The sequence below is a fragment of the Strigops habroptila genome, chromosome 1, assembly GCF_004027225.2.
Source record: "Strigops habroptila isolate Jane chromosome 1, bStrHab1.2.pri, whole genome shotgun sequence".
Lineage (NCBI taxonomy): Eukaryota > Metazoa > Chordata > Aves > Psittaciformes > Psittacidae > Strigops > Strigops habroptila.
The window spans coordinates 28713662-28774609 of record NC_044277.2 but is presented as its reverse complement, the minus strand read 5'-3'; the positions used below and the strand labels follow the sequence as shown (position 1 = coordinate 28774609).

Genomic DNA, 60948 nt, shown 5'->3' with positions numbered 1-60948 from the left:
AAAGCTTAGAAGGGGTAAAAAGGAGAAAGGTCTCCATGAAGATTGTGTTGAAATCCATGAAAACATAGGTTGGAGTACTACTCCTGAAGGTTTAACAAAGGGCTGTGCAGAGCCTGCTAACTTCCCTTAAGACAAAGGAGACTCAGCCAGCACTGGGAGTTGAGCCCAGAATCCCATTTGTAAGGGCAGTGCTCTAATGAGATGAGCAACAACACCCGCTGGCAGGAGACCCAGGCTGGTGGTTTCTGCACTGTGGGGAGTGATCTCTTCTCTGATGATGCATGTTCCTGTCTCCTGAAGCCAAAGGCTTCAGCTCTGGCTAGCAGTGACAGCACTTTTGAGTGCTAAATTATTATTCAAGTTTACCACTCCCACTTCCAAGTCTCCTCTTTCTCCAAGCCACTGCTTGCAGTTCGGGATCTTTACAAGCCATACCAGAACTCCAGCCTGGGCTGGATGCTGCGGTACCCTTAATGAGACAGTAAAGGCACAAGTCACATGAACAGGGTCAGGAAGAGGGTGAGGATCTGTGCCACACACGAGACAGATGCATTGCAGACTACTTTTCTGCCTATTGGTTGGAGGTTAAAGGTATAAAAAGAGAGCAGCTTTGCCAGTTGAGCTAGAACATCATAAGCTTTCCTGTATTATAATTTTACCATCAGGTGCTGTTCTGTTGCAGAAAGACTTCATGCTAACATTGTTCATTATCGGTCAAGTAAGAATGACCTACACATCAGGCTTTTTGATATATCCAGCTAAACAGAATTACATTTGAGGACCTGGTAATTTTTGCCATTTGTATAGCTCCGTTTGTATACCTCACCGTAATAGAGAGAAACGCTTGTCTTTTAGAAACACCCTATCTGTGCACATCCTGTGCTCTGGGCAGCCAAAATGTAACACCGACTGACCCTTGTTAAACAGAATCCTTCAATACGAGTATCACTTTATGATGCTGATAAAAATTGTAGTTTCAGGCTTTAAAATGTGCCCACCAGAATAAAAATATGTTCCATATGTGATGTATGTAGTTATGCTTGGACACATCTCGTGACAGCCTTTTTCTGACTCTGGAACAACTACCAGAACAGTTCTGACTTCATCAACCCGAGGAGAAATTTCAAGAGAAACATTTCCTGTTCCAGTATAACACGCACGATAAACAACTGGAGAACAATCTATAAACTAATGTGGGATATAGATGGCAAACAGTCACTGGTACACTAAGGGGGATGACATTTGTCACTAAGAATACAGTTGCATCAGAAACAAAAGTCACTCTTTGAAAGAAGATTGGAAACCTTTAACAATAGCCTTAGCTCAGTCGTTTTCCTTGCAACACACAACATGAGAAGGACCGTATACAAAAGGTCACCCTTTGAAACAAGGCGAGGATCAAGGTTACCAGGAGGGACTGCACAGAAACATTAGTGCTGTGAATGATAAACCTTGGAAAGTGGTTTCTGAATGGGTTGAGATAACACAGAACCTAAATCACCCACAACACAGAAACCAACATTTAGTGGAGAAGCAATTCTGGTGAGCAAATGATTGAATGAATTTTCACTTTCAAAAGGGAAAAAATCCTCAAGTGCAAACTACAGACAAGGCAAGTCCCTCTCTCCCATTTGCCTTTCCCACTCCCTCTGCCATCTTTTCCTTCAGCTAGGAGGTTGGGATCCTATGCATTTAAAATGCGATGAAAATGATAAATAAAAATGTAGAACAAGAGATTCCCCTGGTCAGTACATGGGCTGCTCATCCTGAACACAAACTGTTGAAGAGAGACATGTTTTGGAGAGAGCTGCACGACCAGTCCTCCAAGATCAAAGGGAAAAAAACCAGTGGATGTGAGGATGTAGTTCAGTTACCCCGACATCCCTTAAAGCAAGTCCTATTCCTTACAGGAAAAGTACATGTCCAGCTTTAAATGTTGGCTCTGTCTGGCAATCTGAATGTACTGATCTCTGGGACAAAGATTTAGCTGAAATATAGAAAGGAATGATAAGAAGAAAGACCCCTAGACCTGGTATTCTGTAAAAGGAGTGCTTCCTACAAGATTCTTCCCTTCCTTGGTGATTCCTGACCTTGGACTACTTACCTGTATTGTCTGACATTTCTTAAAAGAAATGAGAAGAAATGATTGCAGCAGCAGCAACTTGAGAGCGTGACTCTTCAGAATTCCTCCTCCAGCGTGTATTAGAGCCAGTTGTAGTGTAGAAAACCCCCCAAGCCAAACAAAACCACCTAAAACTTCCTTCAGAAAGTTGCATTTCTTATCAGCTCTACTAGAAATGAAAATAGCATAATTGCTATTGCTTCAGAGCTACATTTCATTGAAGGAACAGAAACCACAGAGTGAAAAATCAAACTACTTCATGGTCTACTCAGAGGCACAGAGTGAAACCAATTTAGGACAGACAGAGCCTAGAGCAGGAGCTTTCCATGTCCCTTTTCCCTGCAACTATGACCATTGCAACAGTCCCATTGCATCTCTTTGTTGCTTAACACAAGGAGGTGAGGACAATAGCCTACTGTAAAACACCCGGTGGAAGCTGTTCTCTCCTACAGCTGTCAAGTGCAGTTTGGTGAATTAGTTCCTTTCCTCAAGCTGGTTCAATGGGACTGTTGTACTCACAGAAACCAGTGGTTGTCACAGTGGGAAAGGTATGAAGTGGGAGTTTTATAGGCACTCATTCTTGGGTCAATACTAGTCAGCATTTTAATTGATTTAGGAGTCTACAAATCAAAAGCTGAAAAGTGGCACGGGCAGACTGCAAGTGCTTTGGAGGAGAAAAAGTCCTGCCAGATTATTAAATTTAAGATGCATTTAAAGATTTAAACCAGTAAGGTTAAGCTGGAAACAATGTATTAAAATCTAACGCTAAGGGAAAAACCAACATTGTAAACCAGTGGCTTATCTATTAAGACAATTACCTTTGGAATGATTTAGCTACAACAGAAAAGAACAAAGTGCAATTCTTGTAATTAGCTCACTCTGCTACAATTCCAGTGTGAATCCTCCTCTGCTCATTGTGGAGAACATAGAACTGCACTGTCACATTCTCATGAATGAAATAATTGAAAGTTGGCTTCTTCTGAACTCAAACTGCAACAGTGAGTGAAATGAGAAGGAAGTGGATGGAAAACAGTGCCAGAATGGAAGCAAATGCACCAGAAAAAATTCAATATGGGATGAACTCCCCTTGATCAGAGTGTTCAAAGCCACCGTGGGTTGTACACCTCAAAATGTGCATGTCCTTTTGGGGTGGGGGGGAAAAACCATGTATTAACCAGTAACACAGGCCAAGCGATACCACACGGCTGCTGAACAAATTCACATTTTTCAGCTCAGTTTCATTAAAAATCAAGGTCCCCCTAAACATGTCTATTCATGTTATTAAATATTCTGGATCAGCAGAATATCTTATAGCCTTAAAGACAGAGCACAACAAAATTTCTGTTCCTTTGTTGTCTCATGACTAAACTCTAAGTTCTATTAATGTTTTCTTTAGTGACTAGGTTTACAGATTTACCTGAAGTACTTCAGAAATGCCTAGCATGTATGACTCAAGCACCTTTTCAGTATTTTAAAAAGATTTATAGAATCACAGAATCGTTTGGGTTGGAAGGGACCTTAAGATCATCCAGTTCCAACCCCCTGCCATGGGCAGCAACACCTCCCACTAGACCAGGCTGCTCAAAGTTCTGTCCTTATGTTCTGCAGTTTTACCTTCCCTCCAAACACTGTTTTAATATACACAGTTCAATCTTCTTTTCAAATATGTGACACTTGACAAAAAAAAATTCATGAATTCTCAATAAGGTGTCAAAACTTTATTGAGTTCACTCAACATCTGTGAGGATTCATGTAGAATATAAAAAAAAGATCAGTTCCTTTTTAATCTTCAACAGAAGTACAGTAAGTTTTCTGGTGTCATTACAGCATTCTCATTCGTTTTCATGCAGCCATTTTTGGTACAAACAGAACGCAGACCAAAGAGTAACTGTAGGAAATCACTGAGGTAAGAAATGTCTCTTTCTAATAGTATTTTTATCCTTTACTAGACAAGGCATTGAATGTTTTTTTCCTACAATGGAAAAAAGAAGACAGGTGTTTTATCCATAGCTTTATTTCACCAGGAAGGTTTATACAGTTCTGCATAAAGGTCATTGTATGCACAGCCTGAAGTACAAAGCTCCCTTTGAAAACTCCAGCACAAAGACACTGCATATTGACAACATAAAACGGCAATGTGCGTGGTATAGGGCAAAAAAAAAAAAAACAGATTAAAACAAACAAGCATTCTTCCTATTGGAAAAGCAGAATAAAACAAGGCACTTTCAGTAAATAAGTGAAGAACAGAAACAAGCTGTATCAAAGGTTCCACAGCACTGACCCAGAGCACTGTAACAAAATTCTGCAGTAATGAACAAGTAAAATATAAAAAGGCACTACATAATCCTCTCCCTGCAACTCCCCTTTCTCAACCGATTAGCCAACTGAACTTGGCACAATGGAGTTTTAATTATAAAGTGCATCTCCTGTCTTAATACATTTTGAAAAATAGGCTATAGAACACATGTAGAAATATCCCCATGTGTACAATATATTGAAACAAAAACACATTGCAACTAGATTCAATCTAGTTATGAACTGTGCAGGAAAAAAATATGGCTTCTTTACAAGTCTTTCAATAACCTCCATATAATCTGGACTATTTTTAAACAAACATGAATGCATTAGCAAGATGGTAAGAGGTAGTGTTCCAAGTAAAAGGCAAACTCACCAATTTTATTGTTACACGGGTATATAGCAAAGGTATCCCAGATTTTCAAAGCAGCATTACCAAACAAAAGTATTACAGCATGCTCTCTTGGGATGAAAATACACAGTGTTTTGGGGGGTCTCATATTAGTTCCTTCAGCAAAAATGACCAGGCTTTTAAAAATGTCCAACTATAATCCCATTTTGTAAGTACTCTTCTCTTGGTACTGTCAGGTTTCCTATTGCATTGCGTTAAAATTTCCAGAGAAATATTCTTCAACTTTAGAATTTAAAACCAACATATTCTACACTCTTATTAAACAAAAGATGAGTCTGCTTTTACTTCAACAAGCATTAATTTATGGCTATAAGAATACAAAAACACACATACCAAACAGATGAACACATCAAGTGTGTCACATCAGTGGCAACAGATAACATGCTAGTTAGATGTTTGGTGATTCAAGGTGAAGCTTTTGTCACCCCGCTAGGAAAGTCAGCCAAATTGTGTATGTACACTATCTAAACTTTAGCTGATTTTAGCCCTTATTAGACTTTAATATATTAAATATATAAAGGCTAGATAAAAACTGAAATCAAAGCAGCAATGGGTATATTTCTTATGTTAATAATTTGTAAAGATTTATGTAAACATTCAATATGTGCATTCTTGCTCTTTGCTGTAAATTCTTCACAGCTACTCTATACCCCTACCCAAAGAGTATGTCCCAAACATGAAGCTTTCCCAGGTACCAGCAGCTGCTACCGATCTATTCTTCCTCATCAGCAGTATATGCTACTTCAGCGACTTCAATTTCTGGTACAGAGTTTTCAGGCAAAGAGCCACTCCAGCATGCATCATGGTTCTCTTTATCTGAGCTGCAACAACAGATCAATAAGCTTTGCCACATGGAAACTAGTATGATTCTCCATAGTAATTTCATGCTGTCAATCCACAAAACATTTATAAAGCTTGTTCAACTTATCACTTATTCCAGATCTAAAATTATCCATCCTGAGGGCCTTTATGCAGCAGAGAGGTCCTCAGCATGTGCAGAATTCATGCAAGACCAAACATTTAAAAACATACTTTAAAAAAGAAAAAAAAAAGATTATAAATAAAATAATAGCATTTACCAGCTGTCCTCACCCAGGGTACCCTGGTCTGCTTCTACTGCAGAAGACTCCACCTCACCACTGCACTCACTTCCTTCTCCTGACATTTGACGAGTCATTTTTCCTAAAGATAAATCCCTACGACAAATAAGAAGAGAGTACCACCAGTCCACACGGCAAACATTCATCACTGAAAAGCTGTTTGATTAATTTTAAACTTTGCAGTTTCTGGGAACCTATCAATCTCACTCCTACATGCTCCATTTCTTTTATTACTACAGGGATGCAGGTCTTGCACTGGATAGCTATTTAAACAGTTTATTTGCTCCAGCTGCTTATTCCTAAACTAAATTAAATCCTCTGGTTGCATCACAATTTAATAGCTTTACAAAGTTCAAGTCCCAGAGGAGTGGTTATGACTTTAGGTAAGAAATTACATGCAGATGACCTAAGCCACACACATGTTGCCTAAACGGCAGAAGGATTACAGCCAAAACACAGTCAGAAGGAAGAAAGCCAGGATGACAAAAAGATTTCTTCAACAATTTCCCGAGTTTCTCATTGTAACTTTATAGAGTCACATATTAAATTTCAGAGCAGTACATTTTCCTATTAATAATCAATGGGAAGTTGTGAATGCTCCATCCCTGAAAGTGTTCAAGTCCAGGTCGGATAGGGCTTTGAAGAACCTGGTCTAGTGGAAGATGTTCTTGTCTGTGGCAGGGGGCTGGATCTAGGTGAACTGTAAGGTCCCTTCCAATCCAAACCATTCTGTGATTCTATGCTCAAGACAGTAACTTTTTCTTAACAGCAACACATACATTGGCAGCCTGACTCACCTGTCTACAAACAGAAATATGGGTGTGCAAAATTAAAAAAAAAAAAAGTTTCCAAAGTATTGCTCTGTGTGGAAAACATACATCAATTTAGTGCTGAACGCTGCCATCTGAATTGGAAAAAAAAGCTTGTGAACAATTTTGCTTTGAAAGTGATACTACTATATTCCCCCCTTTTTAAAATTACTCTAACTACTACTGTTGCTACAGTTTCACTTTAATGCATGCATTTTAAGTAATACCTCAACAGTATTCTCTAACATGATTACTGGCCTATGTTTGGGCCAAATCCAGCATATGTAAAGGACTACACGTCTGATGCCTTGTTTGACTGTCCCCTCCTACCTCACATACATTTTAGATACCTGGCCTTAAGAACACATACGCAGAAGATCCTTAATTCTTTTGGGCCATCAGATCAAAATTCCACTTCAGTGAGGCCAAAAAGAGATCTTTTTATTTTGTGTGAAACTGCCATCAGACAAACAGAAGTTCTTAAACAAGGATCATGGGTTTACTTGGTAACTTTTACAACTAAAAATCACAGTTATTTTCCATCAAGACTTCAGACACTACTTGGCTGACTTTCAATAATTTTAAATGTCTGGGAAACTTGCAGGGTGTTTGTGTTCAGGGAAAGCACTAAAAAAGTCTTTTTTTGCTAATCATGCCTTTTTATTTTATTTTAGTCTCACAAAATTTCCTATCATGGTGTTTTAGCCAAATGCAAGTTCTCTCATTTTTATTGACTATTCCACTATTTAAGCCAGCATTAAGTCATAACTTCATCATGAAACAGGGAAAGTAATCTTTCAAATGTAATTACTTGCCTTCAGGAGCAAGTAACAAGCTGAACATGGTATGCCGATCAAAATCTTCAACAAGCCACAATTCCATTTAAATCCTTTCCCAAATGTAGTTCACTTAAACCTTACATCCAAAGATGTGATTTCTTAGACCTGGATATGCTAGACTCAAAACCCCAAGCAGTATTAAAATAACTTCTAAAGGGACCATGAGAATTTACTTCTTTGCTAAGGAAACCCCACAATGACTCATTCAGTAGGTCTGACAGGACACTGAATAGCCCAACATCAACTCCCTGGGCCTGCTACAAAATTTAGCAGACTGGTACCATAAAAAGTTTTATAATAAACTCTACCATTTTTAGCTTGGATTTAAATGGACAATCTCCAGCACTACTTAAATGCTATTGGCAGCATCATTCCAGGCAATTCAGAATAGCTAGAGACATTGACAAAGACATAGAATCACCTGATCACTAAGTTCTGTCAAAGCTTTGAGCACAGGCACAATTTTGTAACTCAAAGCAATTTTTCCACTGATCTCATCTCTAGCAGGGCATTTCACATACCCAACATTTCAAAGGCAGAATAGGATCTTTGCTTTATCCTTACAGGACTTAAAGCATTAGGAAACATAATCCCAATTACTTTATAGGGAAAAGATGGGACAACAGCTTCTCAGTCATTTGTACTAACAACGGCTTTTTAGCCAGCATACCAGAAAGAGCCTACTGAAAATACTGTTTTGTGTGTGGTTTCGTAGGGAAAATTGTTTCCAAAGAATACAGTTAAAGCTGGTGCTTGTGACTATATAGATAAAACATCTTCATGGAAAGAAACTCCTAGAATCCATGACATCTCTACATACCTAATTCTTCTTTCAACAGCATCTATATGAAGTTGCTTTTCATGTAGCAGTTTCTTCAGTGACTCAACCTCCTTTTGTTTTTCAAGCAGTTCTTTTTGTAGACGGTAATTTGTTTCCTCCAGAGTTTCACAGAAAGCCTAAAAGACAAATTTAAGAACATCTTCCTTTTAATTTCAGTGGACTGTCTTTATTGATTTTCCTTTAGAAATATCAACCTGTAACAGAATTGTAGCCACTTTTCTTTGTATTTCTTTGTATTACTGTAAAGAGCTATATAAACTTTATAAAAAAAAAGTTCTGTCATCAATAAAACAATGCTGCTTTGTTTTGAACAATGAATTTATTATGCTAAACTGCAACACAAATACTTTATTGCCTTATTTGTTTGTCTCACAAGAGAGACTTTAGAAAGAGGCTTCTCGCCTTTTCATGTGCAGTCCCTTATTTTGAACCTTGGTAATGTTGCACCTATATGGACCATCAGCTGACCTCCCTACTCCCTTTTCCCCTCACATAAGCTTTCCTTTCACATGACTGGAAGTCAATTTTAAAGCATTTAATTATTCCGAAGATGCTAAAAGTATTAGGATAAAGTGCATGTTCCTCCCTTGTTTTACAGTTCTGCACCAAACACCTGTTACTAATATGAAATCATTAGTTGGAAGACCAATACAAAACCATTTTGAAATGAAGCGCTAACAACACTAACTACTCAACCATGATAAGTATGTTGTGTTACCCTGCTGAGCATGACACGTGTATACAGTACACCCTGACAAATTTGACCAGTGAGCAATCTCAGAACTTAAATGTGAAGAACCAATGTGTAATGCGGCATCCACCGAATGCAGGAAGTGACAGAAGCATTGGCTCAGAGCCTCTATTACTGGAAACAGCAAGTCTACCAACAGTAATGGCAGTTCTGATTTAATAATTTACATATTCTCACTAAATAAGACTCATGTGGGAGGCTTTGTTGGCTTAACATTACATGCAACTAACTACTAATTCACAGAGTCCACCAAATATAAACATTTTATATGAGCTCAGTTAAGAACAATATTGTTAAGACACTGTTTTCCTAAAGTTTGAAACTGAGCTACAAACATCAAGATATCATTCTTCGTTTTAACTGAAGCAGACTTACCAACTTCTTAAAAATGTTAGGTTTTCCTGTAATTACAGAATTAAAAAAAAAATAGTGCTTTTCAATCCAAAAACCATTTTGATTTTTTTTTGCATTGAGTTCTAATTTATTTTATTGACTCAGATAGCAAATTTATCTTTGTTGCCAGGCATTGAAGACCAACCATCAGTTAAACCACAGCTTTATTCTCATCTACTAGAGCCAAGAACATGTGGCATGGAATTCATTCTTCACACAGCATTTTTTGTGATTGCTTTAGCAATGAGTCTGGTTAAACAGTCATCCTGTTTCATCCAAGCCAATTAAGTGACTTCTAGTGTATTTTGTAAAACTATTAAGGTTGCTGGTGCCCTAACTGAAAGGTAACCATTATTTCCTTAACAATATAATTAAATTATATCATTTCTACTTTTAGATTTATGCACATGCAAATTTCCCTATTCACAGAATAAAAAAAAAAAAAATTCCACAGGTCTTCATTTTTCTATACAAGAACTGAACAAAACCTTTTGTAAAAACTCATCTCTAGTTGCGATCTGTGTATCAGCTGCCCAAGGAAAGGAAGTCGCTGTTCAAAACTGAGTAAGAAAACATCAGCATATTCTGAAGGAAGCCGTAACAGCAGAAAGGTGAACCAAAGCTGAAGAAGACCTATCAGGAAATTGTGTGTTATATTGCTCCTTGAAGAGCTGAACACCTGGAGTCTGTACAATTCTAATACCCAGGTGGGACTGATTTTCCCTTTAAGTCCTGAAAGAGTAACAGAACTAGGACAGCTGGAAAAGAGCTTTGTTTCCTTCTTCAGTGGATCATGAAACACAGATGGCTGGGAGAGGACCTGTGGAAACAGTCACCAAAGGTATGATGCCAAAAAAAAAAAAAAAAAAAAAAAAGGAAAAAGAAAAAGAGATTATAATGTTTACATTTCTGTAAGGTCTAATTGATCTAATTGATTTCTAATGGGGGAGGTACCTGTATTCCTCCCTAAAAAGATAAAAGAGATAAATATGTGTTGTCCCTTTTTGAACTGGAGTAACAGAATAGACATAAACCAAAATGAAGATATCCATATTTTGCATTTTGCAGTTCTTTTTATGGTAACAGTAAGGCAAAACAGAAGTGATTTTTGTGATACCTTTAAAAATGAACTCCAGGAATACGTACATGAACCACAGTGCTTGTCCTGTACTTGCGCATTGTTTGGGGGGAAGAAAAAGGCAAGGGATGGACATACATGCTCTCTGATATGTAGGAGTTCAGGATCCCTAACAGGCAGGAGCAGGGCAAAAAGCAGGACAACCATGGATTTCAGGTGAGAAGATTTCAATCTCCTCAGAAGTCTGCTTGGAAGGAAGAAGCCATAGGAGAACAGCTGTCTAGAAGAGCTAGTTGCTATTCAAGCATCACCACCTTCAAGCTCAATAAGGGTCCAGATCAACCAGCAGGAAGTCAAGCAAAGGTTTCAAGAGGCCTGTATGGATGAGCAAGAAACTCCTAACTCAACTCAGACCTAAAAAGCCAGGGTACTAGTGGTGGAAGCATGGAGAGGTTACCCAGGAGAAGTACAGGGCTGCTGTCTGCTCTTACAGGGATAGGGTTAAGAAAGTGAAGGCCAACCTGGAGCTGAACCTGGCAAGGCATGTGAAAAGAAAAAAGAAAGGATTCTACAAATATGTAATTAACAAAAGGAAGACCAATGAAACCATGAACCTGCTGCCAAATTGAGTGGGTGAACTTGTGACAAATCACAGCGAAAAGGTTAAGGTACTTGATGCCATCTTTGCCTGTCTTCCTTGTTAAGACCAGCCTTCATGAACCCCAGATGTCTGCAACCAGAGGGAAAGACAAGGAAGGGCAAGACAAACTTACCCTCACTGTTGGGGGACAAGATAAACTGGACATACTTAAGTCCATGGGGCCTGACAGGTTGCACCTGGGAGTGCCGAGGTGCAGGCGGGGAGGGAGCTGGCTAAGCTCCAGCTTGTTGTCCACCAGGACCTCAGGCCTCATGATTCAAATATCAAGATTAAAGATAATTAAAGGACTTGAGCATCTTTCATGTGATAAAGAGGAGTGAGCTGGAACTCTTAGTCTGGAGAAGAGAAGGCTTGGGGTAATCTTATCAAGGGAGAGAACGAAGAAGAGGGAGCCAGACTCTTCTCAGTGGTGCCCACTAACAGGACAAGAGACAATGGGCGCAAATTAAAACCCAGGAAATTCAATCTGAAAACACAAACCACTTTTTTACTGCAACAGTGATCAAACACTAGAGCAGGCTGCACAGAGAGGTTGTGAATTCTCTGCAGAATATTCAAACCTGACTGGACATGGTCCTGGGCAACTTGCAGCAGCTGACCATGCTCAAGCAGAATCATAGAATAGTTAGGGTTGGAAAGGACCTTAAGATCATCTAGTTCCAACCCCCCTGCCATGGGCAGGAACACCTCACACTGAACCATGTCGCCCAAGGCTCTGTCCAGCCTGGCCTTGAACACCGCCAGGGATGGAGCATTCACAACTTCCTTGGGCAACCCATTCCAGTGCCTCACCACCCTCACTGTAAAGAACTTCTTCCTTATATTTAACCTAAACTTCCCCTGTTTAAGTTTGAAGCCAATACCCCTTGTCCTACCACTACGGTCCCTAATGAAGAGTCCAAGAAGGACTGGACTAGATGATCTCAAGAGGTCCCTTCCATCCTCAACCACTCTAATAAAGTGAGGTATGCCTTGGAGACCAGAATTTTATGACAGCTGTCTCTAGCAACTTTACAAAATTGGTTAATAGCCAAAGCTACAACAGCACAGCTATTTTAATAGTTTACCTAAATTCCTGTGGTGGAAGAATAACCCTGAGATTTCACCACTGTACACATAATCAAAATATCAATGAAAGCAGCACTTAAATTTCTTACTTATCTGAACAAATAATTCCTGTAATTTTTATCAATTTTCATCGACTTAAATAGCTATGATGAAAAATGTTTGTACAGAAATAAAATATGAGCTTGTAACACAAAAAAATCCTCAAATCCTTCAGTTATACACAGTAATGTAACAAGAGCCAAGGCACTCCCACTTGCATGCGAAGCAAAGTGGTAAATATAAATCTAGATGAAGGAGTACCACTTAACATTCTACAGTATTAACAAGGTATGTGCAATTCTAAAACATTCATATTCTATAGAGCAAGAAAACTAAGACCACTTGTTCTAGACAGGCTTGACACAGCTTTGCATGCCAGTGAAATCTGCTTCTCATAAAACAGGCTGCAGCATACAGTATTATTTGTTCAGTGTGCTCATACACATGTTGAAAGGCTGCTGCTTTACTACACTACTTGACACTACTAAATAGAACACTTTTTCGTAGTCAGAATTAATCTTTTCATTACATTTCATAGCAAGAAACATTTTACTGCAAGACCTGAAGTCTAAGCTGTAGGCATTGAGACAATGTGTTGAATGTAAACCTACAAAACCCATCTTTATGTTCAGTAGTTGCCTTAAAAACAAGTTTCACCCACTGGTCATAAAAGGCAACAAGGAAGAGATCACAGCCTGGGACAGGGATGGAGTACAAAAGTCAAAGATCATAGTGTGCACCAATAATTAGACTGTCAGTTTTAGAAATACATTTATTTCCAAATTTTTCTGATAAAATAGAAAATAAAGTGTTCCATTCCCTACCGCTCAGCAGATTTTACAATATTCTATCAACAACAACTGCCTTTTGCATTCTGCTTTTATCATGCTACATAGCACTTACCCTGCTCTCTTCTAGACTGTCAAAAGGACCTGGAGGATCATCCAGACAAAGAAATTCTCTCACTGCAAGGCTTTAGCAAAAAAAAAAGAGTGTGAATTACTTGAAGTATTAAAAAAAGCAACAACACTTAAATACGATCATACAAGGGCAGTATTTCTTTACGGAACACAAGCATCTCTCCTCAGATTTACTCCTAAGCATTCAAAATAAAGTTAACAAACTATTAAATCTCTTAAGACTGTGACTTAAGTTACACAGGTACAGTTAAGAGTTTATCTAATTTGTCAATTTAGAACATGATTTTTCAAATAATCATAAAATTTGTTGCTACATTACAACTGAAAAGCAAGTTTATCACTTTGGTATTAAAGAGATTTGAAAAATAAATGTTAGAAGATGGATGAAAAAAGTGTGCTGCTAAAATCCACACACAAATCCCTAAAGGAAATATCAGTGGAACTAAGCATTGGCACTAAAACATGCTTATGTGTCTCCATTTTGCTAAGATCATAATCCATTGACATATACACAGTATATAATTTTTATATATACAGTATATTTTTATATATGCATATATAAAAGAATAAGTTACAAAATAATAAGTGACAAGGTTAATGTGCCATGGATATACTATACAGCCATCTCTAAACACACTTTACAAACTAATGCATTCAACTTAAAATTGTGTAACAGATGTCATTCCCCTCTGTGCAGTTTTACAAAGGCCAGAAGGAAGTATGTGTAATCCTGTGGTTTGCTACAGAGTATGTTGAGCATCTTGCTCATTCTATCTTTCAAGTTTAGAGTCCTTTTCAGAGAACTCTTCAGCATCTCCAAACATGTATTTTCTTCCACCTTTCTAAGACTTTCCTACTCTGTTGTATTCATTCTTCTATAAATAACCTCCAATCAGAACACTGTGTTCATAATTAACAAATAGTGACTTACTTGGATTTTTGTGAGTCTGCTTTCAAGTGCTTATTGCACAAGAAGATAGAGGTGAATTTTTTGGCCAATGGCTAGTGAGAATTCTTGTCTTAATATCCATTTTTACCTCATCAGCCTTTACCCCTTCCTGGAAAAAATTCTTCTATAATCATGATCATTCTTTTCCCCACTTAATTTGTATGACAAACGTAATAAAACCTTCCTTTTTTCAAGCTGCCTTTGCTGTTTTACATTAATCAAATCCATGATCTGTGCAAGCCATAGCCTAAACTTGTACTAGAAAAACAGCTTCTCCCACGTACTCAAATAAAAAAAAATCTGCTACTTAAACCAAGATTATCACTTCAATTAGCATAAAAAATGATATATGGTAACAGGTCATTACTTAAATGATTAGAAGATAACCTCAAACCAAATAAAAAGTTATTCAGGCATATAAAGTACATTTTCAAAGAGAAGAGCAGGGTTTGTTTCTTCATCTACAGTTTAATGTGAAGTGACTCTTTTGCAACATGATACTTAAGTCCATTTTTTAATGGTCGAATTGTTCTTTTCATAAAGATGCTGAAGGAACTCGCTTAAGCCTAATGTAGAAGAACTCATTATGCGGAAACACTTCTGCTTACCATTCTTCTTCAATGACTTCATCCTTATTCACATAGCTCAGTTGAAACACTTTAAAAGTATTTTGTTTCTGTATTTTGCTAGAAAATTTCTTGTGTTAATGGGTAACATTAAAATGGCATAACATGCAGTAATGCTTGTGAGAGAAAAACAAAATGTGCAGAAAAATAGATGTGCAGAAATAGTCAATCTACATATATCAACTACTTACATCAGGTCAAGCCCCCCCCCTTTTTTTTGTTTTCCCTGCAGTTGCTGCCAGAAAAGTGTCTCTCTTTCTAGTTTTCAAAACTTCTTATAATCGAAAGATGTAGATTCATTATTTTACATAAAGAGATCAAGAAACTTAAAGCTACAAGTCACTGAAAACATTGTTTCTTTACCTAAAATATTCACCTGATTGTATAAACATTCATCTGCAGTCTGCTCTGACCCTGCTCTCCCCTCCATATGCTACGTCTCTTCCTTTCATTTAACAAACAGGAGAGAATTCTGCCTCAAAAATATAATATACATCTTCTACATCATGTAACAGAGATTGTTGTACATGGTTTCTTTCTTTGCTTCATCCCATGCCAGCTGACATCCTTCTTAAGAGAGACACCAGCATTAAGAAAGGCAGCAAGGGGCAGTGCAGCACACAGGCAAGACTCAACAGCTGACTGAGTTCCTCCTTTTCAAGCTGGTTCTTACAGAGGGTGGAAGCATAGGAGAGCTGTGTCATCTATACAAAGCCAGATAACAATTCTGTTTAGCAGGTTAAACTCCTTTCTCCCACTTCGTGGGTTACATGCAATTTTCTCGAATGCATTAAACTCTGGGTGGATTTCAATTTAATCTTTCACTGAATCTTCAATACAAGGCAAAATATGAGAAGAAATACATAAAAACACAGACTTGTAATTTAGTCACCTGCCTACCATCCCATATTTTATCTTTAAACTACTTTACGATGCTAGTTTTATTAAAAAATAGGTATACCAAACGAGGTCTCCTATCCCTGAAAGGCAAATTTCCCACTGCCAATATGTTCTCAGTGATAATACAGTACATAAAGAAAATGAGACTTCTCTACAAAGAGAAAAGGCTTGTTTAGTTTTGATGTGACCCAAGCAGTCTGATGTATTCACAAAACTGTGGAAGTAAATGGAGAGCTTGTAAGGCGGAAGCAGGGTCATATGTTCACCACTGCTCATGTAAGGTGTAAATATTAATTTCCATTAATAGTAACTTCTACTCTTTGATAATTGGTTAAAAAATACCAGATGGCTCAAATCTCCCTAGTTTTAATCACTTCCCAAGGGATCCAGGCCTTTCATAGATCCAAACAATTAAACAAAAGCTGTACCAACAGGTCACAGAGTTTTTTAATAATCTTCATGCAGAGCCTTACACAGCCAAGATCAGAATTTTCCTCAAAAACATGTTTCAATTAACTACCTGTTCATTAACCAAAATATAAACTGATTCCACATGTACTTAAATTCCCTCTTGTATCCGATGAGCAATACAGTCCAAAAGTTTTGTGAGCCTTTTTCCCTTAAATCATGAACTATTTTGTCCAGTATCGACCACTATCAAGATACCAACAAGCTAGCTGAAATGCCAAACTAGCTGCAACAACATGAAGCATAAAGGTTTCAGATCTATTCAAGCCAACTAAAAGTCCATCCTGCTCACTAGTCTGTCTCCAGCAACATAACACAAGTGACATTTAATTCCTTTTTTCGTGGCACACCTATTATTGTGTAATTTAATAATCAGGAAGTTCTTAAAGTTCTCAGCCACATATTTCATCCATACAATCATGTTTAATAGCAACTGACACAGAAATTCACAGGTTGATCCTAATTTCTTTTTGGAAACCATTTAAGCTTTCTGTCTCTGACATCTCACAATAAAGCCTCGTAATTCAGCGTGACATACGGAGAGATGACTCTGAATCATCCAAAATATTAATATTCTTTATTCGCCTTCCCTATCCCCTTGATGATTTCATACGCCCTGTTTAACAAGCCCTTTCCCAAGACAACAGACTATAGAAAACAGAACTCTTGTTGCAGGGAAACTTGTCTGTGGCTTCACCTGTTCTTGCTTGCTTTCTCTGTACTTCCAGCAGACCCTCTTTTGAAGCAGAATGCTGTGTTGTATCACTGGACTATGTGGAAGTGCAACTCAGATTCCCACAGCAGTAACTTTTTTTTTTTTTTTTCTCCTTTCAAGTTCCTCTTCAACAATTTTTATGCAACTTTTTGATTACTGCTGAACACTGAACTGATTCAGAAAACTGTAATACCACCAATAATTTTCCAGGTTGTAAGAAACAACTGAGTTTATGATTCCTTATGTATGTACTTATTGTCATTTTGCACTTCATGACATGAAAATTAACATTAGTCACTCAGTGCCTCGGAATCCTTCTACAGTACTTCAGGACCTCATTGTTCATTCCTTTGTCCAGATAATTTACAGATATTGTGAACATCAGTGTCCATAGCTGTGATCCAGCATTCCCTATGCAATATCGTGAGATTTCCATCAAACCTTCTCCCTTGCCTTTCAACCATTTTATACAAACTCCCTCAAAACTACTTGTTAGATAGATTTCCCTCTGCAAAAGACATTACTGCTTTTCCCAGTATTATTTTTATTTACCTGCTTACCACTTTGGGTTTCTTATTACAAGCAGTACTAAACGTCAGATTTAATTACTAATATCTAGTTTCCAGACTCAACAGTCAAGAGCCTTCTAAAAAGGTGCCAAATGCAGTAATACACACTCTACTAAAAAGTAAAGTAGATACAAGCATTATATGGTCTCACTCCACAGCTCAGCAATTTTACATTTTAGTTCCTTTAAAATTCTTGAGGGAATGCTGTTTGCTCTAACCAATTTCTCACTCTTTGTTTGTAACGAAGCTTCAGATGAAGACAGCTCCTCAGAGTATTTACTCAAAGAATCTCTGGTACAGCAACCTCAAATCTTTTATTTCTCATGCTGGAAAAGGTTTTTAGCATTAACTGCTCTGCCTCTAGCAACTGCTTACTAAAATTCTCTTTTGGCCTATATTAAAGTGATTTTACATTTAATTTGCCAGAATTCCACCTTTGTAAGACTTCCACTTTGTTTAAAAAAAAAGATATTGTTCAAAGAGACTTCTGCACTTTGTTGCTTAAACATATTATGTTTTTTAGACTTTAAAGCTTTTTTTGATTTGTGGATTACATTTACTTATGTAAAGCAATCTATAAAGATATTTCTATTATTTATATTTATATGATGTCATGTAAATTAAAAACCTTTAGTTTAATATGCATTTTAAGAACTAATTGCATAATAGTGTAGATACTTTCCATTATGAAAGCTTTACATTTAATCTCAATATAAATTAGCAATATATCAATTCCACGTTTAGCACAGAGAACTTCCATGTTCTAGAAGTAAACGTATTTAAGAAGTAAACATGGAATTAGTCTAATATTTTAAATATTACAGCTTTTAGCTAGTAGTTAACCATGTGAAATTTCCCTTTTTTGCTTAGGTTAAAATGGGATCAATTTAATAGGATGCTAAATAATTCACATAATGACCAAATGCATAACATGAATGTTAATGAAATTCCTTACTATGTTGCACAAAGATACACTGCTAGAGTCTAGGAGCCTATATAAGGAGTTTGGACACAAAAAAAAAAAATCCAAATCCACAAGCAAAGTTGAATCACATACCAGTTAGCAATATCTTTGTGAGCTACTAGGTTCTGAAGGAATGCTTGTAGTCCCAACTGTCGATCTTCCAAGAAGTCAGGATTATAATTATCCTTGAACCAGCGCTTTGGTGGAAGGGCCAACCGAAAGCCCGGAAACATATCTTTTAGCTGAAATAGAAATCAAAGCCAAAGAAAACCAAGAAAGAAAGTCTTGATGAAATACTGAGTTTGACACAGCACTGACTTTACTCGTTACAGGATTCTTCTGTCTTCTGTTAAGTTCAAGCACAATGTAAGTCTCAACCATAAATACAATCCAAATTATATCATAAATTATGGACACAGTTCTGCTACTTGCTGTATTGCCTTGCACACCTCTCAAATTTATCATATAAAAATAGGAACGAAAAGCTTTGCTTTGTTACTTAACATCTCTGAGTCTGCTATCTAATGCCTCTGTGTCAGTAAATATAAGAAAACTGTATGTAAGTAAAAAGTATCAGATGAGTAAGCATTTCAGTGGTGTTTCTTCTAAAGTACGCAGGGGACAGTAGGTACTATATAAATAAGTAAAAGCCATTACAGACCTACAACTCATCTTTTTTGGGAGGCTAGCAGAATAAATCACAACACTTGCATGAGGTACTTCTAGTAAAGAGTAGCTCCTTGAGCACCCAGAATATTAAAATTTCAACATGCATGGAAGTGGCTCAAACCTTGGTACTAACATGCAAAATCGTATTTTTGAGTTACGTAAAGAGTAATGGGGTATACACAATGTCAGAAATACCTAGAATGTTTCCCAATTCAGAAATTAAATATACAAATGAAGCATAAAATTATGATCGACCTGTCCAAGGATTCCAATTAATTATTTTTCTGATATACATGAAGAACAAAAAAAACATTAATGCTTTCATAAAAAACTATTTTAGATTCCTTTTCTTAGAAGGGATGCTTGACAGAAAAACCACAGAGGATTTAAAACAACAGGAAAAAGCAAACAGGTTTTACAAAATCTAATGCTCCTCCAGTTGCCACAAGAATTGTTTAAGCTTCTTCTCAAGACAGGATCAAGCCGACTTCTGTCAGGGATGTCCTGCATACATCTAATGTATTTGTATGAATGTTCTAGTGACAGGGATTCCAGAATCTGCCTTGAAAACAATTTATATAGCTGCAAGCTAATTCTTCGGTGGGTGTCTTGATTTTTGCATGGCAAAATTTTAGCCTTCTGACAATAAATTTTATTTAACTACTCTTCATGGACTCGTGGAAAATAACAATTAGCAGCTCTTACAGCAGATTAAGTTTTAAAAAAGGTAGCTATAAAGTCTCTACAGAGTATAAAGGAAGAGCTACAAGAGGGGATCACCCTTGCTCATAAGTACCATTTCACAGTATAAGAAGGGAGGTTTTTTTAACATCACAAGTATTGTGTATTAGCCCATTAGTATTGTATATAGCCCATGATAACTACTAGTTCCTAATTTATGGAATGGTTTGTCAAAATGTTGCTCCTTATCTCTGCATTTAATTATATATGTTTTCCTCTTACAAATTCATCCTGATAGTAGACTCTTTTTGATATTTTTAAGTTTAGCTTTGCTTACCCACAGTTCCATCATCTCTTACTAAGTTATCATTAATACCCCGCACATGTAAGCATTCTCTATGCTCCATACACCCTCTTAAGTTAATGAAATACTGAACAGAACTGAACCCAGGAAAGAAAACAAAATGAATTCCTATGTTAGTTGTAGAGAGGACCACAGCCAACCATTGGGAAAGCTGAGAAAGCTTTTCAACCACCAATTTCTTCTTAATGCTAATGTCACTTGTCTGGTTACACAGATCATGTAATTTACTTCTCAGGAAAGAGTATGCCTACCCACAGATTACTCCTTTTGTGGATGAAGAGAGTATGAGAAAGCTAGCTGGTGTGCACAGACTAATTTTCAACAGCACAGTCCTGGGGCATTCCTCAGACATAGCAGGAAAAACCGTGGGTCAGACAAGTTAAGCTGGCTCTGATTGCTCACTTGGATCTATCTTCTCTAGATGTCCCTCCCGTACATCACCACATGTTAGATTATACACGTCAGACGAGGCTCAGCCTCAGGTAGAAATGGTCAACTTCTTGGTTCTTCAGACTGGCCATTTCATTATTTGTTAAAAATCTCTACCAGTATAGCAATAAACTTTACAAAGTTCCTTTTCGACCATTTTTGGGGACCACAGAGTATTCTTCATATACTTCTCCAATCAACTAGATGGTCTTAAACAAAATCTATGCCTCTAGCCAAATGACTGTATTTTAGCCTTTGTCCTAACTCCTCAAATCCTGTCATGTTCCAACATCTGCTAAGATTATTTTTTTTTTTTGCTATTACAGTAAAAGACAGTGTTTCAGTCTTTGCTGTAGCATTTGCTATTTCCTTCCCATAACTTGCTCTCAAGTGATGATTTGTTATTTTACTGCCTCTTTCCCTTACTCTGCCCCTCGTGATTTAAAGAACTTTACATATTGCTCTTAGCATCCTGTGACAGTCCATCTTGCATCTCAGCACTTCTGCCTTAGTCTTTAGAAGTCTGCACTACTCCCCTTGTGCTGATCTCTATTTGTATTCTTTTTTTTTTTTTAGTTATTTTGACTTTGAGATTATTACGTAGCTGCTTCTGCACCCATACTGACAGTATCTCATCTTTCCTTTACATTCGATTACTTTGCCATCATCTTCTACTGTCTTCTTTCAGCAGGTATGGAGTTTTCATAACCTTTTAATTGCCTGAAAAGTAGATGACTGACATTCAAATAACTTGTTGCTCACACTTGAAATCTGTTCAAGTCTGAATGTGCTGCTGCACATATTTCATTCATAAAAGGAGAGTTTTGAGCTCTTTTACTCCCATTCATTTCTCTTTTATTATTGCTTCTTACTAAAAGTATTTCAGAAACTAGTGGAAGTACAAAACTTCCTAGAATCCTACAGCTACCTATTTTGCCTTCTTTATTTTCTTTGAGACATCAGGGCAAATTGCTATTACTAAGTTCTCTAGCTGATTCTGTTAGCTGAGCTGCATTCACTCATCTAGTCCTGATTTTATCTACATGTATTCCTATTGTGACACTGTTCCTATTCTCACATCTCCTCCATTTTTAGCCGCTGCCGAAGTCCAACTGTCGGTTCAGTTAGGATTAGTAAGTATATGCCTGACACTTAAAAAACATACTGCTCTTTTGTCTTTACCTGGTCTTCCTGAAAAAGCCATTCCCTCTCTTAATACTTGAAACCAATTCACATAGTGATCACAGTGACTGATTATTCAATTCAGTTGCCGTTTAATGCCCAGTTTCTATTACCATTTCAGGGAATGAATAATTTGCCACTAACCTTAAGAAGGATGGTGAGGAAAAGGTTTTATAAGATTGTATATTTCTCTTGTTTATATTGGATTTCTAAGTGATAGGGTACCGAAAAAGCTGAAAGTATACACATCTGCAACTTCATGGCTATATTTGTCGTTAGAGAAAAAGGTTTTTACGAGTGTCGCACCATGTCTTTTGAACCACTGAGGTGTGCATATAACCATTTACTCCTCAGTTCTTAAGACATTATGCTTTTTAAAATACAGAAATGCCAGCTCCAGGAACTGAAACATAAACATAATTCTGAAGCTTCTAGAGAATTACTGAATAAGAACATAAGGAAAATTTACATTTTCATCTGAAAGATGAAAAAGCTTCTGCCAGTGACACATGCGAAAAATACAGCTCTTCCTTTTAAACAGAAATCCTAATACCTATAAACCATGCCAGAAGCCAAACATTTTTGTCAAATATTTGACTGCAAAGACTGAAGACTTTACTTGTAAAACCTAAATCTATTGTAAAATGAATACCTGTGGCATTTCAATTTTTTGAACTACTGATAACCATAAGTCAGTGCATATAAGCCAGTTCTTGACCTACATCTGACATAGTTGATGAAAATACAAACTGTTGTATGTCTTGACTTCTGAAATCCGAGTTGAAATCTCCAGAATATCCTCAACTCAAAATAAGTCAGGCTTTTGCCAATACCAAGAAAAGATATCCAAATAGGTCTAACCAGAACCCAGAGAAATGTGTAAGTTCAAGTCCATATTCAAAATTTCAGCAGAATTAAGTTCTTTGTTGGTTAGGCACACTGATCCAAGGAGAAAAGGTACACAAAAAATCCCTTACTATGTTTTGTACTTCTATGCTTCTATGTGAATAACGCTAAATGGGATAGCCAAATGCTACTTACCAATTTAAAAAAACTTATGCTCTTTAGACCAAACATTTTTTTGCTTTCAAGTGTCCTAAAAATATTAAGCTACTGACACAGAACTCCTGTTTACCTGGGGTCTCTGTCCTCAGCTTTAAAAATCTGATACAATCTTTCACAAATAACTTCAAAAGACACTGAAAACAACTGAAGATTGACCAACATACAAGGAATTTATGTTAATAAAACCTCAGTTCTATCATGAAAAAAGCAGAGTCTGTTGCACTGAAAAGGACTGAACAATTACTCTATCAGAATATAGAGCCCATAATTCTTTTTCCATGCTGGAGATACAGCTATTAAAGAGTTAACTTCCTTTACCACACAGACTAGGAATAAATATAACATATGATGCACGCTAGCAGCGTGAGATGAAGAAATACCTTCTTTACGCTAGCTGCATTTGTCTTTGAAAAAATGAGGAATCATGTTTTTCATTCATTAATATAGTATGTGTTGTATAGGTAGCGAAAAAAGAAAGCAAGAAAAGAAGTGACAAAAATGTCAGACACAAAGAAAATGAAACACGAAGGAAGAATGAGGTAAGTTAGCTGAGAATTTACCAGTGTAAAATTCTCACCTTGTCATTAAGCCTGGAGAAGTCAGTGTACCGCCTGAAAACCACCCAACTTTCATCTGGACTTCTTTTTACCAGTATTTTGTATACCTATGTGGAAAAATAGGAATATCAGAAAAAAGTGCAGGACTTCACACTGCATTGGCTGGAAGGCTGAAATTATTCTCTTTTTCTTAATGAAACAAAACTTGTGGGAAAAAAAATAATCCCCCAAAACAAACAATTTCATTATCAGACAAACAGTATAAATTAATTTCAGAATTTAAGGAAGGAATTTCCATAATTCCTAAATAAATTTAGCTATTTTCTGTCTGTAAAAAGGGCATGTTAAATTTAATCCAGATTTCTTTCCCAGGAAAATAAAAAACAAACCCAAGTCTCAGCTATCAAAGTGTTAAGCGAGGTATGTTTTAGTGATCTACTTTAACTTTTGCCAAAGTATAGTTCCCTCATTAATCCTTGAGGCCAATCTGTTTTCAAGATGACTGTAATAATCAGGTACTGTGTGTTGTATTGTTTTACAATGTCTTATCTGACCTGCTTCACAAGCAAAAGCAATGCAGGATAAAAATAACATCCTCCTTTTGTTCCATTTATCTTGAACACAAGGTTTTGTCTTTCCAGGCAAAATATGACCATTTCCCTAGATAACTGCATCAGAATGATTATATTAACATTGTAGAACTGAAGTAATATCATTTGAATCAGATTTAGCCAGACAACACCATAGCAGTACCATTCTCCTATTTAAAAACAAATGGATAGATAAATAAAACAACAACAATAATAAAAACAATTATAGAATTACCTTTTAGGGGGACAAATACTCAAATGCCTGAACACGATGAATCTAACAACACACAATTTCAACTAGAAAACATTAAACAGTGTCTAGAAAAGAAAGGTCTTCATGTCACAACCTTACTTTCTCCAATGTAAGGAAAAAGAGACTCTGCACTGGTATTGGGTTAGCCCTCCCAGTCTAGGTGTTCTCCAGTTAAATTTTCCCCTCCTTTCCCTCTCCTCCCACCAATACGAGCAAAAATGCCTCCAAAATACGAGGAAAAAAAAGGTATTTTTTGAATCATAATAATAAACAATCCCTTATGGGCATTTAACCAAATTCTATTGAAAACATTTCCTCATCTGTTACCTAGTAAAATCTTCCCCAGTATTTCATGTCTTCACAGCAGGTTGTCTTAGCTGATAAATGTATTTTTCTTGTTGCAGTCCCAGCATCTGATAACCCCAGTGCTAGCCAACTTGTACATGTGTGAGACTGTTTTTAGCATTTTTGCATTCTATAATACATTAAGTTGTGAACAGTTACACAAGCTACAGATAACTATGGTGCAAATTAAAAGCAGTTTTTCAACAAGTACTTATCTACTTTTTAAACACAGTATTCCACTTTCAAGCAACATCATCTGTGAAGTCATGTGCTGCAAGAGAGGCAATATTTCAGTCATTAACTAAAAGCTATTAGCTTTTAAAATTCAAGCTGCAAGACATGCCTGTGAAGCCAGCATTAAAATGTAATTCTTGTCTTGCATTTTCTATATAAATATTTGTCCAAATGTTTTAGCTTTCCTTCATACCGTAAGTATAAACAGTTTCATTTTCTGAAAACTTCATAAAGCAGAACTGCTATATAAAACTGTGAAAACTTTGCTAGTACACAGTAAAACACAGAACAAGCAGCTGTGGAACATGCTTGCAGATTTACATGCTAATCAGTATTCTATTCTACTGTTTTATTCTATTAAAAGTTCTGCAAAGGCATTGCTTACAAATGCACACAAAAACCAATATCCAGTAAGTCTGACCCTTACTTTGAATGGTTTCCAAGCAAATATTAGATAAAGTCTTCACAAATTATGGTCAACTTAACTGCAATAAGGAGCGCAACCAGCTTGTGATTACTGCCCCAAACCCCAACATAGTTTTCTTGCCAAAGTTGAAAAAAGTTTTGCAGGTTTTGTTTTGTTTGGGTTTTTTTTGTTTGGTTTTTTTTTTAGATTTTTAATTAATAAACAAGAAAAACTACACTATTACAAAACCAACTGTCAGTTCCTTCACACAAGATCTTGGGAAAAAAACCTCTAACAAATTAAAACAAATTCACATAATTCCAGTCAACTCTGAATTGCCTTATTCCACAAATATAAAACATTCAATGAAAATATGCCAATATTTGGTAACAATCTCTGGCTGATTTGGCATCTCATTATAATTTCTAGTTGGCTAAAAAACCTCCAGACCAAAAGGGCTAATTGAACATTCCAGCACTGCTCACTCAGAGACCAACTGCTTACAAACAGAGACTTTTTTCAAGCCTAGGTTTTCTCTCTCATAAGCTTCAACAGCCATGTGCTCCAACATGCATTAACGTTTAACTCTTGAAGTTGGCACATGACCCAGCATAACCCATTCAGATTCATATTTTTGGAACCAGGAGATGCTAACAAATTGAAAAAAAACCAACCAAAACTTCAGCAGTTGAGTCTCCTCTCTTTTACAGGTGATGTCAATTTAATTTCCACTGTCTTCCATCTCACTGATTTTCCACTGCAGAAGCAAATAAAATTTCCAGCAATTAAAATTGCTGATTTTAATGCACAATAGCAAGCTTATTTTCAACATGCAGCTGAAAACAAACAGTTAATTATGTGCTTTGAGGAACAGGCACAGAAGTGATTTCAGAAACAAAAATGCATCTAAGCATTTTAACGATGAAGAATGTTTCATTTGTACTGCATCCTGGCCTTCTATATAAAATGAGGAGTCCAAGTTGTCATTTTAACTACAGTGGAAGAACATCTTACATGTACACTGAAATATGCCTGCACATATTTTCAGACTAACCCTTGTCAATATAACAGTACTAATCATGCTGCCATGAATATGTCAGAAAAGGAAAAACTTAAAAGACAAACCATTATTCTCAAATGATTAAAAAGCAGCATTAATTATTTGCAAAAAGAACTTGATTATTTTATTAGTATTTCAACTGTCATAAGGGCATTAGATTCCACACTTTTCTAATCTAAAACAAAATAGGAGGAAAAAAGTTTGTCTGCTATTTCCTCCTCCTCACCTACTTGTCATTAATGTTGCTATCCTGAAGTAACATAATTGATAAATAATAAGTAAGAACTTCCATCAGTCCCACAAGCATTGCTGAATTAGCTCAAAATGTTCCAACCACATCCACAAAACCAAATGCGTTAATATATTTATGGCATGTAAAACATATTGAACTGCCAACTGTAGTACATTTTGATAAAAAAATCAATACAAATCAGTTAAGCTGGTGTTCTGTCACGAGATACTGCATATATGACATCTCACTAATGTTTCCTGAACAGATTTCCCCTTATCAGAAACTAAACTTGACAACGCAAGAAGCTGAAACCTATCTGTTTACACTTTAATGCAAAATATTCTATGTTACTAATAACTGTAAAAGGCAAATATCAGGGTGGCTTATCATCCATTTCAAATAAAAGACTACATTTTAAGATGTTTAACTATCCAGAATTTCTCCAAGTTCAGTCTCACAAGGAACTGTAAACTTTGAAAGAATTCCTGACTATTCCAGCAGAAATTTGAAGTCGAATAAATTCCTTCTATTCCACATACAAAATTACAGGAAAGACTGCTTACAAGTCTCAATTTTCCCACCTGTATAACAGGAATGATATTTTCCTATTAGACAGCAATACTTAGAAGGTAAATTGGTATTTGTAAAGTACTTGAACTGTGGGATTAATTACTGAAAGAGAATGCAAAGTACATTCAATTGTTATCTTGTCATAACATGATGAACTATCTCCAAAACTTACAGTGAATTTTGCCCTTTCCTCCATCACCTCATAACCCAGTATAGTAGGCGTGGACGGTCGATCTTCCCAGCTCCTGGAATCTGTATTCTGCTCTATTTCTTCTGAAGGCTGCGTACAGTATTCTATGGATGTGTCCATACCTGTAAATTTAGTCCTAACAAGTGGACTACTACACACAGATGATGTAGAACCAATCTGGTCAGGCACGCTCATCTTTTTAAAACTACCAATTGTAGAGTCTTCCAATTGTCCTTTTGAGGAGCTGGAACTTGTCGAGATGCTCCCAAAAGAAGAACTTCTTTGGTTTCTGTTTGTAAAGCTGGATGAGGAACTTCCAATAGGAATAGGAACAGGAACATATGGTGTTGCCATCCTTCATGAAAAAAGATACAGTTTTTGGGCCAGGAGTTTAAGGTTCATTCACTGTATAAGCCATGTTTTCTCCTCTTTTCAAGAACAGTACCTGCAGTGAAGGACAGAAAATATTGCTGTAATTTTTAAGTGAAAGCAACACTAAGATACTGCTTTGGAAGATTCTGTAACAGCACTGAGATGGTACATAGGAGTACTGATGCTTAAACATTTTCACAAGGAATTTGGCTTCATATAAAATGCTGCTTTTAAACTGTATTTCTGCAGTTTGGTGGACAGCTTTACAGTTCTCTGACTTTCACAGCTATTAGAATTAAAATGACAGAATGTTAAAGTAAGATTATAAAAGAGAAAAATGGTTTTGCCCTTTATGCCTTTAAATGCTGTTTTGTTGTATTGAAAAAGTCAGCAATTTTGAGGCACTTAAGAAGTTGGTGTAGTTTTAGGTGACTGTTTAGTACAAACAATACAAAAGCTTTTCTCAGAATTGCTTCTGTAAGATATCGGGAGCAGACTACACAAACCAAAAATGCATGCAACAATACACAGGACATGAATCAAAAGACAACACAGCAAACAACTTAGGTGAGAAACATGTTTGCATATATTACATATTCACTGAAATATAATGGATCTGTTTTCAAAGCCAAATACTTTTTCAAAACAACCCTGTTGCTTATAATGCTGCAGACATTTGTAACAATGTTAACTGGACACATTTTCTGTAGCTTGAATTGGAGCAATTAAGTTTTACAAGCATGCACATCAAAAGCAGTGTTGTAACAGCAGCTAGTTTCCCATTCCAGCAGATTAAAATATAAAAAAGAACAAGTTCAGGGAAAAAAAGACAACACTTTTTTTTCTTCAAGAAAACAATTACAAGCCAAAAGTAATCTTTTGTGTGCATGTGTGTACATTTCTAAAAAAATAGCAAAATAAAATTAAGACAGTCGTATCAAACTGCCAAAAAAGCACCATCTCCTCATTTTAACAAAGTACCCAAAGAAGAGGTCTTATAAGATGCAAATTAGATGCCACCTCTTTGGACTAATAGGATTTGAGTCACCACCCATTTCACCTAAGAGTATACTGATTAACCACGAGGCTGCAGGAGGCTCTGAAATGGGAAACCATCAACCTGATTCACGTCATATACAGAATCAATCATTTACTGAAGCAAAACCAAATGAGCTTCTTAATCGCCAAGGTGAAGTGATTCTTTCATTCTCTTGCTCTAAATAAATCTTCGAGAACATGAATAAGGAAATAAACATGAAATGGACCAGCGTCAATGAGAAAGACTGAAAAATGCTCATGAAAGAATTCTGTGAATGAAGTAAAAAACAAACTTTCTGTTCTTTCAGCTACACAGGGAAATCTTCACACACTCTGTACATCAGAAAGCTCAGGGAACTTGACCAACAAGAACAATTTCAAACTGGCAGTGACTCCTTGGGAGCAACTGTGCTTCGCTGTGGGATGAGGCTGGACACTCAGCAGCACTTGAATAGAAATGTCAGTAGCATAAACCTCTGCTGACTTTGCTGGTCAGGTACAGGATCTGGACTATCCAGCAGTTTCCGTTGCAGCACAGTCCTGTGCTTGGTTGTGCGACTTAACCCCAGGTGTCAGACAGGCGATATGCTTCAGCCTCACAGTTTGAAAGAAGCAAGTCACTGCTGTCTTGGAGGCAAGACATTCTCTTGGAGCTACACCTAGATCTAAATCCCTTTTTCCACCTATATCTCAGTAAGTAAATCTGTTTTCTGCCTCAAACAATAAAATTTGCAATATACTTTTTTAATAGAGATATAAGTATCAAGACATGAAGTATCCTCTGGTAGATTTTTCTCTAGCAATATTTTCATCTGTATAGAACACTAAACAAGCTAACTCCTTTTTTCACTTGCCACTTCAGTGACTCTTTCATGTTACCAGCACAAGGAATGCCCCACCCAATCATGATCCTGAGAGGTGTGGGATTAAATCCCTATCAACAGAGGAATCCAACTGAGTCCAGGTTTGCAACAAATCAAAGGATCTGAAATGAAAAAAGCAGTTATAAGCTTCTGCTATATGACTTTATGAATCTGAACCAGGAAAGGAAAATAAGGCCACATCTCAGGGCATCTGATGCTGTTTAACCAGGAGTTCATGGAATTTTGAGAAGACAAAAAGCCTGTGCCTTTCAGCACTTTTTGGGAAAACAAACCAACCCAAAACCAATCACAAGCCACAATGACATTTTCAGGAGTTACAATACTTGCAAACTATGAGGGTGTTGAGATGCTGGAATAGGCTGCCCAGAGAAGTTGTGAATGCCCCATCCCTGGCAGTCTTCGAGGCCAGGCTGGATGCGGCTTTGAGCAACATGGTCTAGTGGAAGGTGTCCCTGCCCATGGCAGGGGGGTAGGAACTAGATGATCTTTAAGGTTCCTTCCAAACAAAACCACTCTGTCATTCTATGAACAGTGTTGTTTCTAGAAGGACTTCTTTCTTCAAAGTGAAATGCCAGTCAATAACTTACTATCTTGAACTTACCACTGCTCTTAAATGCACATGCATTACTGAAAGGCTATACCTATATTGGCAAGCAAGACAGCTCAAAAGACCTGCAGAGTAAGGCACTTGGTGTTAAGAATGCAGCATCTACACTGTACACACTTCAGCAACTTTTCTATCAGACTAGCTGTAATTTGGTACCATTGACTGAAAGCTTATTAGCAGCTGCATTAGGTCTGCTCCCAGGGTACATTTTCTGGTTTAGTTTCTCCTGTGCTTCGCAAGACCATCCCAAATTGTGAGTCAAAGCGTATTAAATGGTGATAGTCACAGTATTTGCTTCTAAATGACAATCTTGACTCAATCTGACACAGTAACATACTCATAAATAAACAGAAGGGGCTGATACCACCAGTGTCACACTCAGATTCCTGTAACTCTCAAGAGTAACAGAAGAGTATTCTTTGAGTAACAGAAATGTCAGGCGAAACGAGCGAAGGGCACACCACATCACTTTTTTTTTTTTTGAGGGATCAATAAAATAGAAAAAGAAATATTATAAAGGTTTCATTAGAACTTACCAGACTCATAAATACATAATATACGCATATGTGTGTAAATCCCTCTTAAACTGTAAAAGTATCCCAATTTTGAAGTATCTAAAATATTTACAAGCTATTAATCACAACAGGGTTTAAAAATCTCATTAATTTGCACTTTATGAAGGCTAAACATTAGGAAAAGAATACAATGCTCAAATAAGGGTCACAACCTTAGGACTCAAGCCTTTGCTATGAATACAGGAGTTTTCTGCCAATTCATGCCATAAAAAAGGAACAGAAAATAATTTGATAAACCTCCCACTTTTAGGCAAGCTGTATCACTCCTTGCTTACACTGATGCAGTAAGGAGGGAAGATTTAGGTGCACAGCCTGCTACTGCCCAAGCTTCACCATGGACTGGCCTCATGCATCACTGCACTAAAGCAGTGGAATCATTGCACCACACCAACTTTCAGAACAAACAGATCACTCATGACACCTAAGAGATAACTCAGGGACTGCACTCTCCTTCTTACCTGGATATTTACTTCACTTTTTGTAAGAACCTCGCTTCCTGCTCAGAACCTGTATTTGGTTTAGCTTGATTCCCAACTGTAAGTTAAGAATGAAATAAAAGAAGAGAACAGCTGCTGGAAGTACTGAACTGCGAGCGCTGCAACAGGACAGGATGGAGTCCCAGGAACCAGCCTGACACCAACTCACCCTACTGGGTGTTTACAACAGCCACCTCCCTTCTTGTGGGTGAAGCAAACAAGCTGTAATAAAACCACTTAAAAAGGGTTTGCCTCCAGCTTTCAGCTCTTGCAATTCCAAACCCTTTTAAGCTAATGGTTTGTATGTTCAGTGAGAAACACGTAAGTCATGCAATTCAAGGATAGTAGATTAGAAACAAAACAATCCTCACTTAACAGGTCTAATTGGATTTAGAAGACTTTTAGCTATGCAATACTATTTGTGATCTGGTTACATATATTAGGGCAAAGCAGTCAGGCTGGCCTCTGCTGTTTAGGATTTAAGTGTTACCATGGAATGTCAGCTGAAGAACTTAGTGGCATATTTAAAGAGGCAACTTGCCGAGTTAGGTTTTATACATATCTATTTTAAAAACAATCGTTTTGTGCCGATTTCAATCAAATTACTTCACAACGTATTTCACCTGGTCATGAACTCAAGTTTGGGGCCTATAGACCTCACCTCGCAGCCACGCAAAGCGGGCAGTTTCTGCCCTAAAGAGCCTGCTACCGAATTAGAGCCATCGGAAGGTTAACTGTGCTGTCCCCTCCCCCAGCTCCAGGGCAGGACGTGCTCACGGTGCCTACCTCCGCCTGTGGTTTAGTGCTATTTGACAGAAGAAAACCCAACAGCCTCGACAGCTACCTCCCGGCTCGCCGCCGGCGCGGGCACAGCCCGAGGCGGGCGGAGCGCGGCGGTTACGCCGCTGTCCGCTGCCGCCCGGCACCGCGGGTCCGTCACGCTCGCCGGATGCCGCTCGCGCCGCTTTACGTAACTCCGGGAGCGGCCACCGAGCCCGCCGTGCCGTACCGCAGCTGCACGGTACGCCCTGCCCGGCCGCAAGGCTCCGGGAACCGGCGGGTTTCACCGCGGCGCCAACTGAGGACCCACCGCTGAGCTGGGGCGCCGTTTCGCGCCCGCGCCCTCGCCCTGCCCTGGTAAGAGGGCTCCGTCCCCGCCGTCCCGCCCCGCAGCCCGCGCGGCGGCTCTACGACCCGCGGCGCCCCCCACCGGCGGGGGCCGGCGCAGCCGCCTCCACACAGGTGCGGGAGCTGCGCCACCGGCCGGCGCGAACGCGGCGGGGGCGGCCGTGCCCGGCGCGGGGCGGGCTGCGGAGGGGCTCGCTCCCAGCCCGAGCTCGGCTCGCTCCCAGCCCGAGCTCCGCTCGCACCGCACCGCGCCGCCCGCCCGCGCTGCCCTCAGCGGCGTTGGCGCCGCCTGCTCCCGCTCACCTGCTAGCCGCCGCGCTCGCCTCCCTCCGCCGCGTAGCGCCGGGGCAGCCCCTCCAGCTCGGCCGGCCCGGCCCCGCCCCTCCGCGCGCTGGCGCCGGGAGGGGGGGGAGGCGGGCGGGGTATCGGGCTACTACCTGCGGCGCGTGGCGGGAGGGGGCGGGGTCAGGAGGAGGGGCGGGCGGGGCGCACCGGTGAAGCCTGCGCCTCCCGGCAGGCAGCGCGGCGCCGCTGGTGGCGGGGGCTGGGCGCGGTGCATTTCGGGTGCTGTAGTTTCTCGGCGTTGCGGTGCCTTCTGGGACTTGTGGTAGTGGGGGGTGGCTGAGGGGAGGGGGGCAGCGGCCGCCGCCGCGCATGGGGAGCGGATCCGGGGCCCCAGCAGGGTCAGCCGCCCCTCGGCCGGCGGGCCGCGGCCGTGAAAGGCAGGAGAGCTGGGAGGGAAGGGGCCTGCGGGCTCCTGGGCACGGAAACCTAGAGTGCTAACGTGACTTAGCGCCATCATATGGCAGCGTAAGAGGTGTAGTAGCGCAGCACCATGTGAAATGTCAGGATAAATGCGTTTAGTGAATTTGCCGGGCGAGGGAAGGAAATCACTGTTCTTAAAACAGTGGTGGGAATTAAACAGCATCTTGCCACCTCATAGTGACGTAGGTATGTGAGCGGGAATATGATACTCTGGAGAAAACACAGCACAATTTATCTTAAAAAGTACATTTAGGTTATATTCTTTGTACATCACATAAAATCATAATACCTACCATTTCTTATAAAGGCCTTCTGTTGAGTTTTCGTCCAGAGGTTACCACACATCTGCTTCTCTGGGATTGCTTCCTTTCCCCCCCCCCCTTTCCCCTTTTGGGTCTTTTATATGAAAGGTACTTTGGGATTTTGCGGAACAGCAGCTGTGCCCACTGCCTGACATCTGTCTCCTGTTCATGGGGCTGGATGCTGTTAGATGCTTCCAGGAAAATATTGCACCTCTTGTTCAAATTCCATGCAATTGATCTGCTTGTTTATTATAAACTTGATACTTTCTGCAGGGTACGGGCACAGAGGTAGCATAGCAAAACTGTGCTGGTAAGGTGATCTGATCTATGATTGCAAACAGTAGCACAGGCCTGTTGCATTACCCATGTCAATATGTTCTGCTCTTGGGGCTACTGTTGCCCTCGGAGGGTAATTCTGCATCAGTAATTATATTCTTAGGGTCTTAGAAAATTCTTTGTTCTATAACTATTTGACCATGGCTGAGCATTATAATAATTTAGTAGTATATTCTATGGGTATTTTTACTGTAAATACTTACTTTGAAAGTTTGCTACCAACACCAAACTGCTTTTTAAAAACAAATGAGATATTTTTTCACATCTAGAAAGATTTGATCGTTATAAATGCATGGTTTTCAGTTTGCTAGTCAGCTATCCTAACAGCCTGTGACATGATGTTTATTGTAGAGGTTAACGTAAAATGTTTAACAACTGCCCCAGCAATAGTGAGGTCAGTTTTCACTGTGACACTATTGATCAAGCAAGAGTCCTATCCCAAACCCTTTGAAGAGAACAGAATGTTTTTCATCATGGTGAGCAGGTATGCGAACAAGGCATGAGGCTGCATTACTTTGGTCATTTGGAAATTCCGAGGAAGTCAGTGGGATTTTTGGCTGCTGAGGAATGTGGGCTCGGTGCCTTCATGTCAGAAGACATTATCCACCCACAAAGTCATCAGGAATGAGTGTTGCTTCACTGGTGTGAGAGAGACTATGGAGGATTAAGGTGAATTAAAATTGGGTCTGTGTCCGTCCTGGTTTTCTTTTTGCAGTAGTTCTTCCCTGTGTACTGTGGCTGTAACAATCCATAAAGTTTTTTGAGACAGCTTTGCTTCAGCTGCTTGTGTTAAGTAGAAAATCTGTGGCTTCCACTGCAGGCTAGATGAGCCACCCTGTGGCAATACCGTGCATTTCACCTTTATTGAGTCGAAAGGACAACAAAACTAGTTACTGAATGTGTTAAGGGAGTGGAAATTATTTGCTGGGTTTTTTTCTGCACATACTGGTACCAGATGCCATCCGTGTCCTGCCTCCATCCACGAGGCATCTGGCTCTCCAGAGGATTGGTGTGTATATTCTAGGCATGATCAAAATCTGTCAGGCCATCATAATCCTTTGTGCCAAAGACATGATTTTTGCTAATGCTAACTGGTTAGCTTGCTTCTTTTAACCTTGTTTAGGGACTAGGGCTTGCAGAATCAGAAAAGCGAACTAATGTCAAAGAACTTTATGCAGCCTCTGTGAACTTCCTATCGCTTTCTCTGCTGGGTAGATGAATGCAGAAACTGCTAATCGTGTAACTAGTGGTTCAGAAATTCAACCTTTTGTTATGAAAAAATATAAATAATCCTGTAGGTGAGTACTCTGGGATAATCTGTGATTAAACTAAATGTAGTTTCTGCTGTGCTAGCTGAGGCATAATGCCATATGTTTTCAAAGTCACACCTGCCCTCATGATCATGTGGAACACCAAGGGTGGATTTTTCAATCAGGCTATGGGGTTTAGGTACTCAAATCTCATTACATTTCAATTGGATGTGGGTACTCAAATTCCATTGTATTTTTGAAGAGTTCAGATATTCAATCCCATTATATTTCAATGGGATTTGGGCCTTTCTCTCTTAGGGTACAGGGAAATCTGACTTAGAGGATATTTGTTTTATGACGGAACAGCGAATTTTCTTTCTCAGCTGCACAGCCTTCAGCATTAGAAGTGATGGAGTTTCTCCTAAAGGCAATTCTTTCTGTAATTCCTCCCAGGTGCAAAACCTACATAACTTTAAAGAAGTACAGCTAGATATTTTGAAAGTAGACATAAACGTTGAAACTTGGAATTTTACAAATGCGGACATCCAGATCCTGAGTTGAAATCCTGTAATAATTTAAGCAGTTGCCATGTCATTCCGATGTGTCTCCACTTCATAGGTATGGTCTCAGCATGTGTGAATATGTTGTATTTAAATGCTTCCTATATCTGTGCAATGTTACTTCAGCACATGTTCAGAAGGATCTTGGCTTTTAAAGGGCTGAAAAAAATTTACCTGTTATCCTTTGAGAACTCCTGTCCTTGGGAGGTTGAATTACACAGTGTCAGATACTTGGTAGTCAAAAAGGACTGAGGGAAAGTCCTTTTTAAATGGGATTCAAAAACTCCATTGCTGGCTGGCTCTTTGCAGGTTTGGTCTGATTTTCAGTGATTCACTGCTCTGTGACTGACAGTGTTCAAGCTTACTTTGAAACCATCATGAGGCATCTCACTTGTGCAGCATAGGCTTCTAGAAGCCTGCGCTTCTTGTTCAAAGTATTATGCTAAGGACTAGGCTCTCCCAAAGTCCAGTTCTTTGTTAAGTTTAGATCTTTATGGCTCCTAGGACTTGTTTTAGCTCAGGTTTTGGATTTCAGACTTGACCTTTGTCCAAAACACTCACGTGTGGGAGACTGCTTGTCCCTTTGTCTCCTGACTAATTACTTTTCAGCCTGGTAACATCTATATATTATCTTCTGATAATCTTGCCATAAACTTAACTTGTACTATAGTGTTATACCTAAATTGGCTTCTCTCCTACACAAGAGTTCTCAAGTAAGAAAGCATAACTAGCAGCTTCTAAGGAGTTAAGAAATCCCTGCCTGGTAGAGGCTAGGTCTACTTTGAGTTATAAGGAGTTTTTCTTTCTCGGGGATAGATTCTGGGTAGAGAAGCTTGCAGGTGTTAATGGGTGGTATTTTCATATGAATGAATTATAAATGTAGATTTTAAAATAATATCTGAGTAACAACATTTGCCTCTGTCCTTAACAAATGGTGTCCTTCCATCTTTCTTCCTTTTTATCCTCACCATCAGTATTTTCTGCCCCCGTCCTGCTTGGGTATATCTTGCTTTGGCTTTAAAATACACAAATAATTATGATCACCAACTGCTAATAATGATGTATCATTAATAAATAAGAGTATATGGGAGTATTCTGATAATTGGTTGTATTGATGCTTGGTCAAAATCGTCCTAGAAATTGACAACTAAAGACTTGTTGACATCTGGCTACCCTTCTGGAAAAAGAACAAAATACCTAATTTTGACGATAGCTAGACTTTGTGATATTCCACTGTCCTGCTTTCATTGCCTTCTTTGCCTTGGTCTGTAATGGTAAAGTCAACTTTCAGGGACTTGCAGTCCTCTGTGATCAGTGGGTAAGCTTGGAGAAAGGCAGCTTTACCTCAGTGGACAAGGATTACACTGGAGAACATTGAAACAAACTGGACGTCCAAAAGTCCAGTGACCTGGTGGAATGTGCCCATGATTGTTGAGGGAGTGGGCCAAGGTCTCTGCAGGGCCACTCTCGATCATCTCTGAAAGGTTGTGGGGATTGGGGGAAGTTTCTGAGGACTGGCAGAAAGAAAATGTCACATCCTCTTTCAAGAAGGATGGGAAGATGGATCTGGGGAGCTACAGGCCAGTGGTTACTCCCTGAGGTGGTAGCGCAAATAATTTGGGAAACCATTTCTGAAAATGAAGTTCAAGAAGGTGATCAAGAGTAGTCAGCATGGTTGTAGGAAGGAGGAATCATGTCTGACCAACCTGATAGCTTCCCGTGATGAGATGACTACCTTGGTGGGTGAGGGAAGAGCAGTGGAAGTTGTTTATCTTGACTTAATTAAGGCTTTTGACATGGTTTCATGTAACATCCGCATAGATGAACTGATAAATTATGGGCTAGATAAGTGGACAATAAGGTGGACTGAAAATGGGCTGAACAGCTGGACACAAAGTCAGGTTGCAGGCCAGTCACTAGTGGTGTATCCTGGGGTTTATACTGGGTCCAGTCCTGTTTAACATCTTCATTAATGATCTCAGTGATGGCACAGAGTACACCCTCAACAGATTTGTGGACAATTAAAAGCTGTGAGGAGTGGCTGATATACCAGGTAATTGTGTGCGGGAGATAAATGGACAGCAGGACAACCAATATGATTAAATGCTGACGCTTTATTAAGCCCAGATAGCGGTTTATATATTCTCTCTGAGTGTCCCCGCGGACCTTATACAATCCTAATTGGTTGAGCTTAACGAGACACGCGCGTAGATACAGCTTATGATTGGCTAAAGCTTTCAGTTCACGCGAAGGCCTTATAAGTCCTTAAGTTTGCCAAGTTTTGCATTCCACATCTGGGAGTTGTTCTTCTTGAGCCAACTTTCTCATTCTGCCCCCACAAGTGTTCTTTAGATGACCTTGATGCTAGGCCGGGAGACCTAACTCAAACTCATGCTATTGACATGAGTCCTGAATCGCTCATGTGTCCATTTTGTTCCAAGTGGTCCTCCACAATTGTGCTGCCATTCAGAGAGACCTCAATAGGCTGGAGAAATAGACTGTTAGGAGTCTTATAAAGTTCAACAAAGGAAAATGCAAAATCCAGTCCCTGGGGAGGCATAACCCCATGGGATAACCAGGACAGGCTGGGAACTGGCCAGCTGCAGAGCAGCTTTGAGGAAGAGGCTGTGGAGGTCCAGCTGGACACCAACCTAAACATGAACCAGCAACGTGCCCTTGCAGCAAAGAAGGCTAACAGTGTCCTGGTCTGCATTAGGACGAGTATTGTCAGCAGGCTGAGGGAGGTGATCCTTGCCTTCTGCTTAGCATTGGTGAATGACAGCTGGAGCGCTGTGTCCAGTTCTGGGCACTCCAGTGCAAAAGAGACACAGACATACTAGAGCAAGTACAGCAAAGGGCCATAATGATGGCTGTGGGCTTGAAGCATCTGACAATGAGGAGAAGCTGGAAGAGCTGGGATGGTTCAGCCTGGAGAAGAGAAGGTTCAGGGGTGTCTTATCTTTGTGCGGAAATACCTGATGGGAAGGTGCAAAGAAAGCCTGGAAGGAGCCAGGCTTTTCTCAGTGGTTCCCGGTGGCAGCGCAAGGGTCAGAGGGCACAAATGGAAATACAGAAAATTCCATCTGAACATAAAAAAGCACATTTTACTGTGAGGGTGATCAAACACTGGAATAGGCTGCCCAGAAAAGTAGTGATGATATTTAAAACCTGACTGGACACGACCCTGTGTAACCTGCTGTAGCTGACCCTGGTTTAAGCAGGGGGATGACTAGGTGATTTTGAGAGGTCCCTTGCAACCTCAACCCTTCTGTGATTCTGCGAGCTTAGAAGCCTGCTGTCCTGCTGTTGCTGCAGAACAAAACGATACCAGACACCGTTTCTATTTCTGTTTTCTTAAAAGCATCTAAAAGCATCTACTCTTCAAAGAGTATGGGAGAAAAAATTGTTCTCATTTGCTGTTGTGTGATGAAATAAAATTCAACTTGTGGCAAGTTGACAGGTAATCTTTGAATGTACTTTCTGATACTTCTATTGTGAATAAGTGTGTTTTTTTCTTTTTTTTTCCTTCTTTATCTTCCCTGTAATCAATGTGAAAAGAATAGAACATTGTAAGAAAAACCCAGAGAGCAGAGAATAAAGATTTCTTGTTAATTGAATAGTAGACTACATGGTTTCTTTTCAATCTAAATACAGTTATTATGGCAGAGATTTCAGGCATTTTGATTGAGGAGTCATATTCTTGTGCAATAATGACTTCATTACATGCATTTAGAGCTTCAAGTTTAAAAATGGTTAGTTTGCTCTGAGTAAGAAGTGGTTTTAAATGTTATTTGTTTTACATCATTGAAACATTCACTCACTTTCCTTGCGGGAAAGAGGTAGTTCTTTCCCAATAATAACCATTTGGACATGATGTTACCCTGGGTTGTAATTGTACATGGCAAAGCTTCTGGTCCTTTGATACAGCCTTTGTAGGAGGTTTTGGTTTTCCTTCCTAATGCTCTACAGCTTACTGTTTTGTATGGCATAATGTATTTTAGTATTGATTTGTGAGAGGTCTCAAAAGTGTTTCTTTCTCTGTGGGGTAAAGATGAAACTTGGTCTTGTTAAAACACGCAGACACACAAGAGGAACTGATTCTTTTGACTGTTTCACGAGATTCGGTGTGACCTTAGAGAAATCACTTCAATTTCACTTTACTGTTGATTCCCAGGTTTTACCTTCGGCTCATTAAGCAAGCTAACAAAGTTGCAGTGAATGTAGTTGATCTGGAAGGCATCACTATTACTGTGATGCACAACCCTGTGTTCTGAATTTAAAGTGATGCTTGTCTTTCCTGCACAGCACAGCTCTGTTACAATAAGCTCCTTCTGCACGCAGTCGCTAATACAGCCCTATGAAAGACAGTGTTCTTAACCATATCCTGTGCACAAAGGATGCGAGTTTCTTTGTTTTTAAAAATAATACAGAAACCTTTCCTTTATTTTCAAAGTTCAAATAGCAGCAGTGGTATGAAACAGCTTTGTCTCGGAGAAACATGTGTTGCATTGATATGGAAATGAGCACACCCTGTGCTTTAGTAAGTGCCAGGGTGGCAATGTTCAGTACTGCCACACTTAAGTGAGCTTCTGCATTGTGCTCAGCTTCTGTTCAGCTAGCCAAAATTCTAGCACTGTTTCTTTCTCTGTTAGAAGCAGACTTTGAAATACTGCTATACTTGACATCCTTGCCTGTAAAGTTGGATAGGATCATACCCTTACCCTTTTCTTGCGAAGTAGCAACATGTAGTTAGTTATTTTTAGATGAATATTATACAATAATGTATTTCGTTTAAGGTAAAAACCAGCAGATAATGTGGAGTTTTGGCTTTGAAGAAGAAAAATATCTCTGTCCTTCAGAAGGTCTCCATCTTTTGCCTTCTGTTTATTTAGCCCTTTAGTCTTTTTCTGTTTCAACTCTACCTTGTGAATTGCAATTCAAGAGTTGCACACTGACATATTAATTTAGCATAAACATTTGCAGGCTATTCTAGGGCTGGAGGCTACTGTTTAGTTATTATTATTATTGCTATCTTGCAGAGCCCAGAAGTGTGCTAAACATTTGCAGATGCTTAGGGAATACATAATTTTCTGGGTGGATTTGTAACTTTATATTGAGCAGGATGAAACAAATGATGATAACAAATATTTCAGGTAGAAGTTGAACAAGGGTTATCGCATGAAGATCAAACATTTGAGGCCTTGACATAGAGGTTTTTGGGTTTTTTTTTATTATTATCAAACTCTATTTATCATGATGGATAATTACATAGAGCAAAGACTCTTTTAGGGGAGGTGAGCTCTAGTGCAATGTCTCAGACAATCTCAGCTGCAGCAAGTTTCAGAATGAGCATGGTAGGAAACCCCCAAATCGCAGGAACTGAGAGGCAAGTCGACTGCATGGTGTACTCTGCTCTATTTGTTTCACTGTCATCTGGTCCCAGCAGCTGGAATGCCCATCCCTTCCTTCTGAACTGCCTGCATTTCCTACTTCCCAGTGAATGTAAGAGTATGGGAGGAAGACAGAGGGTGGAATGGTCCCAGCATGGCAGCAGGACACAGCCATGTCTCACATCCTCACCCAAGGCCGGGGAAGAGCTTCCAGTACCACAGCTTAAAGGTACTAATAGGTACCTGAAATGTCATTTCACCTAGAAACTTGGACACAACTGATCACTAGCATATTACAGCATTCACCAAAGTCGATAATTTTAAATGAAGGGGAAAATTAGACAGTTGTATGAGTGAATAATGTCTTTTATGTGCTGAGGAGGAAGGCAATGTTTAGGATGCTGTTTGGATGAAAACATTTCTGTGGCTGGATGTAATGGAAATGGCAGACATTGCAAGTGTAGGGTGAGATGGCAAAAAGCATAAGGATGGCTATAAGAAAGGTTAGCAATATTAAATAGAGATTTGCTGTCAGAACTGTCACAGATATTTCGAAGGAGATATAGTATGTGAGGGAACAAAGCCAATATTAAAATGGTCAGGTTTTAATAAGAAATCAGTACTACCTTTCATCACTACAGGCATGAATGCGCACATCCCCACAAATGCACACTACCTGCATAATTTAAAAACAAACTTGATTTTGATGGTATTGTTTTCAATGGAATAAGTGTTCCTGAGTGGTCTCATGTGTTAGTCTGACTCTCTCGCTGTACGGTACTAAGGACATGAAGTTTCAGCATGAAGACTTTGGTTTACTGAGTTCTCAATTGCCACTGAAAATTATTTTAATATTTTGGTAATAATACAGGAAAAAAAGAAGGAAAGTAGTTAGGGAATTGTAAGTGTAATTTATTAAGTGAGGTTTTTAAATATACATTTTAAAATAAACCCTGTAACTATAAAAATATGTAATACAATAAGAGGTAAAAAGTTTTAATTTCAACAGCATCCCTTAATTGTTTTCCTTTTGTATATAAAAAGATTTTAGAAGGAAGCTTTTCCTCCTGTTAAACTATATTATAGTAGTATTAAAGACTTTATAAAATATCTTTTTTTTTAGAAAAAGAAAAATGTATTTAAGGTGGATTCAAGCTATTGCTTTTCTTAAGTTTATGCTCTGACGTGGCTTTGCTCTGAATAAAATAAGGCAAATAGACATAAAAGGGGAGACAACAACAAATGATGACATTGTGTTTTTTATTGTTGATGCTGATTTTCAGCTTGGAGCTTTACGAGTTGGAATGACAGGCACACTATGCCAACTTGCCACCCAGCCCAAGATTCAGCAAACCTCCAACACCCATCTTTCAGGTTGGGGGTTGACAATGAAATGAAAAGAGGTTCTGTCTTGGTTGTCCCTATCAGATTTCTTTCACACCAAAGGGTAAAAGAAACTTAGGAAAGAGCAAAAATAAACCAGAGCAAGAAAAAGAGAAATAGGAAAAATGTTGTGTGTGGGACCCAAAGTTTATGTTCTGGATGATGTTACAGATTAGTCTAAAGAGCAGTCAACAATCATATTGCAAAGGGAGCTGGATTTCTTTTGCTCAGTACAATGTAGAATACAGGATTTTACATGACAAAGCTCAGTGTATGAACTCTCCTTGTCTGGTATTTAATGGAGTTTCTTTGGTGTGAAATGAATTGTGTGTGTTAATTTGAATGGTAGCAATCTGACTTTTGTACAAGAGAGATGGTTGAAAGGAAGCATAAACAATAACCTTACCATTTGTTTCTGACATATAGATCATGCTGCATGTTAGATGACGAAGATATTCCTGTCCTTTGATATCCTGTGTTCTCACAACAAATTATTATACACCAAAGAAATGAGTGCTGTGTCAAAATGATAGTGGAAGTGATGAGCTAGAAAATTATGTAAAGAGCTGGTACCTATGAAATTACTGCAAATGTCTGAAGAAATGGGGTAAAGGAAATTGCTCACAAAGTTGTTCAAATGACTTAAGCTGCTGTCTGAAAAATAAATAACCTGGAATATGACTATTAAAAATGAAATGTGGTTAAAAGCTGAAATTTTTGAAGCACTGTATCTGACAGTGCATTACAAGCCATCTTTCCTTAGCTCCTTCCCTGATTAAAGTTTTAGAAAGATTGTAGTGGGGGCAAGTTGAGGGCAAAAGGATTTCCAGTGTTATAATCTTTCTTACCTAAGTCATTAGTCTTTTTCCAGCCAATAGTGGACTGAAGTCATTATTGCTGGAAGTTTATTCAGTGGTCTACGTGAAATGAATTTATTATTTCGTTCTCATTCCTGTTAGATATCTACATCACAAAGATTCCCAGGATTGATAACACCCAACTGATACCAGAGACCAAGCAGTGCCTGAGGATTCATTGCTGAGAGAAAAACTGTAGTTGAAGTGATACATGATCCTTTTAGGAAAGGGTTAAGTGAGTGATGTAGAGTGGCAGGGAAACTTGCCCATTTTTCTGAGTAGACTCTCGTGTGCCCTGGTCTCGTCTCACTTCAGTGGTGTGTCTTTCCATACCCACTTCGGGACAAGGCTTTTTGATGTTTAGCCATCTAAAGTTACGTTTGAGGTGGTTGTCTAGGATCCCTCATAGCCTGTACAGAGGCAAAAGCATTTTCAGAAGACTTCAATTTCTCTGAGATAACCTTTTCAGAGGTTTTTGTGGATCACTTTGCACAGATTGTCCATGTACAGAAATGCTGAGCTCCAGGTCATCCCCTCCTGCAGAAATGGCTGAGTCTGGGTTTTATTCATATGGCCAGAGAGAAAATTAATGTAAAAACACTGAGTAAGATTAAGAGCAGAGACAAACATAAGACAAAGTGTTATGTATTTTGGGTTACTTGTCCTATGAAAAAAACAAAGGAGGACAATGTAACATTTTAGTGGGTGTTAAATATTCAGGCTTAAAAAGTTAGTGATGGAACTTAACTCTGAAGGCAAAAAGCAGTGTTACCTGTTACTGAAAGTACAGAGTTTCTGCAAATTTCTGCAGTGTAAACTTGCAGGTAACTTTTTTTGGGGGGGCTCAAATTAGTTACTTAGCTCTCTATTTCAGTTTCTAAGTCAATAAAATAGGGATACCAGTACTTTTTCCCCCTCAAAAAAATGTTAATTAAGAATTCAGTGTTGAATTGTAGGTGAATAGTGGTAGGTATGTACTGTGTGTGCTCAAAGGCCCAGACTACCACCAAGATCTCTTGAAGTAGATGGTATAGACTCAACTTAGATATCTATCTCGTTTCTGTCAGAAAACAGTTATAAGCTGTATATGAATTTTTCAGCTGCAGCTTTCAAGCCCTCACTTGTGCTTTATTTCTGGTTGTGGACTTAATTTTTTTTTCTTTTTTTTTCCCCCCAGAGGGAATATACAGAGCAGAACGGTTACTCTAAGCTGTGCTCTCTGTGATATATTTGGATGTTACGTAAAATTGGAAAACAAATTATTGCCATGTCTTATTAACAACATGTGCCTGGACCAGATGTTTGCTCTACAGCCAGTTCTGCTAATGAAAAAAAGAGTAGCTAACCATAACGTGATTGATTTCTGGGTGAAGGTCCATCTTTGCCTCTAACCCCAGCAGATGTGTGTATTTTCTGTATTGCAGAGAACACACGTTTTCTGTATTGCAGAGAACACACATTTTCTGTATTGCAGAGAATATTATGTAGCCTGTCCACTACCAGGACTTATGAAAGAAAATATGTTGGTGAAAACCAACAGATAATCATTCTTGCTTTAGGACACCCCTCCCACCCTCCATTGTTTATTAGAAGCATCTAAACAAGCAGCAAGTGAGTTTCTTTGATTGTACTTATTTTACTGATTGTTTTGACTGGAATTGTGAATTGCGATTGCGTAGATAAATGCACTGAAAGACTGTCTGTTCTCACTTTGGCTTCCAGAAATATCTCTTTATGTTTTTCAGTGAGGTACTGTTTTGTAATTTACAACATCAGTCTCATTGCGTGAATCTCTACAGATATCTCGGCAACCTCTTAAGGAAGTGTGGCTACCATTTCCCTCTGCTTTCTAGCAGGGAAAGAATAATGCTCTCACAAAGCTGTGCTACATTAGAAGACTAGCTTTTTCTGTGCTAACTCCCTATTGTTATATATAATTTTAGTTGGTATCATTAAAGAAAAGGATGAAGCATCCCAGCTTTCTGGGTGGTCTAAAAAAATCTGTCATCTCCCCTCGGGTTTTCCACAGATGTACTTGAGCTTTCCTGTAAGTCTCGTGTCTGAATTTGAGAATCCCCATAAAGGAAAGAAAGATTCAAGCAATCTCAGAATGTAAATACAAAAAGTTGGAAATAGGACTAATGAAATCTCAGTGTGGGTCCCTAAAAGATAATTTAGTGGTAGGTACTGAATAAAGCATGCTGTGTGATTTGCTGATGAATCCTGAGAGATTTACTTAGATGGAGGGTCAACCACACTGAGAGCAGAGCAATAATTCAAGCACTTCTCCTGGTGACAAAATTGCTGTCTTCCTGTAGCTGAGTTAGTGCTGAAAGGTGCAACAAGCTAGCTCATATTTTCAATAGAAATTTTTTAATAAAAGGCAATAAATTTAAAGCACCCAGCTGTTCTATAAAGGCACCATAAAAAAGGGACAGTGTGTAATAAATTACCTATCATTTATTTTAAAAAAAGATTTCTAATGAAAGTTTAGCACTAATTGGATCTAATCACGCTGGGAAAATTTGGCTGTTTTTCAAGTCATTTAGATCCTGTTCATAGCTATTCTACCTTAACAATTTCTAGATTTCTGTCTCATCTGCAGTATGTCCAGTCTTCTTCAAAATTACTTTTTCCCTAAAGACCAGCGACTACACCTCCCGTTATGAATTCTAAGTTTATGTAGGCAAGAATTTGAATCTTGAATAACTAGTCCCACTTTCAGAGCAAACTTCTTTTTGCAACAGAAAACGTGTAGTCATATTAGCTGTTAGCAATGTATGTTGCTCTCTTTAATCTCTTTCTCCATATTCTCTTAGCTTAGTGTTACTTTTTCTGTTCAACGGAGAAAGTTTTGGGGCTTTGCAGTTTGTTTTTTTTTTTCGCTGTTAGTCTCATTCTAAATTTATCCTCATCTAACTGCATATGCTGTTAGCTTGCTTGGGGATCTAGTTTAAAACTCTTCTGTACTTGACAGTTTATCATCATTGGCTATGCTTCCAATTAAGTATCATCTCAAAAATTGACCATTTCTCTTTTTGCCTACTTTATTTTCTGTTTCTTTACTAACCCTTAAAAACTAAAGCAAACCAAAATTAACCTGGTCTTCAGATAGAATAATATCCAAAAAGAAAAGAAACATAATAAATGGCTACATGTTATTTCTGACAAAACTCTCTTCCATAGCTATTTGACTTCAATAATAATAATTGAATAATAGTTCAATAGCTATTCTATGATTGTATGATATGTTTGAGCCCATTAAATCATTTCCATTGGAGATTGTAAAAAATACATAGTTTAATGCAGAGTAAAGACACTGATATGTATATAAATTTGCATTTAGTACAACTAAATACCCTCTACTTTTTTCCTCCATGCAAGCAGAGGATGTTGGCATACCTGAATGGCTTAAGTAATGTGAACTGAGTGTGATCTGCCTTTATCAGTAGCAGGCAAAACAGAAGGCAATTAGGTCAAAATTCCTTCTATTGTATTTTCAAGGATATTCTCTATAAAAGAAGACACTGCTTTGAAATGTACTTGTTTTGAAGCACTTACATCCACAGAGCTCATACTACTTCTGAGAACTCAAGAATAAGTTTTGAGAGGAACCCCTTTGCCTAACAGACTCTATACTTTTGAACTACATTTTCACAGCATGCATAATTCTAAATATTGAATGATGGCAATTACTAAGGGCATTTGAAGAGTGAGACATTGAGCAGTGTTGTCATGTTATATTACTTATGAGTAATAGCTGCTGACTTTGGAACAGTGATGTGAAAATCAGACCACTTAGAAGCTCAATTTGGAAGCTGGGAGAGTCATGCAAGGTGACAGATCAGTATCAATGTAGGAAATGTCTTGGAGGCAGATAACTGCTGTTTCATGCATGAGTAGTCAGGGTCCCAATATTTTTCCTATGCAAATAAATGTCAAAATTCAGGTTAACCTGATTAGGATCTTCCCCTTCCACCTTGCAGAGGATTGTCTGTTACTATGTCACAAACAAGAGTTACAATTACATTTTAGATGGAGAAAAGTTATGTATTCTGTCATTTGCATAATATGTTGGATATAACAGCCCTAGGAAAGCTCTTATTATCTGTTACTGTCTGTATAGAACAATTCTTTTTCAGAGAAACAAATGAGGAAATTGCTTTTCCATGAATTTAGGAAGACATTTTGAATTGGTATGCTGGGTATGCATTTGTGCTGATCCTGCAATGTGCATTTCTCAAAGGCATATTCCTGACTCGCTCTTACATTTGGTGAGAGTACATTGAACATTCCAGCAGACTGCTCACTCATCTTGCATAGTTTGCCTAAAACAGTGTGATCTCCATAGCTAATGATGCTTAAGGTTTTTTGTTGCATCTCATCCCTCTTCTACATGGGGTCACCTTTGCCATTTTTGAAGAAAGACTCCTGCAAAAGAAGGGTGTTCAGGAGACATTGGCAGAGACCTGCAATATGTCTCAGGGAGGAAGGAAGATTCCCTCTAATCTGTGCTATTATAAAATGTGGCCAGGCAAATAATTTTTCTTCTCTGGAAAAGTTCAAATAACCCATAAGGGAGATATTATGAACTCATCCAGCATGTAAAAAACCTCATGTTCTCATTCATTCAAGAGGCGACAATAAAGAATTTATTTTGTGTCTTGCATATTTATCATTTTTGGATGTCAGAAGTATTGCTTTCTGTCATCACTTAAAAAGATTTTCTGGTGGAGCCCTCACATCTTCCAAGGAAGATATGTATTATACTGGAAAAAGAGTTCTTTTGCTATCATAATAGAAGCTGTATTTTATAATGGCATTAACTGTATTCACAAAGGACTGTTTTTAATACCTGGGTATCTAGATTAGGAGTGATGCCATTGTAAACAGAATTTCCATATGGGAAAATTTTATAAATATGGAATTACTCTGAACTATGTAGTGGCTTACTGAATGTTATAAAGCATATCTGTCTCAAGATTTTCATAAGCTGTGCCTAGTTTGGACAAAGTATGTGTTGCAATGAGGGTAGGATGTTTTGCTCAAATACAGAAACAGTCAATGCTCTTGGCAAATACGTAGTTTCAAATTTAGTGCCCCTGATTTGTCTGTTTGTTACCTCATTTCCCCTCTTCAAGAAGTGAGGCTCCTATTCCTAGAATATATCTAGTGTCATCACAAACATTAGTCCTTAGCTGATAAATCCAAATATTAATGAAAGTTCTTGGACATTGAAAATTATAGAAGCGCTTTTCTGTATGTGCTCTTTCAAAGTAATTTCTTTGCTCCTCTGTTTCAGTACTGCTTTTTGATTTTGTCCAACCTGATTTTCTTTGAGTGGTCTGACAGAAAAATACATGTGCTGCTGTTTAGATTATTGCTCACATTTTTTTAGGATTAAAAATTGGGTGGTTGTCCTGCGGTGTGTTACTGAGGATTTACAGTGATATGCATCCTTGATTATTAGGGTGAAAAGTGTTTTTTTTTTTTTTAAGAGCATAGAAGGAAGGAGAAGCAGAAAAATGCACAAACTTTGGTTACATGAATGCCTATTGTTATATCTTGGATACAGCCCTATTCTTTAAGTAGTAAGGCTCATGTTGATTCCAAGTACAGAAGAGCTGTGTAATTTTTAGTGCTTAAAGTAAGATTTGGGTTTGTGCCTTTTGACAGTTCTGGCACCTATTTCTTCTTAGATATTGCTTTACATTTCAAGCAAAGCATAAATGTACCTAAAATTCAGAAATAAAAATAGAGCATAATATGCACTGAGTCTGAATCCACTATGTGATGGTAGGTGTTGCTTATGACAAAGAGTGCTTGTATTATTACCTGACCTGGACTTCTTTTTGTATAATTTCTGTATTCATTTTCATAACCTTTACATTTGTAAGTATTCTTCTGAAAAGGAATTTAGAGATGAAATAGCAGGGGGAATGTTTTCTTTCCATATCAAAGACTCAGTCTTCACTCCTAGGAAGTGCTACTGGTCTCTCTGTCTTCCTTTCTTGATAACTCTGGGGAAGAGAGGTTAAATTGCAGGAAATTTCAGTGCACACTACAACTTCTATATTTAATTATGCCTGTTCCCTGATAGACAGGTAAGAACTTTAACATTCCAAGATCTGCAATCTAAAGTTATTATTTGATGCAGATATTTTTTCCCTAAGTAAGTACATGCAGTGGAAGTACAATGAAGCTTCCTTTCTAGAAGCAGGAATATGTGGGGTTTTTCTGCCATTCAAGAAACTTCAAAACTACAGGAAAATCTTGACTTTGGTGCATTTACGTGTACTTGGAAAAAGTCTACTTTTAAATAGGACAGCATTGTGTCATTTTAAAGCACTGAAGAGTAAGTAAGTAATATAAAATCAACCAAGAGGATAATCTCTGACATTTATAAACATTTATAATGGCATTAGTTCCAAGTGAGTTAGCTGAGGCAATTTGAACCTGTAGAGCTGAACAAATAAATAAGTATGGCTTGCCATCAGCTGTTTCAGAAATGTATTGCTGTGGAGCTTTGTGCATCCAAATATGCAGGGAGATCTACTAGATTTCTCTGAGGCTTCCTTCGGTCAAGACATTGTCTGCTTTACTAGGAGGTATTTCACAAACAGGTAAAAATGCTATGCTGTAGAGAATTCTGGGCTTTCAGGAATTTCTGCTGCAGTGTTTTAGAGCTGGTCTGGAAACAATGGGCTTACAAAAGACCCAGTGACAAGGCTTAAGGGTGGAATTAGTTTTGATGAAATGTCCCTGACTGGCAGGTCTGGCAATAGTTTCCTTTGCTTACCTGTGAAATTAATCCATTTTTTATGCAGCTCTATGCAGCAGTTAGACTGTGTTGCCAGTGAGGGCCTGAGCTTGCGCTTGTTCCTAGACTGACTTGTCCAAATTCTCTGAACCAAAGCCAAGGCAGAAGCAGCTTTCTGCAAGCCCTGAGGAGTGCAGGAGAATAATAACTGAGCCTCTGCAAATTTTTAGCATGAGCAAAGTGTGTGCTTAGTATCAGGAAGGAGAGCTAAGTGTAGGCGTGCCTGCTCTTGCTTAACCTTTGTCCCCTGCCTTAAGTGTCACAATGTCTTACAGTCATGTAATATGGCCATATGTGGATCAGAAGGACTGGTATTATTGTCAGCATGCCCTTAGAGAGATAGGTTACTGTGGCACAAGTGACCTAGGTATAAGCATGCGGAGCATGGCTTGGGGAACGCGCTATGCTTTAGCTCACTCTTTGGTTCAGTGGACACTCAGCAGGGCAGGCATGACTGGAGGGATTTGCTGTGCTGTCTTGCCACAAGCATGTGTTGCTATATGAGGGACAGAAGCACTGATACTCATCTCTGAACTGAAAAGGTAATTCAGTTCCCCACTTACTCAATTGCAACTTGTCTTCAGGGGAAATCTTTTTTACTAAAGATTTCATTCGCAATATTCTGCAGGGAAAAATGTGAAGAAGAGGAGAAAGAGATGTCTGAGGCAGCAGTCTGAGGGCCAAAGGAGTTTGGAGACTATTAAGCAGACATGGAGGCAATTCCTGCTCAAGACTCGAGCAAGAGTGTGCAGAGTAGAGATGACCAGTAGCGGAGACCCTTGGCAGGACAATACTCATCAGGGCTCAAAGTCCCTGCATCAGCAGTGCTCAGTTAAACCTTTTAGCCCTCCAGTCTTAGCTCATACAACTTTAAATATTGGCTCTGAGAACAATTTAAGACAATTAACCTGATGTGGTGTTCAAAAATAAAAGCTTAATTTAAAAGTAGGGAATTTGCAGAAACACAACTGAGAGTTGAATTTGGCTTGTGAAGCCTTTATTTCTGGTACTAATGTTTAAGATGGAAACAACCCAGCTTGACTTCCAGTTCACCAGGGTGAATTTACAGGCCTGATATTTAGAAGAAAAAACCCTTTTGCAGGTATATTGAGGTATTTAATCTGAAAATCCATAAGAGAATACAAAAATACAATTCTTACAATGCTTTCATTCTATTTTTTTAGAGGGAAAACACATTTGAAAACTGGAAACAGTACTAAATGCCAGTTGTAAGATGCATGCTTTAATGTTGATTTCCGGCTACCATCTGCTGTGTAACAAAGAGGCAGTCTTAGTTTCTGGGTCAGAAACAAGGCTCTGGTAGTAACTTTGTACTTCTTGGAGAATGTCATGTGCTTTAAACCAATTCACTCCTGTGGTGCTATGCAGTGAGAGGTTGTCAGAAAAGTTGAAGATAACCCAGGACAATTTAAAGCACACAGTTTTAGCAAGAGTCTGTTAGTTTTGAGTACTAGCACAGTTTGGCCAAGGACTATGTGTAGATTGATTCTTCAATGGTGAGTGCACATCTAAGTAAGACCTGGAGGCTTGCTGCAAATGGTTTTATGTTTTTTCTTTTTCAAGACTTCCTTTATAAAAGTTTCTAATTGGGTGACACTTTCTAGTTTATACCAAACTTTTGTAATGGTGAAATTTAGAGCGCAGGATCATGGTCCTGTCCATAACTGCAACTGCAGCCTCATTGAATATGTCTGTTGTTCCCTTCTCTATATTTTTGTTCTAATGAATGACTGTTTTGTTTGGGGTTTGTTTGTTTGTTTGTTTGTTTTTTCCATAGTTGTCACACAAGTTGTCTTCTGAGTTAACAACATATATATTTTTTCAGAATTGTCAAAATCAAGTTTTTAGAAGTACCTGAAATAGTTATTGACCACTGGTGAAAATGAAAAGGGCAAATTAGTGCATTGCCGTGGTGTGTGATCTAATGCTTTTGTATACACGGGGTTTTGTGGGAGCTAAACCATTGCTTTTTGTTACCAACTTTCTGAAATTACTCTTCTGCCCTATTTTTTTGTCTTCTTTTCATTTCTTTTCCAAATGAAATTCATAGATTGTTCATGGAAAAAAAAGAGCTGTCAGTGGTTAAACGTTTTCATCTGCTAGAATACCATTTTAGAAGGTTTAGTTAGGGTTGTTTAGAAGAAACCCAGGAGACCAATATTTACAAGTATCACTGTTTTGGAAATGAACATTAAGTATTCCAAATAAGTCTGGAAATGTCTTGAAATTGGTAAAAGAAAACCCACCAGCATTCAGTGAGGATCTAGTCTTCCTAATGTGTGTGTCTTCCTTTCTCCACCGGCAACATAGGGAATGTAGCACCTGCAGCCCAGTAGTGTGCTGGAGTTCAGTTACACTGTGACCCTACAGCTGGGAATATAGGAAACCCATAGGACACACGGGGTGGTCCTAATCACCAGTGCGGTGTTGGCATTGCCATCCACCATCTACACAAGAGTCAAGGAGCACCCTAGGCGAAAACTGACATTACAGCCCCTGCTGCCAGGTGGTGGCATGTGCCATGGGACATGGTGGCATGGGTGGCATGGTGGCATGGGACAGATTAGCACAGACATGATTCCCAGCGAATGGGCTTCATTGACGCCCGTTCCCTTCTTCTGTGGGGTGAATGGGCACCTAGGAAATCCTGCTGCCTGGCACCAGGGCTCACCCTTCCTGGTACAGTGCGCTACAGGCTGGCCCACTGCCCTGATACAGGACAGCGGGCCTGTCTTCCCTCCCATGGCAGTGGTAGTAAATCACCTGTAGCTTTTTCAGGGACTGAAGTAGAGTCCTCAGGCTTGTCTACTTTGTCTTGTCTTGCCCTGGATCTTCACTTTCAGGTTCAGTTCCCAGTGTATTTAGCAGCCTACAATGTTGATGTACTTAGTCACTGAATCATAGATTCTGCTAGAAAGTAACTGCTTGGATTGCTTTCTTGGACATTCAGTGGGTTTTCTGGAGCTTTCTGAATATTTTCCTGTCCTCTTTCTTCTCCTGTTAACCCTGGAATGCTAATAATTGAAACTCCCTTTATTCAGAGAAACATGAGCACTGGACCAGCAAGGCTGCACATACCACTAACACTTATAATTTTACCTTGCTTATAACAGAAGCTGAGGACAGAATCCAAATGGAGAGATTCGAGTTTATCCTTGGAAGTAAAATGAAGTTTACAAATTGTTTATTTGACAGTTTAGTTTATTTGTCTAGCTGCTGCTGTCTATATAATCCAACTATCTCTTCTTGATAAAGAGATCATTTACATGGCTCAATTTTTTTTCTGTGCTGGTGCGCACGACTAATGCATGTCATTAATGCAATCCAGAGGGAACAGTTCGGAGGATGAGAGGATAATTTAGTCACCATGTGCATTCAATCCTCGCCCCCCTTGCTGATATTTCCCTGCTGGTTTGATTTCTGTTTTCTGATATAAACCTGCCCTACCTGTAATAACCAGAAACATTGTGAGCCTACTAGTTCAATTCAAGGATAGGATGGTACATATTCTGTTTGCAGTCTTCAGAATTCAGAAAGCTCAATTCTGTTTTAATCTGCAGACCCGTGCCTAGTTCTCGTGTTGCTACCTCTGTATGAGTTGAAAGTTATGTTAGGAAAAACAATGAGATAGTTATAATTACTAAAATATGAATAGATTATTCATATTGATTACACTGAAAATAGGTCTGGTTTGACTCCACATAAGAAAGAAAATCTGGGGTGTGTGTGAGGATTTCAGGATGTGCAGTGCTGCTGGGGTGTTGCACAGTGCTGTAGGTACCGATGTGCCTTAGCCTTAGCAAGAGCTTGCTCCTTGCAGCTCTGTAAGCTCCCTTGAAGCCATTGAGCTTTTAGCTGGAGCCTCTGTGCCAGCATTTTTCCATTGTTTGCATGCTTTTATTCTTGTATTATTCTCATGGACTTGTACCTGCAAATCCTGACAGTGTTGTTACGGCAGGCTTTTGTGGAAGCAGCTACCACTGGTTGGAGAATCACCCTCTTTCTCCTCTTTCTTTCCCTCTTGTTTTGTAGATTTTAGTTTATGTTAGAGAAACCAAGCACTCTGCACAACAAAGTAGGTAATAGTCATCCAAATGCTCAATAAACATTATCTAATAATATATGTGGACAAAAGCCTAACAATCAGTCAATGTACAGCTTTTTTATCTGAATAGTGTACTCTGGTCAGTGCAAACAGCATCATAAGCAGGAGCAATCCATAGGGAATTTGGGTGGATCTCAGTGAAACATTTAGGATGAGGAGAAAAGCCCCCCCTTCTCCTCTTCATCATCACCACTGTTGACACTGTCCAGAGCGAGTGTTATCCTCCACCCCATGGCTGGCCTTAGTGGCTGACCTCTGGGCAGTTTTTCCTTCTCCTCTGTGCATTTTCCCGTCTTCTGTCCTCTTTTATCTGTCCTTCTCCTCTGGTTCTATTTTTGCTTTTCCACGCAAATTACTTTGTTAGAGTCCATGCGTGTCATCATCAGTGGATCCTGTAACATGTACAATAAATCTCTGTGCATGTTACCTTGCTGTGCAGCAGGGGAATTGATGACCAGGGTTGAAGTAGGAAGCTACAAGAGAAAGTGAAAGGTTGTGATCCAGAGAAGTAAAAGCTGAACAGGAAAAGAGGGGTCGAGCAGAAGGACCTTAGGCCTGATGTAGCACTGGTATGGATATGCTGGTATGGTTGTGCTGATCTCTGCTGCCAAGGGTACAATTTGTAACAGGAAAATTGTGGGATGCCCCGAGTGCTCTCTGCAAAAGTGCAATTTTTCTGTAATAAATGCATCAGTGGAAGGACCTCACTGGCACTGATATGTCAGTCACAAGGACTCTTAGTGCCAACAAATGTCAGTAGGACATCAGAGTGTTTGTGCATGTTGAAGGAAGTGGGATGCATGCAGTTGCACAGGCTTGCATCAACAGCTGAGCCCAGCACATTTCCTCTGACAAAATGGGACACAGAATGTGTCAACTTCTTTTGCAGCCCATTAATGACTCTGGCCTTCCTGCAGTGTGCTTATTAAAAGTGTGTTGTTTCTCCTCCTTCCTTGTAGAGGGTGCTGAGCACTATGTAATCTCCCTATGTAGCGAGGCAAGCATCCCATGCAGTGAGCAGTCCTGAGGGTGTATTAGCTCAAAGCCTGGCTCTTGTGCAGGTGCCGCAGGGCTGAGGTCCTCAACATGGGGAACATCACACCACCAGTCCCTGCCTTGCCTGTTGCCCCCAGCAGAGCTTCCAGCACCTGTTAGAAGCCTGTCTGCATATCTCTAGGGCCGGCAGACTCTGTAGAGTGACTTATTTTTATATTTGCTACTCCTTTTGCTTACAAAAGCAGATTTAGCTCGGTCCTTATTTTATTTCGATTCTATTGTGTACATACTAATTTTATATTCCATGGAAAAATATAACTAGCTGACTTATTCACAGAGAGATACAAAATAAAATATAGTGTTACTTTTTTCTATTCATAAATAATTGATAGAAAACAGCAGGTGTTATACTTTGTCTTCGAGCAGATAACATTCAAGGAAGAAGAAAAGGAAACTTCTCCTTCTCCCACAGGTAGGGGACTGATAAATTATTCTGTGGCAGATAAAGCTAAAACTCACTCAGGTAACAAAGCTTTGGAAAAAAAGCACATAATAATAACAGTGGTAGTAGTAATAATAATAATAATAATAAAAGATGAATGTATGCTTGCACTGCTAAAAACTTGCTTGAATGCAGAACTCCAAAGCTTTTCATATATTTGATACTAGGAGAAAAGCTTTCTATTGCTCTTAAATTCAAAACAAACAAACAAAGAAACAAACAAAAACAAACCCAAATCAAGCCACTGTAGAAATGCAGTGGACTTGAGGCTTTGACTGACAGTGGATAACCCAGAACTTGTTTATTTTTACTTTCTTTTTTACATTTGTGTGTGGCACAAAGTTAAAATTCAAGTATAAGAAGGATTTGCAACTCCAGCTGTCTTTGCATCTATCAAATAGGGAGAATAAATATATTGAACACTTCTAAAACCCAAGAAAATTCTCCTGGAAGGAAGTTGAAATAAGAGGAAAGAGATATAATGGTACCTATACCCGTTCCTGTCCCTGGCTTTTCTGTTAATCTCCTTTTTGTTTCCATTGGCTTGTTCTTTACCATGAGGAGTCTTCCTTCAGCATGTTTCTTCCATTGCTCTTGAGCTGATCTTAGTATCTGATAAGTATATCATATACCCAATGATTTGTCAAGATTCAGTCAAGATTCCTGGTGTATTACACATCATCTCTAAGTGTGCTCTCAGAGTGCTTGGCTTGGGAAAAAAAATCAGAGTTTCAACCCCATTTGTGTGGTCACACAGAACTCTCCTTATTCTGGTGCTCCTCAATCCATTCTTGGTGACCTGCCGGGTGGTTTGCTGTCCCACTGATGTCTGCTCTGTGGGAGGCTGCATGCCAGATCTGGGTCTGCCATGCCAGCCACACAATTTGCTGACCTGTGCCTGGGACCTGCAGTGCTGCTGTGGCTGCTCTGATGGGCCAGGGAGGTGGGAAGAGAAAGCCATGCAGAGAAGTTCACACCTGAAATCCACACCTAGGCCCTGGCCAAGACAAAATTTTCCAGTGGTCTGAGTATTGGCTAGAGTCTCTCATTGCAACAATTCTGCCAAGAGCAAGGCTAAAACACTCACTGATTATTATGGGCTAGATAGTGGGCACTCTGCACAGGCTTATACTATAAAAGTTTTGCCTTGTTGGCTCCATCTGATTCATCAATACAAAAAGGTGAAGAAAAGATTAAAAGTTGGTTTTAATGAAGTACAAGACAATTAACTCACATAATGTGTCCACATTCTTACATTTCATGCAGTCCCTTGCTGATTTCATCTTTTATTGATATCCATCTGAGTTGGTGATGAATCTTTTCTATATATTCTTCACTCCTCCAGTATAATTGAACCTTACCTATCTGAGGTATATTTAGATAACTGGCTGACTGTGGTTCTGTGCAATTGATTTTAAATTGATGCTGAATAGTGGAATAGTTGCTTGTGCTACACAATAATAAATGGAAGCAGCTCTGAGATCTATCCAACAGTAGATTAGAGATCAAGGTTAAATCAGACCCCATGAAACTCAGCACAAATCTGCAGAAGGCGATGGAATCACTTATGCCAGGGCTAAGTGTGGCATAGTGAGTTACGAGCTGAGTTTGAAAAGGTTTCTGGGTGCACAAAATACCATTTTAACTGAGCTTCTCTTGGTCTTGGTCTAACATAGGGAAAACTTCAGATATTTTGAAATTTTCTAAAAATATTGAGAGCAAAAATGGAAACCTGCTATCTTAGAACAGAAACTATTCAGGTATTTAGGACACTAAAAGTACATCAGGGTAAATAAAGGTCTGAATCTCTGCTTTCTCTGGCTTGGAAAAAAAGACTTAGTTGTCCCTCTATTCAGAGGCCGACACAACGTAATTTGCCATTTGGCTTTCCTTTTAGGTCATTCTTCACCTGTCCTCTGACATGGCAAACAGATTTGAGACTTGTCTCCAGCACAGAAGTTCAAAATGCCTCATTCTGGAAGCATTTGCATGAAATGAATTTTTGTCAGAAATTTTGTTAAGCTTAATATTTTTTCACTTAGCTCATTAGTACATCTCTTTACTTGAGAATATGGCCTGGCCTGATCTTCAGCCAGCTCTCTGATCTGTGTCTTTAAATCAATTGAATTTTGTGTTAGGCATCTAATAATTCTTTGGAGGTGAAAAAGAGTTATAAGTTGTGATTTGAAAAGTTGGAAGTTTTAATATGGATGTCAACTTGCTGCTATGGTAGGTAGGAGCTCATTGCAGCTTCACCAGTTATGTAAAAAACCTTCCATTGTGTTTATCCTGTGAAAATGGTGCCTCTCTGCTAACATCTGTGTGTCAAAGACAAGGATGGGCTTATTTTGCTTATTAGCAAAAACCTCAGGATCTACTGCCTTTCTTGGGCTGATGGTTGAAAATAGGCACAGAGCTGAATCAGAGATTTTGTATCGTGTTGCTATTCATTAAGCAGACTGAAGTAAAAGAAAGGGCTGAAGGTCTGACTTGCTTGGCAGGCAGCAAGGAAGAAATCCTGAGCTTGCATCTCTGCCATTCAGTTTAAAAATGTTGAATGCATCTGATGAAACGGAACATTATTCCTGCCCATTTTAATTCTCCCTAAAACTTTGGCAGACTAACTTTCCACAACAAAATGTGAAGGTTTCTCTGATTCTCTGGACATGTCCTAGAAGATACCTATTGTTCCCAGCTGCCTTTGAACTAGTCGAGCTGCAACTCAGATAACAGGACTCTCAGTTTTGTCAGTTGTATAATTTGAACTTGTTGAGTAAGTGAGAAGAAAAATGAAAATAACTGAGCCAGAGTTACATTTTTGTGGCACAGTTTGACATAAGGAAATGTCTTTTTACTGGTTCCAGCTGAAGGGAAAGGTGTGTTTTACAGATGCAACGAATTTTTTGCTGAAACCATTCTTGTCCATTTTTCTTGAAGAGAAAGGATGGAGTCAAGTTCTGAAGCAATTAATTTTAAAGTCAAAAACTTACTAACAAGTTACAAGGAATAAAAAAATAGTAAAAGCACATCTGTAGACTAAATTTTATACTTGGAAAGTTTTGTCAGTTATTTCCTTTGATGTGATTCTCTGTTTATGTGAGATACTATATAGATAAGAGGGTTTCAGATTCTTGATGCAATGGTAGTACAGATGTTTAATATCATACTTTAGAAATTTTTAAATAACAATGTTTTTGGTAATATTTTGCGGATCTCAGTGATGATTTTGAATTCTTAGTCTTGCTCTAATTTGAATGATTTTGTAGTTGTTTTTCCCATGTGATCAGTGGGCCAAACATTATAAAATGGGAATGCCGTAAGAAACATAGTAAGACATTTAGATTTAGTTATGTACTAAATAATCTACGTAATTTTTGATTACTCTCCTAATAAAAAAAAATGTTTTGGAGTTAAAGTACTAAACTGATTAACAGCAAATCTAGCATTAGTGCCCAGCTCTGCCACAGACTTCTTGACTGGTCTTTGGCAAGTTGCTTTATCTCTCTGAGCTTCCTTCCCTGTCTGTTACGGGATGGAGGAGGGTTGATGATTTGTCCTTTCTTCTTTTCTTCTTCTGGAAGAAACTTATTCTGGAGAGTGTTTAAATATAACTTAGATGCCAGTGTATCAGTAGTTCAAGGACGTGTTTCCAGCTTTGCTTAAAAAAGCGTAGATATGTGCCATTAAATCCTTTCCTGAATCAGGATCATGGACTGAACGTTGTTCAAGGTAAGAAGCACCCTTTAGAGTGTGCCTATGTTTTTACATTCTGTAGGGGCACCCGTCAGGGAGGAGAGTTCAGCAGGCTTGAGTGGTACAAATGGTTGTAAAGGGTGTTTTGCACAAAGCCACTTGGATAATCACCATACAGTGAGAACATTTTGTTTTGGCTTGGGCTCTCTTCAGAGAAAGCACTGTTCTTAATGCCTACACAAATGCTTTCACACATTGGTGTCACTCTTCGGACTGTTCCCTTGCACACTGGACCTTCACCAGTTCTGCTAGTACAGCACGTCTGGAGGATGGGCTGAGGCTTCTATTTCACACTAAAGGATTCACTTATGGTCTGTTTCTATGATTCCAGCACAATTGTACCAGGGCTACCTGTGAAACTGCTCTGCATTTCTATTAAAATGGGAATGACTTTGTCTCACTGTCCTGCAAAGGAGGAGTCAGCAGCTACTGTGAGGCTGTGTGAGAAACTGGAACAGTGAGTTCTTGGCTATTTCCATCTTGCTAAGCTAATAGTAAGCTGAACAGTCCAGTTAAGAGTCAGGTCTGGTTTCTTTGCCAGTCAGTGCTGACCATGAATGCTGTGAAAAGAGCTATTATTTAACTAAAATTCTCACAACAGTAGAAAAAGCTGTGCTGAAAAGAGAGTCTTATTGTGTTTAGCCCTGAAATGCAAAATAAATATACTTTGATTCTATATTTGGTTATGAGTATGATTACTTCCCTATTGCAAAACATGGTATAAATAACAACCCTAGATGCAGTCCTGGCAAGCATTATTGGCATTATTGGCAATCGTTGTGAAAGGAGGATAGTTGGTCTTTTGCAGAATTGGGCTGTTTATGATTGGTGTTGGTGGAAGGGAGGCTAGACTGTAATTTTACTCAATTAATCCCATGCTTGGAGATTAATTTAAAACTTCCTTCTTTTTTTGGATTTTTTTTTTTTTTTTTTTTTTTTTTTTTTGGGTTTCCTGAGGGGGAAGATTATCTGTTTAGCTTAACATTCAGTGGCATTTACACTAGGTCTCAACAGTTCACATAATTTCATTTGTAAGTCCGAAACTCATTCTGCATTTTGAATCCCCATTCTCCTCTCAGTACTCAGAAGGGAGGTGGAGATTGTTTTAGCTGTCTGATCACCTATGAGCAGTTGCATTATGTTTAGTTTTAATCACGTTGTGTATAAACAAAATGCTTGCTCTTAGGCATTTCTCTGAATCTTGAGGAGCTAGCATTCGTATAATTTTATAAGAAATACATTGATAAATTGAATGAATTGATAAGCATATATTTTCCCTTAATACGTGATTGGTAGGAGCTGTCTGAGGACAGTGAGAATTAGAATCATCCAAATAGCAAAAGAATTAAAAAGAAAAATCTGCTAATGCATTAGTTATACAAGGAAGATTCTAACAGTCTATCACTTCAGAAAAAATAATGTTATTATTTGTATTTTAAAAAATCTGGGTTGTGGCTGATGTAGCTGAGTGTTTGCTTCAGG

The 60948-nt window shown here is 38.8% G+C and overlaps 1 protein-coding gene across 3 annotated transcripts; it reads right to left on the bottom strand.

Annotated features, from left to right (window-relative positions):
* Nucleotides 1-3818: 3818 nt before the first annotated feature.
* On the bottom strand, nt 3819-32841 carry SNX16 (sorting nexin 16). 3 transcript variants are annotated; one of them, XM_030477591.1, is made up of 9 exons: nt 32730-32841; nt 27329-27791; nt 24021-24134; nt 23487-23573; nt 18613-18761; nt 13312-13381; nt 8398-8534; nt 5909-6025; nt 3819-5650 (listed from the first exon to the last, which is right to left on the bottom strand). In XM_030477591.1, exons 2-9 carry the CDS (start codon nt 27698-27700, stop codon nt 5542-5544), a joined length of 1155 nt encoding a protein of 384 aa, XP_030333451.1. In that variant the 5' UTR covers nt 27701-27791; nt 32730-32841; the 3' UTR covers nt 3819-5541. The 3 variants fall into 3 exon arrangements, with proteins under 3 accessions (XP_030333451.1, XP_030333459.1, XP_030333468.1); XM_030477599.1 differs by lacking the exon at nt 24021-24134; XM_030477608.1 differs by lacking the exons at nt 13312-13381; nt 18613-18761; nt 32730-32841 and having other exon boundaries at nt 27329-27947.
* Between the last annotated feature and the right edge of the window lie 28107 nt (nt 32842-60948).

Excerpts from the sequence above, each read along its gene's own strand:
- SNX16 (XM_030477591.1), bottom strand. The coding sequence starts at position 27,700 with ATGGCAACACCATATGTTCCTGTTCCTATTCCTATTGGAAGTTCCTCA. Across the intron at positions 24,135-27,328 it reads AGGAAAGGGCAAAATTCACT|TTATCTAGGGAAATGGTCAT; the intron begins GTAAGTTTTGGA and ends ATTCTGATGCAG. Across the intron at positions 8,535-13,311 it reads ACAGTCTAGAAGAGAGCAGG|GCTTTCTGTGAAACTCTGGA; the intron begins GTAAGTGCTATG and ends TTTGTCTTTTAG.